This window comes from Scomber japonicus, chromosome 18, assembly GCF_027409825.1.
Source record: "Scomber japonicus isolate fScoJap1 chromosome 18, fScoJap1.pri, whole genome shotgun sequence".
NCBI lineage: Eukaryota > Metazoa > Chordata > Actinopteri > Scombriformes > Scombridae > Scomber > Scomber japonicus.
In genome coordinates this window covers 20213914-20286002 of record NC_070595.1, presented here as the reverse complement: position 1 = coordinate 20286002, position 72089 = coordinate 20213914, and the positions used below count along the sequence as shown (strand labels likewise).

Below are 72089 nucleotides of genomic sequence, written 5' to 3'. Positions count from 1 at the left end.
CAGTGGGTAGGGGTTTCTTATCGGGAAACCAAATGTCCAGAAGATTGTAGAAGTCGCTCTCTCCTGTAATGATCACACAAAAAAATACATATTAGCATTGCATGTTTTCACAGTGTCTTTATCAATGCAAGGATCCTAGTGAACAAAAAGTGAATAGGACTACCTTTAGGAGGCCCAAGAGTCAGCAGGATAACCATGGCATGGACTACAAGGATGTGCATAGTGGCAGTCTCTCCTGTAGTCCAACGCAGAAACACCTGATCCTGTGATTCTGACTGGGAAAAAAAAGACCAACGTAAAGATTTATCAAGTGTTTCCACCCTTTCAGATTTCCCTAATATTGCCTGAATACAGTCATCAAACAGGGATTCATCCTCAGTTGCAGTGTCTGCTAATTGGTTGCTAAAATACATACATTTTCCTGCCAAATAATCACAGGAAACTTGTCAGGTCACTAGGTCCAAAACTGCCTTCATGTTTTTTTTACTGCAAAAATACTTTAGGGTATGTTGTATTATGTTAATTTAGTAATTAGTAGTAACACGACTAATGCCAGTGCTCACCCAGCTGTAGAGATCCTCCCCCTCCTTGGTCTTCCTCATCCTCTTGATGTAGGTGGAGAAGATGGTGAGGAAAGCACTGAGAACAGCATCAGACTCTGGTCTGGTTGAATGTTTGGAGAACAGGCTGTTCATGATGGTGGAACGCTCAACAATCAGCCGCGCAATATCCTGCAGAGAGCGAGAGAAGAGGAGCAGTCGAGTAGAACCGTGTTAGCAGAGCTTCATGAAGAATCTGACTAAAGAAATATATGTAGTTGGAATTTAAACAACTTTTTGTGATTACCAGAGCCAGGTCATTATGGGAAGACTGCTCTTCCACTGGTGCATGCTGGGATAGGTAGATGAGATAAGCACTGATGGTCTGTGGATCTGTCTCCATATGGATGGCCTTGGAGGAGCAGACAGACAAGACATACTTTCAATGTAAAATCATTCCCTTATTGACAGCTCACAGGTGAGGAACAACGTCTACTCCGTTGTGACACTGACCTGCTGCAGAGCTGTGGACGTCATGCCCCTAACGCTGTCAAACAAGGGGAGCTTTGGGAGGTCTTGTAGCAGCCACTGGTACCCAGGCAAGAGCTCAGCATCTGTCGAGTCTTCTTCCATGGGCTGCTCCCGCTCCTCTCCGTCCTTCAAGCCTCCTTCACTCAGAACCAATGACAAACCCTGCGCACAAATATAAGATATCATTATTTTTTAACAGCAACACAATGCAGCTAGAGATCATAAGATGTTTCCTGCTTCCAGTACCGTACCTTCATAGCTAGGACTCTTGATGCCACCTGAGAAGAGCTGAGACGGCGCAGGAAGTAATCCAACACTTCACATGTTGTCTGCTCGTCAGCTTTGGGGCCTAATAAAAGATCCTGGAGCCGTCCAAGTAGCTGCCTTTGCTTTTGTTGTCTCTGACAGGAAAACAGAATTCAGCATTAGTCAAGACTATTTCACACCCAGCTGCAAAGTACAAATAAAAACATATAAATTTGGCAGCAAGCAAATTACTTTGAGAGCAAAGATGAATAAAGTCCTGTCATTAAGTAAAAAATCCAAATGAATGAATCATTGCTACATACTTGTCTCTTCTTGGCCCTCTGCTCTTTGCTCTCTCCCTCTTCGTCATCCTCTATTGGCAGGCTGTCATCTGCAGCGTCATGCAGGAGGAATTCACACAGGCACTGCACTGGGAGCACATCCAAAGATCCCTCACTGGACTGGACCAGATCAGCCAACCACGGCATGGACTGAGAGGAAGCCTGTGGAAGGATTGAACATGAATGAAGTTCCAGGACACACACTGACAGTAGAAAGCAAGACACTGTGATGTTTCCTCTTGTATAAGCTCGGCTACATGCTTTTAGGTTCAATTTATCTGTTCAAAACCAATATGTCAGCTGCCAATCTCTCTGTCAATTAGTTTACTCTATATGAGACAAGGATTCTGTGACCTTGATTTTTCTATCAGTTTGAGATACGCTGTGATGAAATCTATTTTTTATCTATGATGGAGCTTTCTTTATGTGGTCTATTGCAATTCAACCTCTTGTCATTTTATTAAAAAAAAAAACAACCTTTGCTTCCTCAGACCGAGAAGCTTCTAGAAATATGGTTAAGCAAGCAGAGAGTTGTGGCGATAGTGGTAGTAGTGTGTGCTTCTCATCACCTGTCTCTGTATGATGTTGAGGAGGAAGTCTGGATTGCGGCTGCGGCAGAGGAGATGGCCGAGACGCAAAGATTGGTTGAGGGTCTTAACCTGCTCCTGGACCTGAGGTGGAGGTCGTCGAGGGGGACCCCTGAACACAAACACATTAGCTCATCCTCCAGTCACACAACTGTTAGGTACACTTCATCAAGATTTCACGAAACCAGCACAATGTAAGCTATGGACTAAGTGGATTACTTTCCATTGGGAATACTTTGGATTGTCTGCAGCATAAAATTACGAAGACTGCAAAGTTAGCTGCTCATGATCCAATCAAACGAAATGAGGATTTGACTTTTCAGTCCTACTTTTATACATTTAAATGAAGCTGGAACAAACTTGAGACAAATAGGTGCTTATTGGCCTTCTTTGAAATCTTTGTGTATGACATATGGTACATGCTATATAATGGAATACAGGTGACTGTTAAAGCCTTGTAAAACACTGAGACTATCATGACAGAGAGAAACAAAATGATCAGTGTTGAAAAGAGCTTGAGTTAAATCATGTGTATAAATAAGTTCCTCTTCGTCTCTTACTGTGGGTCCAGACTGGTAAGCTGAGACAGCAACAAGCTGTTGCTCTCTGTGATGGTCTGTTTGGTAGATGCTGCTGCCAAGTGGCTTTCAAAGGCCAGGATCTCCTGTTTCTCCCTCTGAGAGATCTGCAGCTCACGATTGATCATCTCCGTCTTTGTGTCCTCATCAGCAACGGTGCAAGGCGGGTAGGTATAGTTACTATGGAATCACAGAGGCATTTGTGTGTTAGTTGTTCAGCATCATCAAAATGAAATACTTTAATCATAAATGTTAACCACTTCACCTACTTTGTCATAACCATCTCCATGAGCATTTTCAGTGTAGGATAACCATCCCAGGCAGCCAAACCTACAGAAACAAAATGTCAGGTAACACACCATATTTATAGAGATGATTAAAATACATATACCATAGCTTATAATCTTGTATATGCAGCATAGAATTTTAATTATACCTATTTTCTGTGGATTAAATGCAGCCACGACAAGCAACAAGAGCCATGCCTTCCAATAAAGCGTGGATATCGCCAAATTTGGAGGTTGGTACCTTAAACATTAAGAGTCATTTGTTATTTTAGACTGTAAACAGTGTAACCGGTAAATGTTTTGCACGCCAGTAAAGATGTTTGAAGTACCCTGCAGGCAGCTGAATGTTCTCTGGGTGGTGGTATGTACACAGATTCAGCACTGCATCGATGAGTTGGATCCTCTCCACTTTCAGGACCTCCAGATCTGTTTAACAAGAAACAGCCAGTCGAGCTTTAAACTGACATATCAAGTAATATTCAAATTATAACAATTAAGACCACATTTCCTTTGTTCATTCTTTTCCTAACAGTAATTCTCCCCCAACTTGTAAGGATAGAATTAGAAATAAATAAAGAGTCAGCCCTTTATAAGTCTTCTATTGTTTGCTCAATAATCTGAAACACATGTTTAGCAAATGTCCAAATATTCTGCCACAGTGTAATATATACAACTTTAACTTTGATAATAAAAAAAAGTTACAGACCATGTCGATCATCACACAAGCCATCAGACTGAACCCCGGCAGCCCTCTTGACCAGGTGATCTGCCAGCTCCATGGCATCGGCCGGGCCCAGGGGCAAATCACGTGACAGCCCGATCACCAAAATGCGCATCAGAGTGTCCTCCAACAGAGGCACCTCAGAGCATAGGCGGAGAAAGAAACTAAGGATGGGAAACAGCTTAGTTAACTCACAGTGGTAGATAACAGTATGAAGAAAATATGTGAATAACTGGAGGAAGCCTCACTTTCTGTCGCTCTCAGGAGGCCAGTTGTCCCACTTGTAATATGTCTCCGGTTGCTCTGTGAAAAGCACTTTGTGAAGGCTACAGATGCGAGAGAGAGATTCAATACATTATTCATAATATAGCTGGAAACATAGCAGTCTGAACAATACAAACTGTTAAAATAAACACAAATCCATACCAGTGGACGTAGTCTTTTGCACCGACTTTGCTGATGGTTGGAACCACAGTGTGAAGCCACCACACAGCGTCTCTCTGTATGGAGGCTATCTGATTCTGAAACGACCTCAGGACGTCCAGATCTGAAGAAAACCAGAAACATGTTGAGCGAAAAGCTAATCATGTGTACTATGACAAATAAATACCCCATTAAAACCAATAATCATCACTCACTCTTCTTCTCTCCTTTGTCCCATGCTATGCCAGCTTCTTTGACCTGAGCAGTGATGCCCAACATCATGGAGACGGTCAGCAAATCTGTCACCTGGATAACAAAACGTTCCTACGGGAGAGACGAGGATAAACAGTTCAGAGTCTAAATATATTGGAGACTGCAGCTGAAAACAAAAGGATGGAGAGCAATTCATATGCATTTACTTTGAACTCCATGTCCACGTAGCTAGCCTCCTTTCTCTCTTGCATTAAACCAAAGCAGAAGGACTGGAAGTTAATCTCATGTTTGGTTTGTTTGATGATCTCTCTCAGCAATGCTCGGGAGGCACGCAGATAATCGTCCTTATTGGTTAGCAGGTCCTGGAACACCATCGCCAGGAACTAAAAACACAAAGCCAACAAATGAGAATAAATACAAATGAGCATCTTTCCAAAATGCTACAGTTTTAAAATGTGACATTACTTACAAATGTATCTGTTTAAACAATTGATAAGGGGGAAAAAAACACACCTTTGGAGCCTGCTCTGGACTGTGCTGTAGCACTGTGTGGAGGACTTGCATGTTGTTTGGATTCCTGGCATTGGACAGCTCATTGAAGATCACCAGCTTCACCATAGTAGCCAGGTTGTCTCTGTGAGCATTGAGCAGCTCCCTAGAGATTTACAGCCAAAGCAAAAGTTAGTGAAACCAGCGAGTGAACAAAAAGGTAAAAAAAATAAATAAAAAAGGCTCCACATACCTGACACAGAGCATGTAGTGGTTGAGGAGTACTTTAGGTTTGAGGCGGATCTTGATCAGGTTGGAGATCACTTCCATGTCATCGGCTCCGTGTGTGTTGCAGTTCATACACAAAGACATGAGAAGGTCTTGAGCTGGTCGAGTCAACTGTACACACACAAACAGAGGAAGTTAATACTTATCATTTAAAGGAAACAAAATATATCTTTTTATGGATGATCATTTTACATTTATCTAAAAAAAAAAAAAAAGTATGTGTAGCAGTGGCACAAGGGTAGAGAAAGGTAGCACAAAATTCCGAAATTCATAATCAACAAAGTGGTACCAGAATGTATACTGGCACCAGTAAATTAAGTATATTGCTTTTTGAAAATGCCACCAATATTATGATTCTACTTTTATGATGGGCAACATATTGTGTTAGTATTGTATCAAAAATCATGTAATTCTCTCCCAAAATGTAGTGTTTTAATACAGAGAGAAAATAAAGCCAGTGAAATAAGTGAAATACAGTACTGCATATGTTGGTGTATTCCAGGATATGTGTTACACCTCTCACCTTCGGATTCTGGAGCCACATCTCCAGCCTCTGCACAGCCATGAGCCGCGCCTCTTTGTAGCCACACGTGGCTGTAAGCAAACGCAGCAGATTTCGGGACACGTTGTCCATCGGCTGCCTGCGGTTCAACTGATCCCTGAGGACGTCAAGTACGTAGTCTTCCACGCTCTCTGCTAGTTCCTCATACCTACAGTATGCCAAAGACAAGAGACATGTCCAGGAACTCAGTATAGTTATTGCTTATTATTATTACTTATCATCAATAAAAAATCTAACGTAATGTGATTGTACACTGTAGCATCCCACAAATCTCTATGGCTGGTTTTCATACCTGGGCATAACCTGCCCATCATCCTCAGGGCTGAGTTTCTCTTCCGCTATCAGCAATTCGGTCTGGCTGTCGTCCTCGTCAGGAGTTGAAGGGTGAGGGCTGCTACCTAAAATACCAAACATGAAAATACAAAAGCAACATTAGCAACCAGCATTTGTTTCCCGCACCAGCAAAACAAGTCGGTGTGTTTCCTCAGTGTACTGTACCTGCACTGAGATCTCCACCAGAACGACCCGTGTCAGCCTGCAGCAGCATACTTTTAGGGGGCATCTTTGTGCCAAAAGCAGTCTGGATGTTGTCAACAAAATTCTTACAGTGAGAGCTGTCTACCCAGATTCTTTCTCCCAGGGAGTCCTCAATGTACACCTGGAAAGAAAATATTAGATTGACAAATTTTAAAAAGAGTTCATACATGTTTAATATAAAACAATGGAGAAGGAATTTCAAATTTTGGAGTCATTAGGAGAATCTCACTTTGACAAAGATCTCTGGCCAGTTCTCATCCTCCTCATATGCCGCCATAAGCAGGTTGCATGCAAGAACAGACACCAAGCTGTTGCCCTTTGCTTTAAAGTTGATAGAAGCATCTCGACGCAGGAGGCTGCACAAGGCCTGGTGATCAGAAATGTTTCAAGTTAGTTAATAACGCAATTACACAGAAGAAAACTTAATGGGATTTTTATTGAGACATATCTGTGAATAAATCACCATTAAAAGATTGAAGTCAAAGGAAGGTTTGATGTACTTTAAACTATGTGCATACATTTTTTTCATGATTATCACCATCAACAAAAACTAACTCCCTTCTTTGCAATTTTGCTATAGGAACACATAAGGAAAGAAAAAGGAAAAATATATACGTTACAACATTGTAATTAGCATCTGGGTCATTTTGCACTGAGCATACACGTAACAGCATATACAGAAGCCTTACCTCAATAATTCCTTCAGTGGCAAAAACATTGGGTTTGATTTTGGCCAGAAACATGAGGCTGAGGTACAGCGTGATGTCAGGTTTGGCTCGGTTCAACTTGAGTTGTTTCACCGCACCACACAGCAGTCCCTCAATACGATCATCATTTCCTTCTGACTCTGCAGCCTCAATCTCATCCAACAGCACTGCTGGTGGCACTGCCATACAAAAAGAGAATGTGTCAAATAAAAAGCACAAGGTTTGTAGCATACTTAAGCTGGTGTTTTAAAGCCTATTACAAAGCTAATGACTTACCTTCAATAGGGACTACTGATGGCTCCTTAATTGAGGGTGATATTGCCCTCTTGTCCACTGCTGCAACATCAGCCAGTCGTCCCAAAGCACTGACTGGAGGGGTGGTGGAGAGTTTGGGGCGCTTGGCGAGGCTGGACAGACCCGATGAGGAGGGCAGAGTGGAGGACGTCTCTCTCTTTCGATCAGCAGGTAAACCAGTGGCTGCTGGCTTCAGGAGGACAGCAGGGGCTTTGGGCTCTCCACCTTGACTCTTTGATCCAAGAGCGATGAAATCTCCTGGTGGAGGGTGCCCTGAGAAAAGCATCATAGTAACTTGTCATTTTCTTCTGCATAACTACAATAATTTAATATTTATATAACACTTGGGGGTTAGCATCATACCCGTTGTTTTTGCAGCACTGGGGCGTCTGAGAGTTGTGGGCTTTGGACGATTCATTTTGACTTAATTTAGGTGGCACAAGTCAAAAACCAAATTCACAGCAGGTTGAGCATGTTTCACTGCCTGGCTTAGAGCAGTCTGTGTATGAGACAAACCGAAGAGAAACACATGATTCATTACCATTAACGTAAAACACTTTAATTAGCAGCTAAGACAATCAAAAGACTACAGAGAAGTTATCATCTAGCGAGCTAAGGTTGGCTAATTAGGGCTAGTAAATCGTAATAACTAAACACCTAGCTTATGAAACAAATATAAATGTTATCGACCGACATTTCAGCAGCAAAAAAGACACCCAGACTTATATTTGTACTAATTTACAGTATATCATAAAACAATGCTAGGCTAACGACAATAAACACGGCTCAAGCTTCATGTTAGATTAATACTGTCAAGCGGTTTCACTGTCGAGAAATTAGCAGATTTAAATACAAAATGGCTCACTTGTTTTAATCGGTTACATAAAAATGGTCCTTGTTGGCTTACAATGTGCAAAATATTACAACATTAGCTGACTTAAAGCTAACCAGTCTTAGCGGTGATACAGACTCTTCTTCTCTGTTTTTAAAAGATGTTCACTTACAATCATTAAAGCTCACACCGCCATCTAGTGTCAGTGGGTGTCATATGGTGACGTCATCGCTTGACTCAACGCTGCTATTTCTTTTTCTTTTTTTATGTGTAGGGTGGTTAGGGTATGTGACACTTTTTGCAAGTCTGTCCACCATATTTACATATGATATGAATCCAATACATTACATCAACACTTAATATCATTATGAAATTACTGAGATGTTTCCTTGTTAAATCAGAAGACAATATTTAGATACTGTACTCAAAAGGAAAATGGCAATTAAATTAATGTTCCTCTATGTTCCTCTATGTCTCTATATTCACATGTGTAATATTAAACAATATAACATACACAGTTTACATATACTAGTTAGCTTTCAAGAGATAAATGCACTGGAGCCTACTTGTCCCACATTAGTCAATGTCCCATATTATCCTAATCCACTCTAACGCCAGAAAGAAAAAGTAATTTATTATCCAGTTTTAGCCTATTATTCATCCTGATAAAATGCTCCACCTAACACACACACACTAAGGGTTGGGAAAAGGTTACTTTGGAAACATAATGGTTACAGATTACTAGTTAGTTACCCTATTTAAAATGTAGTAAGTAAAATAACTATTTCAAATATGTAATCAAAGTAATGTAACTTATTACATTTGATTATTTTTTGATTACTTTTCTAATTATTTAACAAATGTTTTCAACTATTGGGGTAGTGTATCCTTTATGCCCACCAAATCTAAGTTCAGATCATTTCTTTTAAAGCAAGATGTATTGCTCATTTGAAAATGTATTCTTTAGTTCATGTAGATTATGGAATATAAAATAAATATATTTTATGAAAAACGTCAAAATTCTGGCATGGGTTTAATTGCTACTGTGACACCATTTAAGCACATGTGTGCTCCCAATAAATCCACATTTATTTACAAAATTAAAAAAATATTGATTTCAAAGAATTAATAACAGCAATATATGTATTCAGTAACATGTTAAATTTAAAAACTAGGAAAAAACCCTCCTGAGGATAACATTTTTAAAGGTCTGACTTCAGATGTAACCCTCTTTGTTATCATAAATATTTATATCATCAGTAACTGTAATTTAATTACACATTTGTTCTCAGTAACTGTAATGACTGTTACATGTATTTGTATTTAAATTGTGTAACGCTGTTACATGTAACTTGTTACTCCCCAACACTACTGCTAACACACACACAGTCGTGATTAAAAATACATGTAAATGAAGTTATCTCTGTGCATCAAGGGACATACCACACATACCAAGCTATAAAGATAATCTCAAGCTATTAATAAACTGAACTATAGTTGCACTGTTATTACAATTTCAAAGCTTTCAAAGCAGAGTCAGTCCAAGATTGAAATAAATATTTAAAGTATAGCCTACAACCACTTACTGAACCATAACATCAGGGGCTTGCAATACCAAGGTCCTGTCAGCAGACGTCACTGTGACTGTATCAAATAATTTTTGCCATCTCAGTCATTGTTACCACAGTCACCTCTATGTATGTGCATTGTGCTTACATCAGCCTCAGACTGGTCTAGTATTGTGCCTGAAATGAGAAAAATCATCCCTGTTTCCTGCAGCCAAACTTTCTTACTTTCTTATGTGCCTTTTGGCCTATAGCATCTCATACATATACAAGAGCAAAAATATGTTAAAAGAAAAAATGGTACAAGTCTGAATGCTTGACCCCTACACTGAGGGGATTTGGTTGCTCTGGGGACATTTGGCTGGCATGGTTCGGGTCCACTTGTCTCCTTAGAGGGATGAGTCACTGCAAATCAATACAAAGTTGTTCTGCGTGCTCACCTTTATCCTATGATGAAACATTTATATCCTGAGAGTGTTAACTTCAAGGGTGACAATGCACCTATCTGTAGGGCACAATGAGTCACTGAAAGGTTTGATGAGTATGAAAATGATGTGAATCATATGTAATGGCCTTTGCAGTCACCAGATGTCGACGCAGTGGAACACTTATGGGATATTTTGGTCCGATGTGTTAGATCGCCCTCTCCACCATTATATTAAGACACTTTATATTGGTTTTTTCCTTTAATTTGTCACCCATCTGTATAGTACAGCTAATTCAGTTGCCTAGAAAAGCAAACTAGACAAATCCCACTAATCTAACACAGGGTGGCAGCAGTCTACATTTTACCACACAAAAATGTCCCCATTTTCTCAAATGTGCAATGTGCATGTTTATACTCTCCAGAACAGAATTTTATCATTGTATAAATACATAAACATCTTTGAAAACCTAACAAAAAAAGCTTAATTCAAACAGAATTATCAGCCCTGATAGAAGTACAGCTTTTAAATTTGTCATGGACCACACACCTGAAAAGGATCAAGACAAGATAAGAATAACTTTATCATTACTTTACAGTTCAGCACTGATAACACTGAACAACACAGTGACCACAAAGCCCTTCTTCAGTGCAATGCCAAAAGGGAACAAGATCTCAGTTTTATGTCTTTCGGCAAGTTGTAAATCTTAAAACTATATGATTATGAGTTAGAAATGTACACACTAAATAATGTACATTCAATGGTTTTTGAGGGATTGTAGTATGCAGTGTTTCATCTCTACAACTTTAAAAATGAACGAAAGGAAAACACAGTTGGAACTTCAAAGCTTTGCCACCCTTAATAATGTCCATATTTAGTCCCACCCATGGTCAGTGGCAGTGATTTGTTCATTCCTTGAACATTGCTAAGCCCTGAATAGACTATCAAACATGGAAACAGGCCACTCTCTTTAACTGTGTTTCACAGAAATGTGGATGTGAACTTGTTTGTCTCCCCAAAAATAACAACACATTGATTTTGGTGAACACATTGTTTTCAGTATGGTGAATAACAGGCTGCAATGGCCTCCTACAACTGCTACCACCACTACTACTGTAACTTCACCATGTTCGTTTCCATAGCAGCTTTAACCTGCCAGCTGGTTACGTAAAGTGTTTTCATATGAAACACATTTTGGTGAAGTCAGTGGAATGTTCAGTCAATGTTCCAAATTAAATCTTGTGTCATATGGGAAGTCTGCGAAAACAATTCTCTTACTCTTGAAATTACATACGGCCCACGCTGTGCCAGAGGCAGCTGTCTAATGTGTCAGGCATTTTTCAGTCAGCTATTCCTGAACAACGCAAAAAAACATTTCATCAATCAAAGCGTGCGATAACAGTTCATCTTTTTTATCTGGTGTGATTTATTTGGCTTGTTGTTAATGCTATTACTTCAGTTTGTAAAAATATGTGTGGTCAAAATCAGCCTTTCGCTCATAAGGGAGGGAAAAAATGATCTTCTACAACAGGGGGCCTCTTTGTGCCAGATCAGATTTCTGAGTTCAACAGTCTGAGTCAGAAAGAAGCAAGATTAGGGACTGAATGTTACTTCCTGTAATCCAAAACTGCCTGTAAGTACCCGGACCCCACAGCTCGCTGATCTAACGAAAACCCTGACAAGTCTGCCGCACATGGTCCTCTGTTTTTGTTTTGTTGGATGCAGCGGGTGTATTTCAGGTCATCCATGTACATTGTTGCCAGATGGACAGTAATTGGTTGGTATGGCATTGACTGAGCAGCTGGATGCCTGACTGATCTCAAATATCACCGGTGGTCCTGCTGAGACTTTGATCAATTTTCTTTCTTTTTTGTAACTACTGGAAGATTATACAGAGAATAAACAACATACAAAAAACAGTCTTGTTTATGGTGTTTTTTGTCTGTTTGTTTGTTTATAATGTGTTTTTTTCTGTACTGTATTCTCATCTCGTTTAAACTAATATTATCCCATCTGATTTCTTATTTCTTATGTAATCTTCACATTTTATCTCTATTGTATTGTAATGTAACCTTTCTTTATCTCTAATATGATGTAATCTAATTGCAGCTATATCTACCTACTGTACATGTAACGTAATCTAATGGTGCTCTCATTCCACCTCACCAAATCACTAATCTCATTTCATTTCATCCTATTTTATAATCTAATTTTTGATTTAATGTAATATAATCTAATTTTTATTTTAATATATATAATATAATTTTTTTTATCTTTAATATAACCTCATGTCCTTTGAGCTCATTCAATTACATCTCATCTCACCTCCCATCACATTGTATTTATAGTATAATCCAATTTTATATCATTTAATCTCATCTCTTCATAGAATTCTGGCTTGTTATGTTACCTTGAAATTATACCCCTTCCCAATAAAGCCCCTATGAAAAAAAGGCAATTTAGCACCTGGATGGATATGTAACATTAACACATAACCAAAAACATGAACAAAACAACCAAAAAGCCAAATGGGACAATTTGGCAAGTTGCTTCAGCAACCAACCTGGCCACCAAATGAATGGTTCAACATAAAAATATGGTCTAAGTTGGGAACATCTGGAGGCTCTATAATACAGTAGCCTCTCTTTGCATCTGAGCATCAAATGATGCCTGACTTTACACATTACAGGAAGGCTACACAAAGGAAATGGTGTTTTGTTGCATGTGGTCAGCATCATGAGGCCAGTACACGCAGCAGGTTACTCATCTGATGAAGTTTATGTTCTTTGTAATCAAAACATGCTTGGGCGCAGATGAAAGTATCAGGCACACCATCTCTAGTAAATCAATTGATACCACGTGTGGTTCAGAGGAAGAGGTTGATCTGTTGAGTCACTAGCCATAAAGCATGACAGTAACCAAAATCAACACTAACATGCATTTTTGGCACAAAGCCCAACCAGAGGAGATGAAATCTAAGGAGTTAGTCATTTTTGCTGGAAGTCGGCTCTTGTGAATTGTGTGATAGAATAGTCCCCCTTTGACTCAGAATAGTCAATATTCAGCTTCACTTGTCAGATGTCAATGCAAAGTAAGTAAAATCCTCCACACAATAAAAAGACCAAGTGTTCGACCTTTTTTTCCCTTTTGGCCTGAAGAGTCACACTGGAAAAAAACTGACAACATTTAATGTCATCACAAGTTACACTTTATCTAAAGGTCAAAATGACATCATGCATATGATACAGTGTATGTGCCACATTTGTGAGTCTGTTTCCTCTTTTGTCTCTCTAGTGGCTAAACATAGCCCCATTAAACAGACCCATCATGGAAAAAAAAGATTCAATAATGAAGTTGCGTTTGGCCTGAAAAGGACAGATAAAAAGCTTGAACTCTTAAACTGTAAGTCCTACAATGAATAAGTTCACATTGTTGTTTGTCTACATAGCTGGTAAATTCACCATAACAGTTTATTATGATGGAATTTCTGATAATTGCATTTTTATTTTTGTAAATTCAGTGTTTATTGCATCTACCAACTGCTGGGTTTAAAAATGGATATGACTCTTTGTGAAAGTGACCACAGTTCATATCTAATTTCATCAGCCCTGTTGCTCAGGACATCCACATGCAGATGGTTAACTTTTCCATGCATGCTTTATGAAGATGATGACATCTGTGGTCTACATTGGGTGATTAATTTTGAGACACGGTTTTACATCTCGTAAATCCTGTACACACAACATGTCAGGGATGGACTATTTTATATATATATATTTTATAAAGATCTACCTCAGACATTTGTAAGAAATGAGAAAGTATGAAAATTCCACATAAACATTTCAGTCTTTAGAAATCTGATGTGATTCATATCGGTCAAGTCAGCAGAAAAAAAAGTGACTTTTCCTCTTCTTTTTAGTCTTGTTTGAACTGTGCAGCCCGCAGTGTTTATAGTGTAAACACTTTGCATCTGTTTTTAACAGGTACCACAGTCTGAAGCAGCCTCCAGAGCTTCTGATATCTAACAAACGAACAGGGAAACCCATACGAGAGTGCAGTCCTTAAAAGGCTCCTGACTTCACATATTTACATTCAGTACTTAATTACCCAGAATAACCTGTGACGTTACTGGCAGCAGTGCAGTTAAAATAAGAGAAATCCTGTGACTGCTGGGCTACTACACCGCATACTTTCCTCAGGAATGGAATGTTGCTGCTCTCAAGTCAGACGGAGGGAGGAGGTCAGTGCTTTTTTCCCCCCAAGTTAATGCACATTTTTGAATACCTTGTAGTTTAGAAGTGATCACAGAGACTTTGCTTATAAGAGGAGGGGGTGCTCAGCAGCCAGAGAGATGATTCATTTTGGAACTAAAGCTTTTATTTTTATTGAGTATTTCCTTCTTGGCTAATATTGACCACATTCATTCTGACTTTGTACAGATTCGTTTTGTAAAGTAAGCAAAAGCAGTCGCCAGCAGTAGACTATCTATTTTCTATTTCTGGCTCCCCCACCACCACCACCACCACCCTCCCCTCCCTCCGCCCGACCCCCCTTCCCAGACTGACGTCAGCAGAAAGTTATTTTCATGAATGGAGGGGGCGGTCACGAGGAATTGGTGACGTGAGTGCTTGCGGAAGCAGAGCGTGGAATGTTGGTACATTGTTGTTGTTTTGTAGTTAATTTAGTACGAGGATACACCGCTGCCCGTCTGCTGCTGGACGCGAACTACCAACTGTGTCAAGTTACCCCGTCTCTTGTATCGGAAATCTACTCCGCCAGTTTTTACGCATTCCGGGTCCACACAGATATCCACAGAGGTGAGGTTGGTTGTTGTTAGTTTTTTTTTTTTTTTTTTTTTTTTTTTTTTGGGAAGATGTTTTGACATTCCTTTCTAAATTGCTCAAGCTCTCACGGTGACACAGACTATCGGCGCATGCAGACACGCTCATGTTGATGATACTCGACCCCTCACGTAGGATAACTTTTAATTATTTTTGTTTATAAAAGCTGATGTTGACTTTTTTTTTTTTTTTAAAGTTAGGATAGTTTTAGTAGTGCGGACGCGTGTTGTGTTGTGTTGGAGTAACTTAAGGCAATGTTACAGAAAGTGGTTCATAGCTTGTTATATTCACTTATAGCCAAGGAATTGAGGAGAAATACTTTAAATACTTAGAAATACTAGAATTTAAAATGACTTCTTATTTTGTTTACTTTCTCTGTTTACTTATTTGCTGAATTGTAGAATTGTTGAATCAGCCAGGTAATTTCAAAAATGTATTGAAACAGGTTCATTGTGATGAGTTTTCAGCTATGGGATTACTCTTTTTAAAATGAGAATATTTTTTCAGTCTATGTCGAGCACAAAAAAGTGAACATGTAGACATATTTAAAACATTTCATGACAAACCTAAAGTATTTGACATTATTTTGCCGATTGTTGCTGTTACAATACGTCGTTATATATTCCAGCGCGCCACAAAACCGTGATTATTATAAGACAGAAATAGTGACTTGTGTTTGCCCGGGTTTGTTTATAGACGCGCTATTTTCTGTTACAAGAGTAGGTTTTCGCAGAAAATGGAAGTGAAACAAACTGACTAGCCTGTTGAATGTCATATAATACATTTTCATATCCCCTTTCATTCTGGGGGCTCATGTTGTAAAAGTCAACATAGGCTTTAAATATAGTATATAGCAATAATGCAAAATACCAGCCTACATTTGACATTGGGGAAAAAAACACGTGGTCTGCATTTTAGACATGTGGGACAAAGGGCACAATGTGAAGTTAGACCACCAGGGTTGGCCGGCCTACACAGGAGAAACAAGCAGGAGGAGCGCATATTTCCACAAACAATAAATCACTCCAAGAATAAAAGCCTTTATCTTATCTCTCTGTTTAGGTATCTTGATCATTCATCATTTCAGGACTTGGGTAAAGATAACTGTGTCTTAAGAATACAACAAAATAAGTTTTAAAAAAAGAAGCTTTTTAAAAAAATAAATAATTATCTTATAATAACATTTTTTACTTGAGAATCTAAATCCAGAATGATTTGTATGTCCATATTTTTGGTTGTAACTACATCACTGGATACTTGATGTCAGCCCTTTGTCTTTTATTGAAATGGACTTGTGACCTTTTTATGGCCAATGTTTTGATTCTATGGAAAATATGTGTATTTGAGTAACTCCTTCCATTTAGATAATAATAATGATAATACTAATAATAATACTAATACTAATAATAATTACTTTATTTGGTCACAGATTTTTATTTGGGAGCCTTGTTTTGAATCACTGTTGTTTCTGTGGGTGCACAGTGTCTGCTGCTTCCAGAGAGGCAGTGGGAGTGGGTGCTCTCCTCTGTCATGAGGTTAACATGTGGTTCAATCACCAAAGTGATGATGTCCTCTTTGGATGCAGAAGTAAGCGGGTGGCTGACTCATTTCACCACCACTAATAGTCTGGCAGTGACGAAGCAGATTGGGAGAAATTCCCCTGATGACACAGGATATAGTTTAAGTGTAATATACTATTTTTCATTTTGCCGGTGTTGATGGATGAAAGAGGCGTACATGCAAAACACTTTTGTGGTGAAGTATTGTGAAAGTGAAATAGTTGTGGTTAGGGATGCGATGACTCACAGGGAACACGTTAGCTATGATGTGTTTTGATCCTCTTACTGGAAAAAAGATGTCGACTTTTGCTTATTGACTCTGGAAGCAAGGGATTTTATACACAGCTGAACATGCCAAACTGAGTGTATACAGGCAATAGTAGATGAATGTGTGAACAGGCCTGTGGTGGGTCCATCTAAAGTGACTCCTTGACATTTATATAGAGTCCTGACTCCTCACTCTGATTCACAGTGATTTGCATCCCGCTTTTTTGTCAGAATGACTGGATCTCAATCCTGTTGCTCTCGCCCTCAATATGGTCAGAGGTGTGGCAAGTGTCAAGTTTACTTATTTATTTATTTTGTGGGACTGTGTTATTGGGAGTTCCTTGTTGGGGATGACTTGCTGATTCAAAGATCTTTTTCCTTGGCAACTTCCTGATTCCACTGTGACTCAAATTACATGTTGGCAGCAATACAAACAAACACGTTATGGCTCTGCAACATTCAAAATGCATGCTTTGCAGTTACATCCCGTCTGTCCCTGTGCCTCAGCTAGCTGTTTTGAAAGAGAAGCATGGAATTTGGATCAAACATTAGGGAGAAGCATTGGATTATTATGAATATTATTCTCAACAGAGGAGCTTTGCTTTGGTTTGGTATGTCGTATTTGAAAATGAGAGATATGATGTAATGCTATATCATTTTTGTGCAAGCAGAATATCTATATTTCTCCTATTACTGTTATTAAATAAGAGGATAGGCAGGTCCTTTTTTTGCATTCTTGTCATATCTTTGAATCCCAGTGTCCCTAGTCTTAGCTCAGATATTCGGCGAGTTCTCCTCCCTTTCCGTGGAAAAGTTCCGGTGGTCATGCCAACCATTTCCAAGGTTCTCTGTACTTTTCCTTCCTCCCCGCGAAACAACGGGATTTTCCAGGAAACGTCAGATCGGGAGGGTGTGATTCCCTGCCGCTGGTCGTCGCTTTTACCAGTAAACAGCATGACTCACTGCTCAGCTATGCTCTCCATTTCCTTCACATAATATCCCACCAAATGTGCTGCGCTGGAGAAAGAGCAGAGCAGAGTGCAGTGCTCCCCATGCAGTCTGTAGAAAAAGCTCTCCTCCTCCCTGAGAAAAATGCAAGAAAAGCAAGAGCGTGTATCTGTCTGTCAAGAACAGCAACAAGTCTAATTTCTGCTCAATATTTACCAAAAGTGAAAAAATATAAAAGAACAACAAAGAGTCCAGACTAGCCTAGTCTGCATTTATCATGAGAGCATGAGCGCACAAGTCTTTGATATGCTGTTTATTTTAGACTGGGCCCCACAGTTACCTGCTGTAATTGAAGTATGTCCTTGAACTTGACCAGATGCCTGACATTGAAAACATAAACATATGGCATCAGTGAACAAATGGCAGAAAAGTTTTGTACAAATGGCACAAAACTGACTTTGTTGTGTTGAATTCAGACTTCTCCTAATTCTGTGTTTTACAAAACTTCTGAAGAAATACTTTTGAAATAGCCCTGAAAGGGTCAGTTCATCTTCCTAGTGATGTGTACACTCACTGTAGCAGGTTTTACGAGAAAACATTCTGCTTTCCACAAATGGGACACCGGCTAAACAAACAAGCAAAGCCTGACATGTGTGTGCAGTGTTTGTAATAGACAGCCACGCAATTACTCTAATTTCATTCCTTTGTATTTCTTATCTACATCTTTGTGACAGTTTATCAGTCAAGCTCTGCCATAAATGGGTGATTACATTGTTGCTGAGTAAGTAGTACATGTTTGAGCAATGAAATCTGAGAATGGTAAGAAAATGAAATGAAAGATACACCATCATGTCTCTCACTAAGAAAGGTGTTTGGGCTCCTGACTTCCACACATGTGCACACAGGCTGTGTTCGATTTGTTTGGGCAAGTGAAAGATGTGAGACACTTTTGAATTCCAGACATTTTGTGAATTTTGTAGCCTCTGTTTTACAAGTGGGATCATATGAACTCCACCCCCACAGCCGAGTGCATCGCAGGACATATTCAGACTGCATGTTCCCTCTCCAGTGAAGATTTGCATGTGAGAGTTTGCACATGTGTGTTCACTCAGGAATGTGGTTTTGTTCTCTACCCGCCATCTGTGGCTTTTCTTCGAGGTATTTTCCCAGACTCCCTTTCTTAGTATTGTGAAAACCTTGTTTTTTAACTGTACTGAGAATCCCTGATCTGTTGTGAAATATGCCTGTCACGTTTGTATGACCAAATAACAAAGAGTGGATTTGTTGTAATGTAATATAATTGCAGTTTTTTCTTCTGAAGAAACTTGGGCATCTTGATGAGGACAACCTTGTCTCTCTGCCGGGTTGCAAAAACATAAGCACATGCCTAAAGAATTTCAGGGAAACAATCTGGCCTCTAGGTTCAAGCTGGAGGCCTCTTGTATAAAGAGAGGGAGGCCCCACACCACTTTTCCATGATCTTTGCAAGGAATATACCCAGGGACCCCCGCTGACGCAATACCACTTAAATCAGACACTTAAGGCCAACTCGCTGTCAGGGAATGTTACATGTTAGCTCTTCTCATCTTTATTTGATGTCTCCGAAATAAACAATTACGCAATCCATTGCTCCACAATGTGTAATATGAATGAGGGACATCAGAGACAGTAAAGTTTATGTAGCTCTGGGTTAAGCTGTTTGGTGTATTTGTCGCCTGTTTCTTCATTTGTTGTTCTTTTTTCTTCCAAGTTAGGATTCTTTGTGGTTCGTCTGTTTGTGACAAAAACACTGAAATACATTCTGCAGACTGTGATGTTGAATTTAAGCTATTATAAGAACAATGGCTATGTTTGGGTTCCTATAAAGACAAAAAGCAGTTGTTGGTTTTTTTTCATTTTCTGTGCACTATTATTTTCATCAGTCAGCATCAGAAAATGAACAATTGCCTGTATCAGTCTCATTGGAGATAATTATAATGTGAAAAAAAGATTAACATCTCAGAAAAAACAGCCACACCCAGATTACTTTCTTCCATGAAAAGCTGCTGCTAACAGGACTGCAGAGAATATTTGCCCTCTTACTGAGGTATCACTTATCGCAAGCTCACTTAAATTGTTTAGTTGGCAGAAATTTGTGTCAGCACTGTGGGCTAAATATATCCACCAGAGTTAAATAAGGGCATAGAGCAGCTCAGGAAAGCCCAGCGTAAGAGGATCCAACCAGCGAGACGCAGCCCTAAATCGATAGAGTACATTGTCTCATAGCAAAAATACACCAGTGACTATAAAGGAAACTATTTCTCTGTGACACTCTATCTCCAGGAATGTTCCACATGCGTATCTGCTGCCCTGTAAAGTTCAGCATAACTGTAAATGTTATGCTGATGTGATGGTCTGTTTTAATGTCTGTGATGAGGAGGCAGAGTGGTGTGGACTGACTGAAAAAATAAAATCAGCATGAGACTGGATGAAGGGGAAGCAACAGGATAAAGAGGAAGATTATTGCCAAATTGGGGAATTTTGTACATGGGTTGCATTTAAGTTATCAGCACAAGTTAGCAAGGGTATGTGCTTCTTATTTGTACTATGTATAGGATCTGTTGCGGTTATGAATGAGCCTTGTTTACCCTTTTGGTGACCATGTGACTCACACTCCCACACCCATTGGCAGGGCGTTTCCATGGTAGCAGTCGAGCATGGAACAGTGCACTCGTGTAGTCAGCCTGGTCTGCAGGTCCTGAAATGGAGCCTTGGGGGATGTGTGCCTCTCACAGGATCACAGCTCAGCGCTCTTCGCTTTTTTTGGCCATGGCAGCAGTCTGGAAAGCATGTGCCTCACTGTAATGAGCGCAGGGAGGCTTTTTCTAAAAACTGCCCTGGCAAAAATCGCTTAGGCAAGAGAGCTCAAATGCAAAGTTCTACGAAGAGAGGGAGAGAGGTTGCCTGTTTCTAATCTGGCCTGGTCTAGTGAACTACATTGCCAGGGCCCTCCTCCTGCAACAAGTAAATATATAGGTGCTCCCCAAGGCTGGTGTTTGATGGGGTCATGCTGCCCTCTGCTGGCATCTATGGCACTAACATGTAAACACAAATATTGACACATGACGTCACTGAGGAATGTTGTTGTGATGTCTGTACAGTGAATTTATGGGGTGGAGTGCAAATGCAAGGTGTTTAGCTCCCACATCACACTCAGTGCCTGCAGTATACAATAATGTGCTTAGGTGGAAGAAGTATTCACACCTGTTACTCAAGTAAAAACATAAATTTAAAAATACTGCATTATAAATAAAAGTCCTGTTTTCTTAAGTATTCTTCGCAAAAGCAAAAATGCTCATTATGCAGCAGAAAGGCCCTTTCTATCTTTGAGAGAGAACAAATTTCAGTTGAAAACCAGCGTTGTGAGGACATTTTGGCCAGTTCTCTCAACTTCTAACAGCAATTTGAGTGTTAAGACTTGGTTTGAAGGTTAATGGTAGAACTGGGTTTCGGTTCAGTGTAGGGTAAGAGTTGGGTTTAGGCTTTTAGCTGTGATGGTTAAGGTTAGGGTAAGGGGCTTGTGAAAACATTATGTCAGCATTATGTGAGTGTCCTTACAAGGATATAAAGATCATTTGAAACAATGCAGAGTATTCTATAAATGTGATCACATGTTGTGTAAAGTTAAAGTGGAGTAGAAGTATAAAGTAGTATTGAATGGAAATACTCAAGTAAAGACTAATACTTGAGAAAATGTATACTTTTTAATATGTAGTGTTTGACTTTTTTTCACTTCTTAAAGTGTCTTCTGCAAGATTCTGGCCAGTTGCCTGCATGCAGGGAATGACGACTAATTTCAAGACGAGCAAAGCTTTAAAGGTAAATATGAGATGCAGCTCAGATTTATGGACTCAGCATCCAGACATTGGTGCTGCTGGTGCTGTTCTTCATCCACTGATCATGTCTCATGTCCCGCAGGTCAAGAAGGAGACGGGCGAGAATGCCCCGGCGCTCAGCGACGATGAACTGGTGGCCATGTCTGTGCGGGAGCTCAACCAGCACCTGCGTGGGCTGACCAAGGAGGATGTCGTGCGGTTGAAGCAGCGGCGACGGACCCTGAAGAACCGGGGCTACGCCGCCAGCTGCCGCATTAAACGCGTCACCCAAAAGGAGGAGCTGGAGAGACAAAAGACAGAGCTACAGCATGAGGTGGACAAGCTGGCCCGCGAGAATGCTAGCATGAGATTGGAATTGGATGCCCTCCGAGCCAAGTATGAGGCCCTGCAGTGTTTTGCCCGGACTGTGACCCGCGGGCCCCTCTCGCCAGGAAAGGTGGCCACAACGAGTGTCATCACCATCGTCAAGTCTGCCAACCACAACAACTCCAGCCCAACCCCGTTTTCAGCTCAATCCTAGTGTTGATAGGACTGGGCTCTCCTTCTCTTGCCTGGTCCTACCTGGTTCTGACCCAGCCTGAACCCACTCATCCTGTACTGAGAGGAAGCTCAGTAGTTAGACTGGTGGGATGGAATGGGGTGGCAAGCTCTATGTGATGTTATGCTGCATTCACAACTCTGTCTCCCTCCTTCTGTCTCTCTTACACAACCTACATTGTCTGTGCACTGTGCAAAGCTGGCTCCCCGACCCCCGGCACCGGCAGGGTACTGGGCCTCTGTGACCTCCATGACTGATAGCAGAGATTTGCTTTTACTCCAGTGTGGAAAAAAAGTATTTGACATGCCTTACTGTGGCAGCACTGGCCTAGGACAGCTCTTATGCTTATTGCTATTAAGCATAAAACAATTTGAATAGTACGTATGTGACAGTGGAAGCACATATTAACAAGTGTGTCTCAATGTAATTTGAGCCTTTGAAACCGTTGCCTTAAAAGGATCTATGAAATTATTTTTTAATTCTCAGATGCAGTTCAACAGATTGAGGTGTTCTCTTTCCAGCTTTAAGGTCAGGTGGACACCTTTTTTACAGCCACAGTCACCAGTAGTCTCTAACCAGATGCCTTTAATAGCCAGCCAAACACAACAGCAGATGTTTTCACTGATTAGTTCCTCTTCAGGTTTGGAAAGGTCTGAACAGTAAAAATCACCCAGTGTTGTGTTTGGTTGGAGTGAAAACCTGTATAAATGTGGCTCTCTTTGTTTGCTGTTTGTGGAGCAGTGCACTATGCAGTTCATAACAGACCTATTTTACGTTAAAAGGCTCCACTAGCGATACACTATTGTTTTTATTTCAGTCTACTTGGAGGTAGGTCACGTCAAATACAGTATTTGCCAGAGAACAGTAGTCAACACACTTCAGTAATGGCTTCTATACATTCAGTGAGTGTGGCCTTAATTTGTAGTTTTGAAGTAACTTAAAAACTTTAAAAGCTCCTTCATTAAGCCCGAAGTCTTTGCTGGGATATATTGACTCCACTTCTAAAATACAATTAGGGAGGATAGTTTGTGCTTTTTTCTCTTATATTGGCAAACATGTAAAGATGAATATACCCAGTCTTTAGTGGTAGATCAGTTTTTAAAAAAGGCATTTCCATTGCATCTTATGTTTGGTGTCATGATAGCTTAGCCATTGAATGCTTTCCTTGTAAGTATTGGCCAGAAAAGCTGTTCAGTTTGTCAGGTGGTGCTGAAAAGTGTTTGTCCAAAAAACTTTTTTCAGTCCTTTAAAAAAAAAAAAGTTATCTATGTTGTCTATGACATTGGAAGCAGTTGGGAATATGATACATCTTTTTAGCTTTTGACTCAACAAATTAACCACAATTTCTGTTTCAAAAATCCTAAAAGCTCAATTGTTTTCAATTGATCTGAAAGACTCTAATTAAATTGGTACATTATCATTTGACTTTGGAAGGTTTTGAGCCAGATTTGTTTGGTTTCAGGTGTAATATTGCTTATTATATAGCACTTAGGAGGAAACTGTACATTTACAGTATAAAAGAAGATGTGGCAAAGATTCAGAGGGCTAACAGAAGTTATTATTGAATTTCTGAAGTTACTGAGGCTTAATTGCATGATGATTGAGTGTGGTATGACCACTTACTGCAAGGTCAAGCTTAATGTAACTAAGTATAGCACACTTTCTGATATGTATATCACAGCACTTATTGGGTTATGTTTTGCCTCTTTCCTTTATATATGCCACTCTTTGGTAGGTAATCCATATTGGATATAGTGAAAATGGGAGAGGTCCTTACAAGTGAAATGCAGTTCAGCTTACTACCTGTATATTACAGATTCAGTTTTTACTTTTTATCATGAGAGAAGAAACTATAAAGCTCCCACTGCCTCCTCCATTGTCACTTTACATTGGGAACTCCGTCCAAATAGAAATCATTCCTACTGCTGGGTCACGAGAAGTGCTGCTGCCGGTGTTGGTAACTCTGAAACAGTAGCTATTTACTTTGCTTTTGACACACTCTTCTGCAAGAGAACTCCTGACACCCATCTCTAGAAACAGTGGTGTCATGACAACTAAATGCAGTTAAAGCCTTGCTCCTGTTGTGCGTTTTGAGATATTTAAATATGTTTATTCACTTGAAATCAAGACGTTCTTACCGAGGATCCATTCCTAATTTGGAGTGAAGTCTATAGAGATTGTTCATGTCAGGATTTTCTCTTGGCTAAGAGGACATGACTGTTCTTCCCCTGTTCCATAGCTGCAAAGAACAGTATGGGGAACTTTGCTGCTGTACAACCTGCTGTGATTTTTAAGCAGGGGCATTGCTGTGTTCTTACTCTAATTTTGTATTTTCACTTGTTGATACAACCTATGTTCTCTTTCTGATACTTAGTTTTATATGCATATACAGTATATAAATATATATATATATATCTATAAATATACAGATATATATATCTATATATATATATATATATATATATATGTATGTAGATATATATATTACATATTTTTCTATATTTATGTTACTATCCTGGGAGTGGTGTGATTATGTAATCATTCTTTGAAGTCCAATTATGTTGATGCTGACCTTTTTCTGAAATAGATGTATCCACATATACAATGAAAAACTATTCTCATAACTTAAGGCTTTTATTGCGAGTATTTATGCCCCATAAATAGTTCTTCTCAGCACATGTACTATTTGTCTAATCCACAAATTGGGCAGACAGTGACTAAGGTTACATACAGGCTGCAGCTAATTATCTCTAATGGTCAAGAATTAACTGTTAAGAAGCATGGAAAATAACATTCAGAATGTCGGTTCACTTTGTTAGTGAAGGGCACATCTATCCTGTTTTACTTTATTTTACAGATTTAAATGCAATGAAATGAGACGTTGCAAGTAAAACTGTGCAAGGGAATTTAAAGTTCACAAATTGGAAACAATTTCTGGATCATTTAACTGAAATTTTAGCACAGAAATCAAAGTACACAATTCAACAGAGGAGAACAATGGTCTGATGTGATCAGATTTAGAATATTTACCAAGTGTTGAGTTCTCTGTATGGCTCCATTAGAGCTGAGAAAGAGTTAATTAAAGTAAGAGATAATGAGCTCTTAAAATGGAGTATTAACTTGCTTCCAGACCTAGTCTGTTATCACAGACTCAAAGATGGATTTGACATACTTTTCTGATATGCCAATTTATTTAGTTGACAGTTTCAAGTAATGATGATGATGATGACGATGATGATGATGATGATGGTAATGCTTTTGTAACTGCTAAGAAACCTTACCTGAAAATAATTCCAAAGCTGCTAAAGACTGTCCATCCAGACTTTTTTTTTAAGGTCTGCTCAAAGCCTGTGTGAAGATTATGGAAGAAAATATACAAATCCATATTACATGTTTACATCATTAATTTTACATACAATATTATGGTTGCAAGACAAAACTGCTTCAAGTGAGCTCTCACAAACCTTTTAAAATATTACAGTGACCTCTTGTGGTAAAACCTTCAAAGCCAAATACTGTCTAATGAGGCATTGTTTAATTTAAGCACTTATTACTGTATTTGGATCTAGGGTGAATGCTCTTTTTAGCAGCACACCTTAAAAATATTACAAAAATGTATACATTTCTGTGCTATGCCGTAATAACAGACAAACCTTTCTCCAGGTGAATTAAGTACTTTATTGGTGATACAAATGTGACCCAGCAGAGGTCCGTTCAAGCTCTTACACATGTTGCAAACTTACTACAGCCAAGACTTGCTAGATGTGATCATTTCTGTTTTCTGCAAGCCACATTTTTGATAGAATAAGGAAGAGCAGACCTACATTTTGATATGAACCTTAGCAATGCAAATGTATAAAAATGAGGTTGCTATAGTCGCTAGTATGTCTTGAGTAGGTATTTTTATTTAATTTAAAAGTTGTTCCTGAAAACATGTCTTTGAGTTCATAAGCTTCCACACTCAAGCTTAGCCAGTTCTAAAAGCTATAGTATATAATGTTAGGCATGTAGAAGGTCTGTTTTAGTATAGTAGATTGAAGAGTTCAGAAAAAGCTCCATTATAGGAGTTGAGCATGTGTATGGGGTGAATATATGGGTGAAATAATGGACGAAATACATTGAATGTTAGTTTAACAGCAGCCGTTTCTATGTTAAGTTTGTACTTTAGAGATAAATGGAATTTCCTTGTTTTAGTCTCATGGCAACTTGTTGAGACTTAATGAATGACTGTCAGTAAGGACAGTAATAAGGCAGCATAAACTGAGTATATACCTGTCACAACTTTTCATTACTCTGCTCATATATTTTGTATTTATTTTCATTTGTGTAATTTTATTAAAAAAAACACCTAAATTATTTTTTATTTTACATTCATTTATTTACATGTTTTATCAATGAACTACCCTCATGTACAAATAAAATCTGTATTTGTCTCTGCTCTGATTTTAAGTATGGTAAATTATTCCTATACATAGGTCTGCTGTGTCTTTTTTTGTACTTTCAAATAAAGCTTTTCCCTTCACTGAAAGGTTCACAATTACTCAGTCCCAACATATATGACATTGTTACACAAGCAAAATTGTTTTATTTTTGCATGAGTGCCAAACAAGAGTAAGAAACATGAGTCAAAACATGTTTAAATATTACTGTGTACCCAACTGTAAGTTCATTTCTGCTTTCCCAGAAAGGCAGCAATAATTGGCACAAGTGGGTATCTTAAACTACGAGTTGACACTACTGGTTTCATGTGATATAAACAAAGTTGATAACATTTCAATTAATAAACATTAGCAGATTTTGGTTTCTTCTGACCATTCTTCAGCTATGCAAATCATATATATTAAGCATGTTTTCAAATAATCCAAACACTTTTTTTCAAGAACACAAATAGAACATATTCAACACCACAATTAAGCATTACACCAATTAAATTCTGTAATAAATAATTTCATAATCCCTGGAATGTGAAATTATAACAAATAGTGATATTAACACAAGAAAATTTACAACAGTGCAGAAGCTGCTAAAAATGCTGTCTAGTTACAATCTTTAGCATGCTGGGAGAAATAATGAGAATAATACAACTCCCTCTTTGTAGGAGACAGGTTAATCCAATTTGTCCATGGTACGGTAGATACAAAGGATTCAGAAGTGCGATAGTCTGCAGTTTGAAGTGCCTGCTCCAAAACTAATGTGTCTCTGAATGAATTCTTCCATTTGTCGGGAAACCGTGCAGAGGAATGCTCAGCAAATACTTCAAACAAGCAGATGCGAGAGACCGTCCATGAAGTGTCATTCCCAGCCATCGCTGGTTTCCCTGCTTTCCACCTAGAGTCACATATTAATCATCTCCTCTTTGAAACTGGCATGAATCGGAAAACACATCAGACGGCCAGAGAGCGAGCGCTGACATAATGACAGAAACAGAATCAAGATCAGGGGACAGCTCTGAACATCCGGCGGCGTCATTCACAGAAAACTTGCAGCTCTAGACTTCTGAGATACAGTGAAGGTGACATGTCATTTTCCTGTGATTATTAGTGCCGAGATGGAGATAGATCAGTTCTCTGGTCACTGAGCTATCAATTTTAAAACTATTATTCATTTCATCCTCTTCTTGATGCTTAAATTATTCATTGAAACCTGGAAATAAATAAGCAGTCCATCTTAAACACTTATATCATGAGAATTAAACACCTGGATTCAATCCAGCTTCTTGTGATATGTGATACAGCTGTTTCCCCAGGGGGTCAGAGCTACGGGTGGCAAGGACACAAACACCTGGATCTCGCTGGAAACATGCCTAGAACTCATCATCAGATGTGATCAGCATGATTTTGTCAGATTTGCGGGAGCCTTTGTTGCCTGTGGCTGTTTTTCCGTTCTGGTGTGGCTGCACCACCTCTTGTGTGGACTGCTGAGTGTACTGTTGGTACGCTGGGGAGAAGTTATGGATGGCATCCTGCACCATATCTCCCGGATTCATGGTCTCCTTTAGACCACTGGAGATGCTCTGCATAGGGGGCATGCTCTCTAAGGGAACAACACAGCAGGATAATTCATGGTTAGACAATCATGCATTTTGACAGCTTTAAACCCCTGAAATGCAGCAATCAATCTGGGCACCTGAATACAACATGTAACAGTAAATCAATGCACTGAACAGAATTCAACATCTCCACTGATGGTCCCTTAGCACCCAGCTGTGACCTAGGTTGAATGAATCCCTGTTCTAAAAGGGTATCCAAAGCAAAAAAAAGAGAGCCGACAGACATCCACAGCCTTCTGTTTCAGGGTCACTGGCAGTGCGGTCTGAATTGGCTTATGGAGGTGGCAAAAGGTGGGTTGGTTGGGAGTGGAGTGGGTTAAGGCGGGGGCGGGGTGGTTAGGCACGGTCTGCTGAGTTTCTGGACCTCTGCGTTCACACACATCAACACCTGCAGGTGGGGGTGCAGCATCAGAGCTAGAGCATTAAGACTAGTGCCAAAAAGTTTCAGTTACAGGAAGGGACAGGATGTTTGAAGCAATAAAACAAATCACAAACAGGAAATGTAATAATCAGCTCTCAAACATTTTAGGGTATTATCATAATTCAAACTGGATGATAAATGTGACAAGATGAGTAGTGGAAATCTTTTATATGGGCAAGAGGATGAAAAAACGATAATTCTATGTCATTACCTTCTTTGATTTAAAAAAAAAAACTGCATATATCAAGTTTATATGGAAATGTTTCAAATTTCATCATCACTTCCAGCACTTCTGCATGTTAAGTAGCTCAAGGGGACAGAGGGTTTCCTACAGCAGGGGGGGGGAAACAAGGCAGAATGATTGATATCGCTGCAGAAGGCTTTTCCCTTGCCTTCCATTTGTCTTTTACTTGCAAGCAGCACTGACGTCAAAGGGGACCGCTCGCTCCTCGCTTGTTACTGTACTCAGGCTTTGAATGTCTCATCTTTCTCTGCTTTGCTTTACTGGCAACTGTCCTCTGAGCCAAGATTAACAATGTATGCCCTTAGGCCGATGGCAAACCCTTCTGACTTCCAACCTGACAAGCACAGCTCACAACAGCACTATATTAAAAAGTAGGAATATGTAAATATGCACACATGCTTGTGTATAACGCATAAAAAAAAGGGGGGGAAGGAATGTGAAATTTAACTTTAAAAGTCAGTCTGACTGGGCGACAAAACTGCGAAACAATAAGCCAGTGTCAGTCATTATTCTGTGAGGGAAAAGGACAATTAGGCTTGGAACACATTTTCATAGTTTCACACACTACAGCGCTCACCTGGCACTTCATTTTTCTTCTCCTGGTAGACGGTGCAGGGGAAGGCGTATCGGAGCGCGATAGCAGCAAAGAACATTTCGATGCAGATGATAAAGTTCTGCCAGCCTGCTGCCACGGTGCCGGCGCCCACCTCTTGCCCGTCGATGAAGAGCGCGTTGGGAATGACGTCGCAGCGTTCCAGGATGGCGAGGACCATTCCTAGAGAGCATCGACATTTTCATCACATTATACGTTTATATTCAGAGGTAGCAGAATACGCAATGAAATAAACAGAACGGAGGTCTTACCTTGCCAGAAGGATAGGAAGATGACAGATTTGATTGTGAGGAATTTGAGCACTGGCTCGAACGGCCTGAGCAGGTCACTTGTGGCGAAGAAAAAGAGGAAGAGAGCGTAGAGGGCCAGACTGACTGAGAAGTTGTAGATGATTGTGATGTACAGGTATCCTCCATTCACGCTGCACAGAAACAGAGTTGGGAAAGACACATTTGTTCATATTTAGCTAATTTAATCATGACAGATTCACAATGTGTGATCAGTGTGACAAGCTTTTACATTAGGGATGCCAATTATTGATTAGTTGCTGTCAATAGTTTAAAATATGTAAACCGATATTGCAGAAGATGAGGGACGAGTGGTGTAACTGTCCAAAAATGTACAATGGCATTACAAGTATGCTTGCTGACTGCCTGTAACTGTAAAACTAAATCGTGGGGGAGCTGAGTGGCAGACACTATAATAACTATGTCTATTAATTGTTAGGTATGTCCGACACATCTAGTCTTACATTATGTATTTGTTTCTAATGAGCTGGGAGATGCACATTGGTGTCTGCTAAGTGTAATACTTTTGTCAAGCTTATCACTGAATAGCAACAGGCAGGAGTGGGAGAAGTCATTATTTTCTGTTATTTAATATGTAATCCATGTAACTTGGTGTTTACGCAAACTGTCCTTTAAATGATGTACTCTGACTATGACTCATACACAGCTCGCGTCAGTGGTTAAACAATTATTTGACTATTGATGGTTAATGTGTCTGACTAGCAATTAAGGAAATTGCATAAAATTTGCATCCCTAGTTTGCATATGATGACGTCTCTTAAATTTTTAACAAGAAGAATTTATTCATGCTTTGACTCCATTTATTACTTTGGGCTGACGGAGTGAAAAAGACTGGCAGCCTTTATTTCATATTTCATCCTTATTGCACGAGCAGCAGTAAACGCAGCCTTTTTGACCTCGTATTTCAAAGAGCAGTTAATAAAGCCTGTTTATACATGGCCTTCTTATTTCAGGATGCTTCTGATAAACAGGCAGATCTGTCTATATTTTTCATTGTCAGTCTGCCTTTCTACTCTCTTTGCATGCTAGAGAGCTTCTGAGGACTCAGCTGTGACTACACTAATTACTCACATGCAGTATAGAGTGCACGGTTGGCTGAAAGCGTATAAGTAAACAATCTGTGAATCATCATGGTTAAAGAAAGACATTAAAAAAAAGACTGTTATTTCTCCCAGCTAATTTTGCTGCTGAACTCTACAGAGTACTAAGCAGGAAGAAATTATGGTTGTCTGTCTTTCAAGCTAGACAGCAAGAGGGTGATGACACAAAGCTGATTGAGAACGACTGTCTCAAGCCCTCATTGAACTCTGTGTGTCTGCCGAACTTCAGAAAGAGAGGCGGACGTGAGAGGAGGAGAAGAGCACCTGAAAGTTAGGCAGAGTTTATGAGCTGCAGATTTTACAGCGTCTGATTACACGCTAAAGACAATTTAATTGAATATATTACCCTCTCCATATTCTCCATATTATATTCTGAGACCCTTATTGGCTCATATGGCGCGATTGAAAATACACTAAAATTACATTTGTCATCTGCAGTTTTTCCCCAGCCTTTGTATCACTTGACATCTAAAGTAATAGTATAAAATGAAACAAATCATCTCCTCTTATTATAATGTGCTTCACTGGGTTAAGAATACCTTAAGAATTCAGGAGCTTCATTTCAGAATACTTACCACTATTGGGGAAAATCTGTTATATTATATTCTTTAATCCATATTTCAAAAACTCCCATGTTTTTCTTAGCAATAATGATACCGATGAGGCGTGCTGTGATTATTGCTGCGACAGTGATACAACCTGAGATAACATGCAGTAAAGTACCTTCACACAAGTTTGACCTCAGAAATTCTCCTTGAAATGAAACTTGTAAATCTCAACATGCCTGCTGTGAAGAGGTTATATAATTATCTCTATTTGCAAACCGTTTCCATGTGCACACAAACAGCAAAAAAAAAAAGCCCGCTGGCAATGACACGGATTCATAAGATACATGACAAATGAAACGAGGACAAAAAACAAACAGGTACAACTCACTTAAAATCACCATCGTGATATTTGCCGTAGGCCTGCAGGATGATGGTGATGACGGCCATGATGGGTTTGACAACGCAGAATTGGAGAGTCGCCTGGAGAATACATTACAATGCAGAATGAGACACCCAAACATGCAATGATATTATGAAAGAGGAGGAGGGTGAAGGATGAAGGACGTACATCTAATCAGATAGAACTGTAACTGCTCACCAGCAACCAGCAGTTCTCCCAGTCTTTCTAATATAACCAGAGGCCATATCTCTCCTTCACCTTTATGTTAATGCATTTATTTTTTTGTTTGTTACCAATAAATATATGGAACTATTCAGCAGTTTCATTAATTTTGTCACCTAATACAATGTTTTGACATCTCTATCCTATCTTATTATGGGAGCTAAATTATGAGAACTTCATTTAATTAAAGTACCAGAAAATAAACCATCCGATACTGACATCTTACTGCTGCTGTCATAATGGTGATGTCAATGGGACCAGAGAAGGCGGGGAGGGGGATGTAGACCTGCATGCAATATCAGACTGAAGGACAAGTGTCCTCTGCGTTGTGAATTGAAGCCTGAACCAACCAATTTGACAGAGGCTGCTCTAAACTCCCATCACTGCTGCGACACTTGAAAGCAACAGACCAGGAAAGTTCAACTTGATTAGCCAGAGGGAGGCTTTCTTAGAGTGTCCAGAGTCGGTGGTGGGTTTGACAAAATGACATCAATAATCATTTCCATTACTGATTTACTTTGAAGCTTTTAGTACAGACAGTCTTTGCTCACCCTGTGCCTGTTCTAGTGCCAGCTTGTCACTGTGAATATGCTCAAGGAAAATTATTTTGCATGATACTTCCTGACAAGCTTGATATTCAAAAACATAATATGTATTCATAATGCCAGTGGATTTAAAGTCAACCATGGTTTCTGCTTCAAATTAATTTAAAGTCAGTACCTGCATCCATGCATGCAGACTCTATATAGACTTTAATACTAAGCTACATGTTAAGTCAGTGTCAGCATACATTCCTTACAAATTAAGATAAGAAGATATGTTCATGTATTTTTATAACACGCATGAGATATTAGCCTACCTTGTCACCAGCTTGACTAACCGCACAAAGCAGTGCATCAAATGTGACATCAGGGTAATTTGCACGTTTATTACATTCATCACATTTGACTTTCCTGTTTTCTGTTGGCAACCTGCTGGTATTTTCCATTAAAGAAATGACCCGGAGCATTTTCTCCTTTATAATTTGTAACTTTCACTGCAGTGTTCATTGCAATAGTTCACTGATGGAAGCTATCGACAAAACTGATTTTTAATTCTCTTGAGTTTTAATTAACAGCAACACCTCTCTACATTGTGTGTTATAACACCATTCTCTAAAGCTGATCCTTTTAAATTAAACTGCATTATACATAAAACCACAAGAGCATTGTTTTTATTGTCCTGTTGCCTTATACACTTCTCCCAGCCTTTGTGCTGTTGTCTACACTTGCATCTTTCATTTCCGCAACAAAACTCTGAGACACTTTTGATAAAACCTCTGCTCAACATCTAGAAATCTATGAATATATTTTTTAATTAATTGCTTGTGTATTCTATCCTTTCAACTAAAAACTAGAAATACCGCTGGTTGTATGCCTCCACCAACCAGTCAAGTTGTCTGTCCAGACTCATACTATCTGTAGTGAAGAACCAATTAGATAAAAAAGGTATTGAGTGTATTTTCTGGCAAAATGGAAGTTATGTCTATGTTGACATGTACGGTTTTAGTGAATCATTTCCTGTGAGAAACATGGTGTCACTTACAGACTATATTTGATTAAAAAATATCACTTCATCATTTTATCCTATTAGACATTTGTGTAAATTTTGTTATTATTAGCACATAAATTCTCTAGTTATGGCCAAAAATATGTTTTGTGAGGTCACAGTGACCTTTGACCACCAAAATCTAATCAAGTGCACATTTGTGCCAAATTTGAAGAAATTCTCTCAGGGCATTACTGAGATAGCACGTTCATGAGAATGGGACAGACGTATGTACGGATGGATGGACAACACAAAAACGAAAACATAATGCCTCTGGGCACGATTGTTGCCATCACAGAGGCATAAAAAAGAAAACAATTACAAAAACTCTCCTGCCACTGCTTGATAATAGCATTTTGGGCAATAAGAGAAAGTAAAAAAGCCAAATATATTAAGGAGCCTTTTTTTTTTAATGCTGATGCGAAGTCTGGTGTAGTGCAAACACAGCTGCTGTAAGCGTTTGTTAATTAGCAGTCTATTTTTTTTGCACTTGTGTATGTTTGGTATTTTCGTGGCTCTTTTCTTGCTGTTTTCAGGATGAGTTCTCTAAATATCAACACAATATGGTAACAGAGTAACATAGTCTTATTGTAATACATGTTAATGAAGTTACAGCCCTCTTTCAGAGCCATAAACACAACTAATAAAGTAGTTAAAGTAGTTTCTGCCATTGACAGAATTTCTTTTTTTTTTTAAATGTACATTTGTGTTGTAGGACTTTATGGTGCTTAAGGGAGATGAACTTCCTTCTCTTGGTCCATTTAATCTGTCAATCAACCTGACTTCAGCTGCTGTCTGTGCCGAATACAGAACCACCTACAGTAGTGCCTGGTTTGTGCCACCCAAACTGCAAAAAATGAGTTGGTCACACTCATATGCACTTGTAAGAGATTATTTATTGTTTATCTAATTGTATCCCCATTAGCACAACAGCTACCCCAAGGCTCCACAGGATTGTGTTTGTGCCCAGTCTGAAGAAAAAAAAAAGCTCCAAAGCATCTTATAATATGATAAAAGACTTATAACTGAAATGTCAAAAACCAGTTTAGGATGCAAGAGCAGCTTATCCTCTAGTCTAGCCTTATCTCCAAGACCCACCATAACTCTAGGCTGCTTTTCCATATCAGTGATTCATTTGTTAACGTCTCTTCTAATCAAAAACTCAAGCTTGTGCAAAGAATTTTTAATATTCTTTACTAAAAACTGGATCAAGGCCTTTGAGATCTTGTGTTCTGCCAGAATCCTATCTGTCACTTTTACTACACGTCCGTAAATATTTTATCCAAGCTCAGGATGATCATTTTTTGTCACCTGAAGTTTTGTCTCATGGAGAACTCACTTCTGTTTTCTAACTTCAAGCCACAACATTATGTGATCAATATCAGGGTGCACTTCATTAATCTATTCAGAATAAATATGTACGACAGAAGTTAAATCGTTATTTTAAATCATTTCATTTTAATGAACCATGAAGCGTAGAAATTGACTTATTGATTTCTGAAATTTTCTGTGTAATGAATGATAATGAGGATGACCATTTTAAAAGCAGAAGAGCCCACTACAAAAAAAGGTTTTACTTGTAGTTAACAAGAAACTGCTGGGAGGGTGGGGGGGTGGTGGGAGGGGGGGGGGGGGGGTCTATAATGCCACAATGTGATACATTTTTTGAAAATCTGCTGCCTTGCTCTTCAATTGTGCTCTGGCAGTTAATTATCCTTTAACTATGATCCAATTCAGAAATGCCACCAGAGAGTACATGCAAGGCTTTCCTTTTAAAACACTTCACGTAGGATTCCTGTCAAGGTACATTGAGTGTTTATCACTTGCAGCACTAAAAAAAAAAAAAAAATCTCTTCAGCATATATTTTGTTTGAAGACATAACTCTCAGTTCCAGTTTGCGTCAGTGTTAGACTGGGAGCTCGTGTAGCATCCCAAGACACTGGGAGGGGGCTCTGGCACTGACAGCTTATATCATCTCTCTGTGTTTATTATCAAGCTGCTTTCACCTGGCCTCAATGGCTTTTGTTTTTCCTTTTTTCTCCCTTAAGCAGTGGATGTTATTCTCTGAAAAGCACCCAGCCAATTATAACTGCTGTCATTTTTAAGGAGTCTGGAGATCTGGACAAAATGGTAATTTACTGCGCAGTATTGCTGTTTGTCAAGACGATTTGGTGTGTTTGTATTCTCAATGTGTGTAAATTTATTTCAGTGGCCTAAAGGAGCATCTCTAGAGTCAAGATAAGAGGATGATTGAAGCTCACCTGTTTGCAGAATCTTAAAAAGCCGATGGAGTAGCTCATCCCAACGAGACAGCAGGTACCGTACAGGCAACTTGACCTGCAAAAACAACAGGGGTTAATTCACTATTCAACAGAACTCATGTCAACACTGAAACATTATACATATACCATTATATAACTGAGACAAGATAAGTATATGTATGGAAACACACATATGATGTTGAAATTAGTTGGCTGTGTGTTGACTCATTTATAATGGTACATTACCGGATGGTGCTGTATTTGACTACAATATACAGAAATGTGTTTTTAATATTCTGTTAACATCACTTACATACATACAAATATTAGAGAAAAAACTCTAAGATCAGCTGCCTACAAAAATTGTGTTACAAATGTCTGATACATATACAATAAACTTTTGATTTGCTATTAAAAAAACTGAGGGACCGCCTTTGTAGCTGAGTGGTTAAGGCACGTGCCACATAAAAGGCAGCGTCCTCTAAGGCACCCACTGTTAAATAAAAGGCAAAAAAAGCCCACAAAAAAATCCACAAAAAAAAGAAAAAGAAGAAAACTGAGATTTGCAGTATTAAAGCATTTCAATTATCCTTCAGTCACTTAACAGATCCATAGAGGAATACTGTATGTTCATAAAAGTAAAGTGCATAAAGTAACATTGCCCATTCAATATTTATTCCAGCATGCCTTGCACTATGCTTGTTTACAATGTTTTATTTTTTTATTTTTTTTTTAAATCTTTGTTCAGCTTTGTTGTCCTTGTTCTGGCTGCATGTCTACTTGTTTTCCTGAACAATGTTCTTGTGTGTTAGTACATCGACATCCACTCCACACAAGAGTCAAATTCCTTGTACGCATAAATATGCTTTGCCAATAAAGCTGGTTATGATTCTCATGTACAGGAGGTCAAGGTGAATTTCATGGCAAAATCCAAATATTATCATATTATTATCAACAACAAAACTTGACTTGTCTGCAAATACACTGCATTATAAAATCTTCTCTCCTATTATTTGTCAGTATTATTTTCACCAAACCTGAAGATCTCGGGTCAGCTGTGTTGTGTCTAGGAGGCGGTTTTGAGATGGTGTAGCAGCAGAGAGAAAGATTAACTTGACTAATTAAATTGATTCATTTAGCCCTGTCTTATATAGCAGCTCCCTATCAGTCTGGGGCAGCTACAACTGGTGCTTAATGTGCTCTTCATGCTACTAACCATCAAGACTGTGTAAAGTATCATCCTGTTTTTACATCAACATTTCTTTACTTGTCTTATGCCTCTAATTGTTTGTTTTTTAAAAACACTGCAAACAGGTTACAGATGTGCTCAAACAGGTTACAGATGTGCTCAAACACAGCCTGATCATTTGCAAACACTGCATAGACATTCAGTCACATTGAATTTGTGAAATATAATGAGATTTGCCTGCAGAGTGAAAGTAGTCAGTAGTATTTTAATGATTTCTGCCTTGATTTCCATAGAACTTACATCTGAGGTGTAATTCCAGCAGTTTCGATGTAATTTAGCTTATAAATGGGAACATGACATATTAAACGTAATGAAATGTAGATGTATAATATGAATTACAGAATGAATAGGATTCATTTGCTATTAAAATGGTCTTATATGCTAACAAGACTGTGAGAGTTGGCATAAACATAAACATGCAATAAACTAATCTCATTCATCTCACGTGCTACTGATTAAAATATACTGAACTTGGACTTTGAACAGCATGAGTTATCCTTTTCCGTCAATAAAAATAATGCTATGTATGAATTGCTTTCGAGAGAATACAAATTTTTATTTGTTGAGTTTTTAGTGATTTAAGACAAAAGAAATATTGTATTTCTATGGAAATCCTGAAGACTACCTAACAGCAAAGCAGAACAGTGAACTATTCAAAAGCAAGATGTAGAATTTATGGCTTTGTCTCCTCTGGCTGGAGTTAAACAATGCCATCATTTATCAGGGGACAACATTAGTGTCTCCACTGTCTTAAGAACCTGGCAAAGAGCTGCTGCCCTGTGGCTGAATTAGCCATAAAACACAACCTATCAGGGCCGGTCAAAAGCTCAGAGATAAAGGATAACTGTCGCAGATTAACAGCGCAATTATTTATTGCCAGCACTTTCACTCTCTTCATGTTAAGCCAAATGCTAATTCAGGGACAGGAAATGCAACTTTTACTGCTTGTGGTTATAAACATGAAACCGAACCCAGAGCTCAAGTTAGCTCAAGTAGATCTAAAGAGAATGTGATGAAGATGAAAAATGTGTGATTTGTTTACTGCTTCTGATTAAACTCATTATTGGAAAAAATCCTCCAAACATGTATGTGCATATATGAGAGCACTCACTGGATGGGCTTCCCTCGAATCTCAGACATAATTGCACTCTCTCCTCCCAGGTACTCAAAGGACAGGCTCAGGAAATTGTAAATGACAAACGCTGTAAAAAAAAAAAAAAAAAACAGAAGACAGAGAGAGAGAGAGAGAGAGAGAGAGAGAGAGAGAGAGAGAGAGAGAGAGAGAGAGAGAGAGAGAGAGAGAGAGAGAGAGGGTTACTTCTTTTATACAATGCACTGTGCATGTGTGTGATTTAAGCTGTAAAATAATTTCTCATCACCTTCAAATATTACTTCATTTAAAAAAAAAGGTCAATCATTTCAGGAGGAGGAGAAAACTTCCGCATGATAAAAAAAATAATTAGTCCTACAGTTTGGAACAATAAATGTTTCAGTCCTTACATTAAGAAGCTTCCAAGGGTTCTGTGTCTTGGAAATCCCTTCCTAATCCTTTGTTGCTATTTAAGGAGGGATTAAATGAAGCTAATGCAGATGGTGTCCAGTCAAGAGAAGGTTCATTATGTTTTAGCCGTGGCCGCTGGTGGTATTCTAGCCTGCCTGTTTTCTAATGCGCTTCACTATCAATCAGCCACAAAATTGGCCCACAAACTGGAAACTAATCTCCTGAATAATGTATTTCCTCCTTTTCCCTTTCTCAAATTACTTATAATCAATTTTGCATATGATTCATCTTTGCCTTTGGTGAAGTGCCTTGGTCTTATAACTTGAAGGCATAATTACACACTACAAAGGTAATTAAAGTATAATCTGCAGAACAAGTTTACACAATATTTGAATGTATATTACACTCAACAAATGAAAAAAAGTTCAATCTGAAAGGAGACTGTGGGTGTTTTACCTTTGGGAAATACTAGAAACTAGCTTGCAGGAAAGGATGTGCCTTAAATTGCTCCTCCTAGAAATGTAACACCTTAAACAATAGGGTCAACTAGCATGAGAACAACAGCTGGTGTGAGAAAACTAGTTTGGTCAGTTTCTTGTCTTTCCTGAAACCTGCAGGCGGGGCCACCTGCTTCATAACTGACAATGTGACACCGAAACAGCTGTGACAGTCTTGAGAAGACACCCTCAGAAAGTAAAAAAGGGAGGGCTCGACTTACCTTCGTAGCAGTCTCGAATAGAATCAAAGTAGACGTAGTACTGGTCGTTGCTGATGAAGAGCAGGCTGAGCCAAGAATCGAAGGCATAAACTGGCACGATGAATAGGATGCGGATGATGTAGCGCTGCTCATTGGGGATGCTGTAGGATTTGAGATGTGCGTAGATCTAACAAACAAACAAAGCACATGAAAACATCAGTAAACAACATCAGTAAACAAGCTCATTCTCAAATGTGCTCTTCTTGGTTATGTCCAGCATTGTTACAAATGTGGTGGAAATAGGGGTCAGGATGTTTAAGATTCTTAATTCAAGATTAAAATACAATATGATAGTCAGTCTATATATGGAAAAGTAAAGACTTGCATAGGGCTGGGCAATATGGATCAAATCAAATATCAGGATATTTTTACCTTTAGACCTCTATATCAATAATGCAATAATATTGTAACGATTGGTAATTTAACAAAATACTTACACATAAGGATTTTTGACAAATAACCATCAGTAATGTGGATATAATGACTAAGTGGGTAAAGGTAAATAATAGATCAGCTAGAACTGTAATGCAGCCTTTTAAACCAGGAAAAGACAACACGTGCCATATCACCACATTATATCTAAGACGATATATAGTCTCATATCATCATATTGATATATATTGTCCAGCCCTAGACTGCCATGAAAAATATACCTTTAAAAAAAACCCAACAAAAGTATACAGGCTTTCTGGTTTTAGCTCATATTTAGGTATTAACTATAACAATGTTGGTTCATTAAACATCCTTCAGTTTCTTTATCTGGATCTAGGGCTGCAATTAACAATTATTTTCATCATTATTTAATCTCAATTAGTATCTTGATTAGTTGTTTGGTCTATGAAATGTCAGAAAATGATGAAAAATGGCTATTACTGATAATATAATAGATGATAGGGCTGGGCAATTAATCGAAAAATAATCGAAACCTACATTTAGAAACTCTAATCGACTTAATCTTGCCCATGTCAATTAACCGTGGTGTTCACTGTTGCCATGACAGTAAAGGTTGCATATCTTTAAGGAATTTGAGTGATCATTTTAACCAAAACCATGATCTTTTCATAGTTCTAATCAAGTAAACTAGACATTAACCACAGCATCACACCTTAAAACAACATTACTTTCACTCCCTAAAGATGCTCATGTGCAAAAATATCACAAAATATCGTGTAAGGGCAGCAGTGTAAAATACAAAACAAAAGAAACTGTGACAACACATTGTTCATCAAGGGTGGAGATAATCATTAATCATACTCGAGGTTAAAAGTTCAATTAATCATGATTTTGGTTTTTGCCATAATCGCCCAGCCCTAATAGATGAGTAAAGAAAACAAAAAATATTCACTTTTGAGACTCTGGAATCAGATGGAAATGTTTTTCTTAAATTATGACTAAGTGATGACTAATTTTCTGTCAAGTGACCAACCAATCAATCAACTAACCATTGCAACTCTATTTGGATTCCCTTTAGCTTAGGAACATATACATTGGTTGCATTAACACTGAAGTGATTCATATGGGTGTGTGATCAGCGTGATATGTCACCCTCCTGAGAGCTAAGAACAAATAATCAAATATGTTTGTTATCTGGTTGATATTATTCACAGCTATGTTTTATCTTGCACTGACAGCTCTTTCTGTGTAAGGATCTGCCATGAAATGCAGCAGCAGGTTTAGCTGCTGTATAAAGAGCATAAAGATAGAGATTGCTCAACTCCCATTTTAATGAACTCTCAAAACATCCCAGCATTAAAATTACTGGCTACACCTGATATCACAGAGCTTCAACTTCATACAGAAGCAGAAAATTGGATCAGTGAATAAACTTTTTCTGACCTGATAAAAATAAAGTGCATTTTTTTTCTTTCTTTTTTCCACACAACTCTCGCACATGGCCCTTTATTGCTTCTACGAAGATAATATTGTGGAGATTACATAATTTAGGGGAATATTCACAGCATATGGCAGATGATGTGATTATCATTCTATTCAGTGATCCTTTGTGTTTAGAGAATGCCAAACTAACACCTCATCCCACAATTTTTACACCCATGAGCGACATTTAAATGATGAATACGTTTTCTGAATCACTACTGAAATGTGCTGTTTGCCTCTGCAGTGAGGCTGAAGAATCCATTCTGATCTCAACAAAATACAGCACAGTATGATCTGTATGTCAGCGGGGGTAGATCCGTTTAACAGTGTGAGCAAAGTACAGTTAAACAGACCCTCTAAGTGCTCTCAGTAGACATCTCTGCTGGCAGATGACTGCAGGTTATCAAACCGATGTTTGTGAACAAACTGATCAACATAAGCTGTTGGGGAACTGCTGCAACCACACAGCATCTCTGATCCAAACGGGTATAGCATAGTCTGTCAATAGTTTACTTTAATGCTAATGTATTATGCTGTCTTATTTCTCCAGTATTATTGTCCCTCTACACATGAATTCAGTCATGCAGAGAATACTAATTGTAAAATGTAGTGCCGCTGATTAAAGACTAAAGCATATTAGGGATGTCAGAGAGACGTGGCAATTCTCTGACTCATTCTTCTTAAAAGGGCATTTTAAAAGATGACTAACCAACTCAAAATTTCTGTCGACCTAGATGCCTAGGTCCATTAGTCAACTAATTGAGTTTTGAGGGGGCAATCCAAGTAATCATACAAAAACACTTTTGACTAATAACTCTCTAAAAAGTAGGAAACACACACATATGTACACATAACAACCATATTCATGCGTTACCTCATCAAACAATCCTGGGCAGTTTCTTTTCAGAGCATTAACATTTATGACCCTACAAACATCATCTTTGTTTTATAAATCATAAACATCTGTGAATGTGTTAGAGTGTTGCGCTGTTACAACTAATACTAAGAAACAATTATTAATTTAAAACTTTTGGAACTGTAAAATTCCCCCAATTGAGTTGTTTTTATAAGTGCATAAGGTCACTTCACTCATTCTTGGGTTGGTAACATTGTTTTGTTTAAATATTGCTACGACTCAACACCCACAGACTCAGTCCCCTCTACACGTGCAGCTTGATTAAATGCCCATTAGAGGCTGCACGGTAAAGCCTGATTACTGTGAGGGGGTTGGTTGTGGCACATTTGGCCATCTCTAGATGTGAAGTGAAGCAGAATGGTATCCTCCATTTGCATGAAAAGCCAGGAAAACCTACGTCCTAGCTGACTCTACCTGCAAAGGGACCAATAACACTTTAACCTTCATCCTACCAACATGCTGGTACACATGAACATATATGATCTACAGACTGGGATCCCTGGGAACCCAAAGAATAAAAAAATCTAACAAACAACCAACAAAGCAAAGAACAACTTAATTGACAAAGTCTAAAACATTAAAGTCAATGCCAGTTAAAATATGATTAGGGTTAAAGGTACAGTGCGTAGTATTTAGTGGCATCTCAGTCTTCCAAGCGTTAGAAGAACCTACGGTAGCCCTCTCTAGAGCCAGTGTTTGGTTGTCCATTCTGGGCTACTGTAGAAACATGGTGGTAAAACATGGCAGGCTCCATAGAAGAGGACTAATTCTAAAAGGTACGAAACATAACAATTTAACAAATCTTATTTTGAGGGGATTATAAACTAAATAAAACTCATGAATATTATATTTCATTTCTTCTAGTTTTGTATCTCTAGATGCCACAGCACAAAATTCTACACACTGCACCTTTAAGGGGAAGAGGATCTGAGGTCATTGTCTATCTGTGTTTGGTATTCAGAATGTGAGCTTATAGCAGTCCTCCGGAGCCAAGTGAGATGAAACACCAGCAGCATTGCAAAGAAAGTCCTGCAGACCATTTCATTCTCCCTGTGTGACAAAAAGGATTCCTGTTGCAAACCTGCTCCACTCTCCCTGTGGTACATCAGCGATTTATTTGTTCAATTAAAAAGTCTTGCTGCCAAACGATTGACCAAACAAGTACTATATTAAAAAGATAGAAATCAATTTACTGCATGCCGAGTCACAAATCCCTGATTGTTTCTGGATGAAAGGATGCAACATGTTGATGCTTTTGTGAGGGAGTTAAAAAGCTTAGGAAGCTACCCAAATAATAATAATTTATTAATTAATTAAAAAGCCCAGATGACACAGTTATGATCAGGCATTTGACTTCAAGCCTGAGGGTGTTGGATGAGTGAAAAATCATCAATCAAATCAGGGAACGATTACAGCTGCACTGCATTAAACCCGCAGTGCATAGGAAAACAACACCCTCATCCTTTAGAAGGCTGTAAATGTTATCTCAATATCAATTGATTTCCCTGCTGATAATACACTGCACCCTACTGCATTCTCCGTAAAATGATAAAACCATAATGATAAGCTATCATCTGCGCGCAGTGGGTAACTCACACACACAAGAGGGAAACATTCATTTACAACAGCGCTCAAATGCGTTCAGGGTAAAGGTGGCCTGCGTTGAGCCATTTACTCTTCCTGACCATCTTTTCCCACACACAGGGAGCACTTGCTGTGTTTTCTTTGTCCTTTAATCAGCTAAAGGATTTTCTCTCATTCTAATCTGATAGTCTCTGTAAATGGTAAGAAGTAACAAAAACAGTCCCACCGTGCCGTGTGGCAGTGCAATCACAAGGTATAAAGACTGCCTGGAGGGAAAGAAATACTTCATGAATAGATAGGATCAAAAAGTGTCGGTGTGACTATGAAAATAAGTGGTGGGGCCTGAGACACCGAATTCACCAGAGTAAACTGTGGGGTAATAATAAGCCTTCATTGACCAATTTGTTTTTGTCCTCTGGCAGGGGAGGTGCATTCTGTCAACCGTCTCTAATTACAAATTTAAATGACTGTGTGAGCTTTGAGGCTGCATGCTGCATATTCACTAGAGCTTTGTTACTGCAGTGATTTAAGATACATTAAGCAGGGGTCTTTTAAAATATCTTGCGAAATGACCCAGGCTTACCTGGAGGCATGTTATGAGCAAGGCAGACCAGACAAATATCCCAGAGAGAGCTTGAGCAGGCACTGTGTTTAAGAACATCTGGTCCTCTATGATTGACCCGTTGCTTGTTCGTATAATGGTCATATTGGAGAAGTCTGACTTGTCTGGGAGAATTGGTGCATCCAGGTGAACGATAGAATTATTTTCGGCTGATGGATCCATGTCCTCGAAAGAAATGTTCATCTGAAACACAAAGCAGAAAAAAGTCAATACAGGGTTTATAAGCATCAGGTTTGGGAAGGTTACTATGGAAATGAAATAGGTTGCAGATTACTAGTTACACCATATACCATGTACATTAATAAGTAATATAACTTAATTAGGGCTGGGCGATTATGGAAAAAAATCAAGTTTTCAAATTCCTTAAAGATATGCTACCTTCACTGTCATGGCAACAGTGAACGCCACAATGAATTGACATGAGCAAGATTAAGTCGATTAGAGTTTCTAAATGTAGGTTTCGATTATTTTTCGATTAATTGCCTAGCCCTAATGTAACTATTTCAATTACTTTATCAAAGTATGGCAACTTCCTACATTTGATTTGTTTTCAGCTGTTAGGGTTAGTGTACCCATTAAGCCCACCAAAAATCTACATTCAGGTGTTTTTCATGGATACTGACATGATTTATAAGGGAGATCATTAGTTATTAAGTAAGTTTGATTAGCCCACACCATGATTTATTTACTAAATATAAAAATATATTGATTTCAAAGAATTAAAAGTAGCAATAAATGTATTCAGTAACATGTTCAATATTAAAAAATGAGGGGGAAAAAACCCCTCCTGAGGTCTGACTTCAGATGTAACCCCCTTTGTAATATCAACATTTTTATAAGTAACCAGAATTTAATTACACATTAGTACATACAGAAGTACATTTGATTTTATGCTGCCACAAAATGAACTAGTTTCAATAGTTAAAATCACTTAAATAGCAGTATATTGTATTAAAACGTGAAAGAGAGTGCTATAGGCTACTGTTGAAATGATCTTAATCTAGATATGCACCTGCTTTACCGTCAACAGACACTCAGCTCACCTTGGACCGGGGGAGGGTGGAAGCTTATCCCGTCTACTTGGGACTGTCTACAAACAGTCCAGGATTGCCACAAGCCAAGGTTATAGGATCAACATGGATGATAAAACTCGCCTTTCAGAATCGTCCACAGCGAGCATTTACCGTCATTTACAGAGGGGCCTGTCAGTTTCCTCAACGCAGCTTTCAATAGGCTGGACTTCCTTGTTTGAGACAGATACCCCACCGAGGTCTAAGTCCACACAGTCGACCGAAAACTACTCAAACAAATCCTCTCGCAGAAAAAAAAGTAAAAAAATAAAATCATGAACGATGGTAGCCTGAAGAGTTTCCTGTGCGAAACCAGCGAGAAGTCAAACGTTTAGAGTAAACGACGCAGAGCTGGATTTATCCTCAACCTGCAAGTGAGAAGAGCGGTAGAGATAAACAGGTTGGGCACAGGTGAACAGGTCACGTGTGCAAGACTAACGTGTGGCGTCATCACGTTGTCTTTGTGTGTTTACCATGGTGTTTACCTAAGGTTCAGCATTACAACATTACTAATGTTCAAATATTGCATTTTTAAATTGACTTATATTTGCTGCACTCCTATAAACCACAAACTAATAAATCATAAAAGGTTCAACACCTCTCACGCACTGAATAAGCTTCACAAGAGTAAATATATGAAAATAATGCTGTGATGCTATGATTTAGTAATTGGATGTTAACAACAATAAGATCCAAAATAGACTTTTTAACCCTTTCATACATGAATTATTATAACCTCAGTCAAGATTGTGCTTTCATTTCTTTTAAGGCATGAATTTTTCTTTTCATCAAATTACATTACATTACATTACTATAAATCAACTGATTTACAACCAAAAAAGTTACTGCAGATGAATTGGTAGTGTATGGGATGACGCACTAGTGCCCATTGTGGTGGTTTAAGTGCAACTATGCCATCAAAACCCATGCATAAGAAAAAAGCTTTTGAATAGCTGTCCACTGTCGTGATCACTATGCGTAAAAGGGTTTAAAGATGAGGCCCTTTTCATAACTAAATTCACATAAATCTGTATACATAGAGTTGTTTTTACATTCATTAGTGCATATGTATTCCATATAAATCCAAAATATTATAAAGGCATTTTATTTTAGCAAAGCCTGGCTCAAAAAGTGAGTCACTTTCATTTATTTCATTTTCAAAACTGACAAAGTTCTGAGGATACTTCAAAGAAAATATGCATAATTCCACAGAGTTGATCTTCAAAGTCAGATTTGTGGACCTTTTGCAATGCAGCTTTTCCTCCGGAGTTAAAAATGGCTATCACGCTATGCACGGCATGACATTTGCTGAACAGGACACTAAATGAGTGCTTAACTGCATTGCAGCCAGTGTAATACAGCTATAATTGATAAATAAAGCAAAGACCTTAACTAGATTAGAAAAGGTCTCGCCCAATTTCCCAGTTTAATGGGACTATTTGACGATGCTTAAAATGTTTATCCATTGCAAAGCTCAAACTCTCCTTCACTGGGGCTGGAACGATTAAGTTTCAAAGACAGAAAAAAAAGTTTTTAGAAGCAAACTTTTATTTCTCCATGTTTTAGAACATTTGTATTTTATAGTACAAAATAAACAACAGTATAAAGCATTACAAACTACAAAAGAAACAGAGTAATGTAAAGATGCATTTTGTACAGTGATGGGACTGGAACTACATCATTTTGCAAACTATTTTATTCCAGTTTTTGAGAGCTCAGTTGTTTGCAGGAAATCCAAATATGAAACCAGGTAAAGTATTTTCCAGAAAACATTCCTCATGGTCTCACCAAATCAAAACAATCAGAGTAAATTAAATTAGATGCATACACTGATATCTTAGAGCACACCTCTCAAGTTTTTCTTATTAAAGTTTGGCATTTAGGAAAGAGCAAAATCCTTTCAGTCTAAAAAGATGCAAAATAAACTGTGACATTATGGGGCATCCATCCAGGAGGCTCTTTTTTTCACTGAGCCATTCAGCTTCACGTCCACTTTGTTGACTTCCTACCAGACTTTACAACTTTTGACGATCTCTTTCATTTGTTTTATTGCGTCTATGGAGGAATCCTTGAGTGCCAGTCCCAGCAGGACAGGCCTGTTGCTGGCTTCTTGCGACACAAATGTTGCCAGGTTTTTGGCACAGACGTGTGTCAGAGCCTGGAAACAGACACAGACGTTAGATTATTAAATACATAAAAGCTGCAGAGTAGCATGTTTATGACAGATGAAAATGAATGGTGAACCTTTTAAAATGTGCAGGGGCCTCTCATGTGTCACGTCACTGATAAAATAAAGAAATTCAGTACATTTCTCACCACATCCCTATCTCTTTACTCTTTGTTTGACAGGAAAATATAGTATAGCAAACTATTTTTCCATATCTTCAAACACTGAAGGTTTATCCAAGTATCGGTTCATTTTCCAGCTTCACACTATGAACAGGTAGTCCAGAAGAAAACAAAGAGACTTCTCTATTCACAATATGTACTGTTGCCATGGCATATGTGGTAAATAGTTTTAGAGTGCAGCTTTATTAGACTGTATTTCACACACGTCTGAAAAGTATTTCATTTATGTAAAGTACTCCCAAAATGAGAAGCCTTTTGCATATTAGATAAAATGTCTTGATACTGTTATATTAAAGCCCTGATGTGGTTGAAGCCGGTTATCCGTCTGCTGCGTAATCAAGTGCAGTAGACAATAACGGAGATGAAGACTCGACTGTTTACATAAAGCCAAATTACATTGCATAACAGTGTTTAATCATGGTCATTCATTCAGTCTGTGTCACGATGCCTCTTCACAGCCTTTCCCCTCTCACTCTGAAACAAATGCACACTTAACAACAGAGAGAGCAAATATTGTATTTTTTAAATTACCAGGGAAAAAAAAGAAAAAGGTGTGCATGTGTTATAATCTCCTCGAGCAAACATTATAATGTATTTCTCTAATGAGGAATCATGTTAGCACTGTATGTCAGTTAGAAAATTACATGGTCGGCCAGAGATGAAATAGGCTTCCTTGTGCAAATTTTAACAGCCCAGTGAAATTCAATGCCTGCATAGATCTAATTTCTTCCCCGTCTACCGGAGCAGTTCAGAACCAATCTCATCTGCCCCTCAACAGCATGAAATGATGTGTTGCAACAAGTCTCTCTCTCTGACATCCTGTGAATGAGTCTACATCACACTTATACAACATTTATGTGAACAAAGCGTACCTCTTCTTTTCCCAGCAGCACTTTTGTGGAGAACGTCGGGGTGCTGATGTCATTAGATCTGGAGTCAGGTGTGATAGATATCAGAGTCCCGATTTTGCCGTACTGAGTGATAACTATGAATATATAATTGCTGAACTCTGTACAGACGACCTGTGTTGAAATGCCATTGACTTCTTTTGTTGTCTGTCTCGATCGGATGACGGGCTCAGCGGAAGACATTTTGTTAATCCTGGGGAAGAGCAAAACAGATGCATTAAGATTATCTATGTGCAATATATTTGTTTTCTCAGATTGTCCCAGCTGATATCACATTTCAGCAGCCAGAAACATGTCTGTAGCCAGATTAGAGGCAAGTCTATCATCAAATGCTTCAAAAATACTATAGCTGGGGTGAAAGAGGTTACAGCTTTTGGGGGAAAAAAATCTGTTTTTTAATCTGTTGGTTCTGCATTTAATGGCTCTTAATGTATCTTTTCCCTGTGGGGGAGGGGGGAGAACAGGCAGTGTCCAGGGTGGGATGGGTACTTTATAACGCAGCTGGCTTTCTTTTGCAGTCAGCCAGCGTAAATGTCCTCTAAGGATGGTAGTGTGGTCCCAATCACAAGCTGAGCTGCCCTCAACACCCGCCTCTGATACTTCCTGTTGTGTTCAGTGCAGCAGTAGGTCAGCAGGTCACCAGTATGGTTAGACGATAAAAGTTTACCAGCAGGTATAACTGCTTTAACTTCATGAGGAGGTAAAGACTCCCAGAAACTTGAAGCTCTGCATCCTCTCTACCTACTCACCACTGATGCAGAGGTCTGGGGGCTCAGGGCACCTTGAATTTCTGAAATCCATCAGCATTTTATATTTGGATATAATTGGATTTCAGACATTTATCTCACCTTTTTCTGATGTTATGGAGACAACATGATTAATTAATTATGTTCTTCAATAACAAAATTAAGCATTATTTTCAGCCCTGTCTAAAGACTTTTGTTTTATTTCTCTCTTCAACACACACACTAGAAGATAAAGTTAAGCCATAAAAACCGAACTTTATTAGACAGACTGTAAAGATAATGACACTGGGGGGCTTTCATACCATCACCCATCAGACTGTACAACACCAAAGCTAGTATCTCCCACTCCCACTAAAGGACACAGATGCTGTCCCTACTATGTAAATCCCAGAAACATTGCACAGATGTATATAATCTCAGGAACTTCTGCATATTGCGCATTTAAATATAGCAGATTTATTTACACAGATGTTGTTTATTTTAATTTTATTCTATTAATTGAATCACTGTACCCCTTAGGCTTTTTTTTTACACCACACTGCTGTGTCAATTTGGATTTCTCCCAATGGAGATCAATAAAGATATATCTTATCTTATCTACATTAAATAATCACTGTTTCCAGCTTCTCAAGTGTTAAGATTTATTGCTCATGTGTATTTGAATTTTTTCATTGTAGCATGGGGTTTTTTGGGCTGTTGGTCGCACTAAATAAGACAGCTGAAGATGCAGCTGTGTATATTAAAACACTACGTTACAGTTTTAAGCGAAATATGTCTTAGAAATGGCATAAGACTAATATACAAACGCCAGACGTGTTTAAGAATCGCGTCCTTATAGAAACACCACACTACCTGCAGTGCTTCTCTTTCCCTCTTCTGCTCAGGCGATGCTCATCAGGAAGAAGCTGCTGTCATGCGGAGTCTAGTGTTAGCTACACAGCTAATGTTAGCTCCCGCTGTAAACTTTACACATTAAAATAAGAACAACCAGCTTTTTACAATGTCTGCGTAAAAGAAACTGCTACTCACCGTTTGACTTCGTCTGCTCTCACTGTACACTCGGCTTTTTCACTGAGACGCTTTACTTTCTGCAAACTTCAACCCGGCTCCACTCCAACATGACAACAAACGCATTTGGTTAATGAGCATGCGCAAACGGACCTCTACGTGATGACGTAAGTCAAGTCGCTTACGGGGCCGCAGAGTTTCAAATTGTCCCCTTATCATTACATCGTCTGCACTTTAGGCAAATTAACTTTCCAGTGGTTCAGACTCAGGTCAGTGTTGTTATGGAAGCCCAAATCTGCCATTTGATGAGATGATTATAATGAGAAACTGTGTCAAAATAATGAGAAACTGTGTCAAAATAATGATTTAGTACTTCAAAATAATGACTTAGTATCTCAAAATAATAAGTAACCCTATCAAAATAAAAACGTAGTATCTCAGAATAATGAGAAACTATCTCAAAATAATGACAGTATCTCAAAGTAATGGCTTAGTAACTCAAAATAATGACTTAGTATCTCAATATAATGACTTAGTAACTCAAAAATAATAACTTATCTAATGACTTATTATTATTTCATTATTTTTGAGATGATAGCTCATTATTTTGATAGTATCTCAATATTTTGAGTTACTAAGTCATTATTGTTTAGATAGTTTCTCATTATTTTGAGATAGTCTCATTGTTGACTTACAGGATCTTTTTTTTCATCACTTTAGTAAAAATTGCTTTTGATATGTTGTTGACTATAATTGAAATATAATATAAAGCACTAGACTATAATATAAATTATGACTACTTGTATCTGATAGAAATTATTTAAATTTCTATATTTTATACATACACACACACACACACACACACACACACACAGAGGAGTTGGGCCGCCACATGCTGCGAGAACAGCTTCAATGTACCTTTACATTGATTCAAGTCTCTGAACACTACTGGGGGAATGAACACCATTCTTGCAAAAACAAAAACAAAAATCCCTCATTTGGTGTTTTGCTGATGGTGTTGTAGAGCTCGGTCTAACACGATGTTCCAAAATCTCCCATAGGTGTTCAACTGGGTTGAGAGTTAGTGACTGCGAAGGTCATAACATATGATTCACATCAGTTTCATACTCATCAAAATTTTCAGTGACCCCTTGTGTCCTATGGATGGGAGATTGTCATCCTAGAAGAGACGACCCCCAATACAATAGAAATATTTCATCACAGGATAGCCTAGATGATCACTCAGGGCAACTTTGTATTGATCTGCAGTGATGCTTCCCTAGGGGGGCAAGTGGACCCAAACCAAAATGCCCTCTACAGCATAACAAAGCCACCAGATCCTCTCACTGTAGTGGTCAAGCATTCAGACCTGTACTGGTTTTTCCTTTCATTTGTCACCTATCTGTATATTGCTAAATGCTTTTGTGGGACATTTTCTCGTTATTTATACATTAGCTACAAGACATCAGGATGTATATGATCCTAATACTATTGGCAAATTAACAAGCATGATTGAATGTGCTTTGTTGACTTGATAAGCTACTTATTTCTCTCTTGATATTTACTTAATCTATTTTGAAAGTGCTGCAAAAACAATGTGTCAAGACTGTTTAAATCCACTGAAGATGAGTGGGTATTTATTATTTAGTAAGCTACCATAAGAGTCTGTGATTTGTAGATCTAGATCTTGCAATTTGAATTGTATTCATAACTGAGTCTTTCTGACCTTGTCTCACCACAAATATGCTGCAGAAAAAGATAAATATAGTTGACTTTTCTGTTTTTGCCGAAAGTTTCCAGAGACCTGAAGATTAACTAAAGACTTTGTGTTTCACAGTGCATGATCATACTAATTCTGTACAGTCATATCCCAGAAGTGATGAAGTGAGGATGATTTACCAGGGCTTTAATAACGTATTATCATGAGTGAATTTTTTTAAGTACATAAATAAGTTGATCCTCTTCCCTGGTACACTTCAATCAATATTAGTGAACATAAAACAACCCCCCATAGCAAGAAATCACAGAAGCAAGATGTTTTTAATTAACTGTCAATAAAGCTCCAATTGTAGGAGCAGATAAAGTCATGCTTATTTATTTATTCATCAGTTTCATTAAATAGTGACACTTCACACATCAGGCTGCAAAACATTTGTTTATTGGATGAGATGTGAACATGTGACTTGATGAGAACACAATAGATTGGTGGTGGTGGTGGGGGGGGGGGGGTTGGAGCCTTGACAGCTAGCTATCAAAGAAGACCATATTTCATTGAAAAGTTCAACTCCAATTGATAGAAATGGATGTATAAATAGTGCATGAACAGTTTTTACGTTGGACTCGAAGGTTTAGAGATTCATTTCATCTCATTCCATTGAGTTAGAAAGTGTTTCCAAACTTTTGACAGGTGCTGTGTGTGTCTGTGTATGAAAAGCAACTGAAAAATTGTGTTCAGGGCCCACAGCGTGACATTGGCCTGACATTTAAACTGCATACAAATGCAATATGCAGGCAAAGACAATTTAGTAAAGACCTTTGAATTCTGGCCACATATTGGCCAACTATAGCAGTCACATCTGCGTTCACAGCTACAGGAGAGATGAGCAAGTTGAAGAATTTCTCACTGTTTGCAAAAATGCTTGCGTGACATTTTTTTTTCAGGTGGATGTGAGGCTCCACTGAAGTCTGCCAATGCTGCATCAGGCTCATCGAAAAGAAGCCATTCCTATGAACATGACAACATTCACAATGTCAAATAGAACACACTCAGCTGAATTGTTATGCACTCTGAGTAGGCAGCCGAAGGTATGAAATTGGTTGGACAGCTCTCTAAACTCCCTGGCTGACCATCTGTGTCCTTGACTGATCATTTTGATCTACCTAAATTGTAATGCAAATATCAATAAAGAATATTTCTGCATTAATGTATGGACTTATTTTGGTCTTGTGTCTGTTGTATTTATGCTAGTGAGAAATCACCCGTTGTATCCACAGTATGGACAGAAAGATCAGAGTTTCAGGCTCTGTGATGATATCACAGTGAGGCTAGAGTCAAAAAGAGAAATAGGGAAGTTTAAAAAGCACAGATCTATAACATTATGGGTGGATATGGGCACATTTTATTGTTGAGAAGTGATTCCTTAAAATTAAAATAAACTGTTCAGAATAAGACAGCTTCATAATTATGGTTAAAAAAGCAACTTCATCCATGTCTGTTGTCTGCCTGATGTCTTGGAAAAACTTTTGTTCAAGTTCATGGCCACCAGGGATATTATTTTCTTGTTCACAAACAAGCTTTTTTGTTTAGATCTGACATTCTTCATATGCTAAGACAAGAACCTCTGTCGGAAAGTTCTGTGGGAACTACTGTCATGTTCTTCTCTTTAATTAAAGGTCACGCCTTATGCGGTTCTGTTTAAAATCAGATTTTTTAAACATGTAAGGCAGGCAGACATGCTCCTGTGAACTAGCAGCCAACACATTTTTTTCTGAAATAAGGCAAGGCACTAGTGAGGTAATGAGCATGTAAAATTAATTATTACATTATACTATGCCTCGCAAAGAATATGCCTTACAATTACATGAGAGTTCCCACATTCAACCTGACAAACAGCATGCCCCCCTTGGGACTTTTTATACATTATAGTTTAAGACAAACTAGAATGAATCAACAACAGCTTTAACACACAAACATGTGTTTTAAGCTGTTTCCAACACGTTGTATATGTTGCACACTGTTTTCTTTTCCACATTCCCTTTATCATTGCAGTTTGTTGAAAATGTCCACATTCACATATGCTGTTCACAGAACAAAGAAAACGATCTTATTCTGGGTTTATCCAGTGAGTAATGAGTAGGTTTTTATTATAGAAAATACCATTGAGGCATTATAATGAGTTCCACTTTCACATTAGTTATTCAATATGAAATATTTCTTTGTGAGTAACACAGGCCTTACTGTGCATCATGAATAACTGTAGACTCACACTAATGATTAGAGTGGCTGTTCCACAAGTTCAAGGGTCTTTGAGCTATTTCCAGGGGAAATTAAAATACTTTAATTCATCGTAATATGAGGTTTCATACTCTTCCTTTCATCTATTTGCTACCTTGATATCCCTAAAACCACTTGACATGAAGGATGTTTAGTCCTGCAGCTAAATGTGCATGTATGGCAGGATGACACTGACATGAGAAAGTTTCGGGTTGTATTTGTAAGAATCACAGGCATTTAATTTTGGTGACATGCACTTTGGATGACATGTTGATGTTGATTTTAGGAACCAGATGTACTTTTAGACTGTCTTAGAAGACATCCTTGAGAGGTGTTGTTTCGTGATCTTACTTTGGGCAGTAAAAATACTACAAAGATGCCAGCTGCATCTCCAAAGTCGAGCGTTGGCGTCACACTGAAAAAAAAAAAGTTTGACTGTGACAGATCTCCAAAAGAGTTGATGGTGCTTAAGGGTTCGTAGTTTTACAAACAAATCCAATTTCTCTGTCTGCATGACTAGTCAACCATTTTCTCTGTCTGTCTCACAAACAGACACTGTGTCAAAATGTCATCCCAGATGAAAATATCTTATTTGCTGGATGAGGCAGTTCCTGCCAGCTGCCCCATTGTCGCTTTGCATTTCACCTTCACATTCAAATGTGCTGCATGTGTCTGTCTCATCAAAACTCTTTGATGCAAGCGGGATATATATCATTCAGGCTCTTTTTGTCTCAATTTTTTTTTTCTTTTTTAAATACCTCAATGTTATGTTAATATCACTGATGTCAGATAAATTGAAACATCTCCCTTACATTTGCTCTTTAAAATCAGTGCATGGAGGTGGATGGTGGCAAGGACGGACACTTTCATGTCACTGTATATACACACACTCTCTCACTCTCTCTCTCTCTCTCTCTCTCTCTCTCTCTCTCTCTCTCTCTCACACACACACACACACACACACACACACACACACACACGGACAATTATTACCCTCGTGGCCACTAGAGTGCTGTGCTGTATTACAGATAGAGCTCAAAAGCAACTTTACCATGACATTTGAAAGTTGCACTCATGCCACATGATATTACCCACTGAGGCTCAACTCCATTAAATGTGTGCTTTTCTTTTGAAATACAAAGACAAACCAAAAGGGGAAAAAAACAACATGTTCAGAGTACTTGTTAGAAAGCTTCAGTGACTGTGATTCACCTTTCCTGGCAGCATGTAATGGTTTCATGATTTCATTATGAGTTTGAGTTATCTAATCTGACCAATGGGAAATAAAATAAAAAAAACTAAATCAATGTGCATCAGACTAATTAAGAGACAGTTTGTAAGTGTTTTACCATCCAATGGCAGAACATGAATACAACAAGCAAGTGTTCAGCACTGCAAAACATTTCATCCAATAGCTGAAAAAGCAGATGGTGACTTATTTCAGTAAGCTGCACCATGGTCAAGGTTACCAGCTTCTTATGTTTTGCAGACTAAAGCATAGCCAAAAGAGGTCTGTTGCTCTAGTACAGTTTGTCTCATGGCTTGGTGACTGACAGGCAGACAGATCCAAATATTTTGGAGAGGAGAATTAGAGAAGCAGCAAACGATACCTCCCACTCTGTCTCATCTCAGCTCTTCACAGCGCTCCAGAAATGCACATATAAAATCGTGACTGGAACATTTTTCAGTGGGTAAGGTTTTTTAGCATGATGTTTGAATGCTTTGTTAAAATTACTCCTTAAAGATGAAAGAAGAGAGGTGACATCAAACTACTGCAGAGAGAGAAAAAAAAACGATTTCTAACAACTGCATAACAACATTAACCATGGTTCAAGTATGTTTGCAGTGTTGATGTTCATCTGCAGCACACAAGCTTGAAGCTGAGGATATTAAAGACAGAAAGCAAATTCTAGTTCTTTCATTTTCTCTTTATGTCTTTACTACAGAGGAATATCCTTTGCTCCTCTCTTCTTGTGAGTAGCAGTAGGCATCGGTCCTGCACTTATGAAAGTATAAAAACCAGTAGCCAATTTGTAGAAGCTATACCCCAAGGCCGATGCAACTGCAACCATTAATACTTCAAGGTGTAATGAAGTTAATACTTCAGAGGAAACAAACGCTGCATGCTGAAGTAATCTTTTAATCCAACTATGATCCGATTAGGTTATCTTTCAAATAACATAACTTTCAGTTAAAAGTTTGTCTAGTGTACTCACAAATATGTGCATGTCTGAGACTTTGTGGTGTATAAATAAAATATGCATCAGGATCATGTTTGTTTTATTTCATTTCATGTATGTAATTAAATCTGAACAGACAACTTGTCTTAGAAAATAATGACTGTGTTTCATGCAGATTTTATAGGTCATTACATGGTTTGTGTAGTATACAGCAGTTTTATAATGATATATATGCATATCACTCAAATGTAATAATTACATTGTTACCTTAGGATAAGGAGCTAAAAAACACTTTTCTGTCTCTGTAATTTGTGGTGCATGTGGAAATTGATTTTAGTACAGTACACAAAAACAGAAAGAGTCCTGTTGCAAAAATAAATAAATAAATAAATAAATAAGTATATCCCCAAAACTATTACTAAAAACACATGAATGTAAACTTTATTTCAATTAAATCTCCATTTCACCGCAGATGACATATGAGTAAGAATTGTTGCTGAAGTATTGAATCAATTTATGAAGTATCCACACTGAGATCCATGGACCAGAGTGGAGGTGGGAACAGCACTATTAATATTTCCATCATGTTGAAAGTGAAACCTCATCCTTTGGTTGCAAGTGCAAGGTGTTATATAACTGGTAACCCTTCAGCACCTTCAGATTCCTCAGTATTCGGGTCAACAGTGGATGTAATACTTTACTAAGCAATCACTGTTAGCCTCCTCTGCATTATTTTGCAAAGTTAACGCTTAACATTTTTCACCTCTGATAAAGATTATTTTCAGAAGTAAGGAATATTTTGCTTTAAACAAATTGCCCTTATCACAGGGGTGCTTAATATATTAAGTGCTTCAAATTTCCATTGTTCTCACACATTAAGCAGCAGTATTTAGTCCTCAGTCTTGTATTTGTGGTCATTAATCTTCACTAACGACCTTCATTAGGTTTGAAGTTATTTTATCTATGTCCAGGCATGCTTGCTGTGCAGGCTGAGAGCCACACTTGGTCAATTATGAAAATACAATAGTTAACACAAGATGGAATTAATGTCACCAAAGTCAGGAGATATAGATGGGGTTTCTCTGACGCCGTCTAAATAGTTGAGCAAATTTGGTTGATGAGTTCATTAACGGTAATCAGATTCAACGGCTGCTTGACACATGCATGTAAATGAAACATAAGCAGCATGCCCTTTAGTGTTGTCACACAAATGTGTCACCTGATTAATTCCAATAACTTTGTTAATTTGTGCCACTGATTATCTGCCTGGTCTGTGATTCAGCACCTCATTAGATAAGACCGGCCAGAAGGCATTCATCGCAGTCTAACTGAGAAATTAAATATTCTAAACAATTAATATTGATATTCAGCAGGCGTGATGTGAAGCAACACAGCTCCTAATTGAATTATTAAATGTGCACTGAAACATATTTGAAACTTCCATTCAATTCTTGCAAAGAAACAGCGAACCTAAAAAGAAGTTATAATTTTACACCAGCAATGCACTCCAGTTGTCACAGCTGACATAATAAAGTGCACTTACTTATTCTTGAGGACAACATAAAAATTGCAGGGGAGGAAGTATAAAAAAGTACATGTAGAAAAAGTACATAAAAGTACAACCCATGCATTTTCGCAGATGGTAATGGGAAAGAGTTATTTTTTCCTTGATGCCTCAGGAACTTGACTCAAATGGCATCCATTAGTTTTCCACAATGTCGCTGAGTAGTCCCATGGAGAATTCACCACACACCTTCAGACTGTATTGATACCAGGACACTCAAGGGCTCCTGGAAAAACTGTAGGCGTGCACAAACACAAACACACACACACACACAAACACACACACACACACACACACACACACACACACACACACACACACACACACACACACACACACACACACACATAGACACACCTCCCATATCACACCTGCGGTTTAGAAAACAATCTTGTATTGTGAAAATGTGTGTGCTGCATCAAATTCTCCACAACATGCATCAAGGAGCTCAGAAAATACACATATCCTCTTGAAATTTTGTTTTTAGGACATGTCAAATATGTAATATTAACTATTTATATTATTGTTGGAAGACAATGGCTCTAACTGACAGTTATGAATGTGTGGAACAATGTAAAGTTATTATGTTTTAATTTGCACACTCATTAATATTTTAATCAGAATGAATAATGACTTGCATATGTTATATGAAAGCATGTTATTTTTAAACCGTTAGATACTATCAGTCTGTCATGTTAGTGGATGTCAGTGTAACTCCCTCCTTTAACCAAAGCGACTGATGTTCTTCGGTTCCCAGGATGACTGCAACAGCTCCCAGGAGAACGGGCATGAAGTTATTGCTTTCAATCAGAGGTGGGTGTATGATCATGTAATTACTGTACAGCTGGTCAGTCCAGATTAAGTCTGAAATATGACTGTTGGTTAAAACACAGCATTTTTCTGTGACTGCATTCTGAAGCTACACCTCTGGCTCTTCTACAATGAACGATTTTTCCCTGTATGATTGAAAACAGGCAAAATATGTCCTCCTTTTTCTTTGAAAGCTGATCAAAATGTGATCTTGCCAGTAAATTAAACATTTCAATGAGACTTTACATATGTCTGTGTTCTGAATAAGAAAGAATCCCAAACCCAGATTCCAGACCCAAATATGCAATATTCATTGCTGAAAGCTACTTATATCTAACTAGCACAGTGTTTGTTAAAAATGTGCCTGTTGTGAAAATTAATACAATTGAGGTGTAAATGAGTATATACACCAACAAGAAAGAATTCTATTATACACAAATGTTAGAAATAATAAATACCCTAACAGTGAATAAATGTTATTTTCTCATTTCAAGAAGCCCAAAATAATGGAAACATCTTAAAATAAAGTGGATTGATCTTGGGGCTCTTAGATCATTCTGTGCCTTTTCAGTTCAGATTTGAGTGGGTATGTCTGTGCCAAAGATTTGTGCTTGGTCTGTACTGGTTCTCATCATATGAGATAAACTGGTTTTAAACTGCCCGTGGAAATGATTTACTTTGTTTAACACGCATAGCTACAGTCATTGTGTACTGGACTCAATGCTTCCAAGACATGGGTGACCTACGCTCAACCATGTACGTGAACGCCTCCTGTGTAGACACTCGCTGCTGCTAATGATCTGCTAAACATGCTGCCAACACTACACTCTGTCTAGACACAGGCTAAGCATTCTTGATTTGTTTTTGCTGTCTACTTTTCTCTTTTTAGAGCACTTTTCTATGACTCGTGTCACGCCTCGTCTCTGGTCTCTCCCTCACATGCTGCCAGAGTCAGTCAGCAGAGCCCTGAAACTCCACCCTGCCCCTCCACAGAGCGGAGTGGCAGATCTACAGGTCTACATTTATATTCTGGGGCCCTGCTGGAATATCTTTGCATGATTTACAGTAAAAAAAAAATCTTATACTTGTCCTTTAAACATCATCAGAGTTGAACCACAGTCTGCAGGTTGTTTTAGCTTCTGTCTCTTTAAGGCCCCGCTCTCGATGAGTCCACTCTGTTCTGATTGGCCAACTTCTGGAAGCTGCCCTTCGTTAGACCTCTGCCAACTTCGAAGTCTACATAAACAAACAATACGGGTGGAATTTTATTTCTTGTTCAAAACTTCTTAAACACATCTATGTATGTTCAAGTCCAAATTCAATGTTAATATGCAAGTGGACAACGCTTAAAAACCCATGCAAGCAAACCATTTGTGGTCTTGCACAAATGATCTGACGTAAGGAGAAGTTAACGGGACTTTGAAAACAACAGAGCAGGCCCGTGTTAAAATTATGATGAATCATTTGCAGTTTGCAGTTGGATTCGCTGTCATTACAGAGTTCAATGTCAACAGCTGCGTGTTGGAGAGAAAACACTTCGTAAGTCGCAGGATTTTCTTACCTTCTTTGCACCTTTCAGAACTTGCTGTGCCTCATCACCGGGTTGGTACCATGTTTGTGTTCCTGCAAGAATGGAGATTGAAATATAACCAGAGATTTGAGAAAACATTGTCTTTTCAATGCATTTTTTTTAGAGAAAAGGATGATACATTACAAAACTTTGATTTGTTTGTTTTACATTACACTTCCAGTCAGATAGTAACAGTATTTTTAGGGAAAGTTCTCAATAATTTTAAATTAAAAGTTGTCTAAGATGGTAAAGTATCTAAATACCAACATTTTCTTTAGTTTAAATAAGTTCACTTCAGCATTTTATTCAGCATTGTATTTTCTTATATTCATACTGCTTTCTTAAAATGATTCTTCAGGCATAAAAAAGAAGAAAAAAATAACATTTTATTATTTTCTTTTTGTCATTGTTGTTGATTTGATTGCAATTGTTATTATTGGTCTATATTTTCTAGGCACGGGCTCATATTTCCATAGTCTACATTTGTTTTAATTGTTACAGCAAATATCCCTGTAGAATCTGGACAATTAAAGCAGTGTATGCTTTGATTTGTGTACACTGAAACACGAGGTGAATCCAAAGCAGCTCACTAAGGACCCGGTATAAAGGTGGCTACATATTTTAATGACTTGGCCTTTAATTGAACATGCTGAGACATTTTCAAATCCCTAAAGAGGTAGGAAATGAGGACCTTTAAAATGTGGAGCACTCTGAAACTCTCTACTTTATACTCTGACACTAGAAAAGGACAATTCAATGTGATTGATTCACTTATAAACACACACAAAAAAGCAGAGCTGTGCAGGTTAATGAAGAAGATAAAACAAGATACTGTAGCTCGTAAGACCTTTCCCATCCAGGCAGGGGATGGAGTGGTATTTCATGTTGGATCAAAACATACATCATATGCATATTTCAGAGAGATGAGAGTTCTCACCCATGCATTACTCTTAGGAGGCAATTCACATCTGAATGCTTCATGTGAAGAAGTGATTCCATTTGCTATACGCTCAATGCAGCCGGAAGGTTCAGCCAACATGAGTTGAACCTCAAAACAATCAATGAATAAAACAACACTTGCGGCTTCTGTGAGAATGGGTGCTTTTAATTTCCCTGCCCAGATCAGCTGCTGCACTGCACTCAATTTTTCAGTAGTCAGTATTGCTGCCTGGGAAGACGCTTGTCTCAGGGAGCTTGGTTATCTGTCGCCTGTCCTTGTGTACAATGGGGAGAGAAACGGTTTTGTTGGAGACAAAGAAGCCTTTTAATCACAGATGTGGTCTTGAAGACCGCCGTGGCAGCAGGTTCATAATGTTTGGATCATTGCATGTCCTCACTGAATATTCTCAAAAGATTAAAACATTGTGAAAAGACTTTTGGGCTGAGACAGGGAGATTTATCTGTAATGCGGTCTTAACAAGCATTCTTCATTTTAGTGAAAATTGCGTGTCATTTTTGTAGTTGTGCTGGGTGTTTCAGTGCAGCTGTTGTGTGTCATTTTTGCATGATTTATCACCACTGTGATGGCTCTTCACACACATCGAGAATAGCGTCAGTACTCAACTGAAAAAATTAACTCAAGAAGAATGAACTGAAATGAACTGAAATAGGACCGCTTCTGTAATATTAAATACTTGCCTTTATTAAGCTTTTTACATTTTGCCTGCCACCACTGTATCAGTTGCGGCATTAACCTGTCTTGCATTTGGCTGGTATTCAGTTTGTAGTTTGATGGACACATGAGATCATTTGGGCATTGTTTTTCACGAGACATAATGGGCAGAATATTTTACAGTGACATGGCAATGTCTTTATAGGCGGACCACCCGAAATTCATTCATCAATCTGTGAGCCTCTGTTTGATGACTGGGTGGCATTTTGTGAAGACTGAGTGCAGGTACACTGGCAGGTCTGTGATTCTGCCTTGGCATTATTTAGAACACCAGGAGGCACACAGATACACACCTGAGAAAAGGTCACAGAGAAAAATGGAGAACAGTGGCAAATTGCCTCCCCATCCCATTACTGGTCTCTGTTACCTCTATATGTTACCTGATCTGCTACACTGTAGGGCTGAACTACGGGCTCTGATTTAAAGTAATAATCTTGAAGATTAGATTTGAACAAACGTCTGTTAAGTCACTATCTAAAGTCGAATGAGGTAACACATTGGTGATGAGCCTATGGGCCCACTGTGCACTGTGCAGTATTGTGATTATTACAAACTGGGTGTTATCCAGGGTAAAATTGAAAGGCGGTGAACAGTTAGTGAAATGTTTTCCATCACCTAGCGATGGTTGTACAGAGTGGGTAGGAGGAGCTAACGCAACAGACTCACTCTTTAACTCTCTTGTGGTGTGAAGCTGTGATCTGGTCTCTGCTAGCATGACGTCCCACAGATGGCACTGTTTGGATCTCTAGGAGGTAGGTCAAGTCAGGGTTAAGTGGTTTCCAAAAACAGAACTGCAATTACCACTTATCGCCCTAGGTGCCACTAAAGAGAACGAATCATAGATTTTTGAGATTGTTACCTTAAGACCAGGACTTTCACTGTGTTACATAAAACTGGTCAATAAATTATTTATTTTAACTCCTCTGGGAATTAAGAATAACAGGAGGGTGATGGAAATATCTCTACCACCTGTTTAACTTTTGATTATGTGGTTATCTAGCATCAAAGATTGATTTTATTAATAAATGTGGGGTTTATAATGCTTGATGTGACATTTATGAATTGAGGTATTGAAGTTTTTACATTTTTTCCCAGTTAAAGGTCTTTTTGGGGGACTTTTTCTTATCTGAATCAAGGGTCTTAGGTTAGAGGATGCTGAGGATGGAGGAAGATGCACAGATTGTTAAGTTATCAGAGGCAAATTGAGATATAAAAGTCCAGTGGGTTGAAATTATTCCAATAAACTTGAAGCTGTTTTTTTTTAACTTTCTAACAATTCATTTTGTCAAGGTTATATGTTTTTTTTGTTCTTTACAATAAAGCTAAATTGATTGATGGAAAAAGTGTTTCACAATACTGATTGAATTATTTGCAGTTGTAAAGATGAGATCTCTTCTCATTCACTCCTGAAGGTTGTCTCTCATGGTCGTGCAGCTGGCCTGTGAATGAGGTCATCTCTTCATGAAGTATGTGCAATAACATACACAGAATTCATTCAAGGCTACATCTTGGTAAATCAACTCAAACTCATCAAATAAGTAAACATGTAGGTATATTGATGAAAAATACTGATCAAAGAAACAGTATATTATGTAACAAAAAAAAGTAATTATAAATGAAGGTTCGTTAAGAGAATTCAATTCTTCCTTTACTGCTTCATAAATTGGGGGCATAGAGGTTTAGAGAAGCAGGCTACTGACCAGATTTACTCTACCTGACTGGCTGCCCCTTATTACCACCATGGAGGTGCCCTTGAGCAAGGCACTTAACCCCAAACATTGTATCTTTCTCCCTCTTTACAATTGCTAATATCTGACTTAGTACATTAGTTGGAACTGGAGTTCGAAAAGCCAAATATCATAAATATTAATGCATCTTACTAACTTAACCCCTAAGTTAACTTCCCCAGAAGTCGCTGATGGCTGAAGAAGTCAGGGGTCAGGGATGTCGACCCTGTCCTGCGTTTATTATCATCATTAGTCATACTCCTATTCTTCTTATTGTTGTTGTTACTGTGCCTCTCTGTCTCTCTCTCTCCTGTCTCCTTCTTTCTCTCTCATTCCAACCGGTCAAGGCAGACAGCCACTCACCTACAGCCCCGTTCAGCTGTTCTTGCCAAGTGCTTGCTAATGTTGGGTCTCTTTAAATTCAATTAAAGAGTTCAGTCTAGACCTGCTCTATGTGGAAAGTGCCTTGAGATAACTTTTGTTGTGATTTGGCTTTATATAAATAGAACTGAAATAAATAAATAAATACGAAAGCCTTCACTGTTGTTACTCACTGCATTGCTGTGCATGTGATTGTTGAATCTTTAATTGAATTACAACGTTTTTTTTATTGTTTCATACTGCAGAGTTTTCGAAGTTGTGTTTGATGTGTTGGGCACCTGATAGCACAATAATTATCCCACCAGACTTAACAGTTTGTGGCTTTTAAAAAACTCCTTTTTAAGCAATTACAGTGACATACCCTGTGGATTTTCAAGACAGTCAGTGATTACTCAGTGTCTCCTTTTCAGTTATGCACAAATCTGTTTTACATGCAACAGTTAGTAAAATGATGTTACCGGTTACTCCAGGAAGTCCATGGCACATTTCCAGTGCTGTAAGCTTTGTAAGCACTAACCTACATTCAAGTTCTGCTTTAGGATACTAGGATTTTGTGTTACTCAGCAAATCAAGCTTCCCACCAGCCTTATTTTTAATTCTCCTTTAGCGCTCCACTAAATTAACAACATGGCAGGAGCAATTCAGAGTGGGAGCACATTGCCTGTCATCATTCACAAAGGCATCAGAGCATCAATGGAGCACTGTGTATGTGTGTGTGTGTGTGTGTGTGTGAATAGAGGTGTAAAGAGAGAGAGGGTAGTGGCTGATGAGGTTAGGGAGGTGTGTATCTATGTAGGTCTCTGCAGTGTTTGCTTTGGTTTACAATCTGTTTTGAAAAGACTCCCAGAAAAACCTTGAATGTTTGAAGCTGTGTTTCTTTGAGTGTACCCAGTGTCCAGAGCTCGTCAGGCACACAGAGCAAAAAAAAAACTGCCAGTTTAATGTGCTCACTGAACAGGAACATTATGTTTAACTTCGCCTGTTCTTATCTGCCCCTTGGTAGTATCCTACTCACATTTTAATTTACTTTTCACTGAAAGGCATTTTTTGTTATTAAATTATTCAAATGAAGACTGCCAGAGTATATGAAATAAACTTAAAGAGAATGGGTTAAGAATCCACTTTAGGCAGTAATGGGTACTCTCTATATTCCAAAAAGAAAACACTTTTAATCAATAGCCCTCAAGCCATGAGGGTAGGGAGAAAAGGAGTCATGTGAATACCACACTTCGGGAACTGATGAATTCAAACTGGAAACCCAACACTCACCTCAATGTATCACTGTCAAATTAATAATATACTGTAACTGTATAGGAAATTGAGCTCCTGTTAATGTTATATAATTTATTGTATTGGTGGCATGTACAAACACAAACATAAAGCAGCCACCAAACCAAAAAGAGGCCTCTATTATTCAGCTGGATTTCATATAAAAACAGCTCAATAATTTGCGGTCTGTACAGCCTCAAGTTCAGACAACTTAGTATCTAAGGCACAAAGCATGTCAGCCCCGATGCAGCAAATGGATGCAGCATGTTTTTATCCATATTTATGCAAACTGCATAAATAACACATGGATGGAGGAGATTACATGGAGGTTTTAGTGTACAGGATTTAGTGGCATCTAGAGTTGAGGTTACACATTGCAACTGAATAACTCTTCCCTCACTCTCCCCTTCCAAGAATGTAGGAGAACCTACAGTGGCCACGAAGCTTTAAAAAAAACTTAAAAGGCCCTATCTAGAGTCAGCGTTTGGTTTGTCCATTCTGGGCTACTGTAGAAACATGCCGGTGCAACATGGCAGACTCTGTGGAAGAGGACCCGCTCCCTATGCAGATACAAAGGACTCATTCTAAGGTAATGAAAACACAACAATTCTTAGTTTTAGGTGATTATACACTAATAATAATACATTTTATTTAAAGGCGCCTTTCTTGGCACTCAAGGACACCGAAATTAAACATATGTTGTATTAAACATACTTATGAATATTTTATTCAGTTTCTGCAAAGTCTGTTTGACTAAGTGCCACTAAATCACTGCTGCTTTAAAGTAACTTGTAAGTGCTGACGTACATTGTAACTGACATGAATTCAAATTGAACTTTTACGGCAATCTTTTAAGCCAACATGAAGATAGTATTTGATACTAAGATAATACATTTTGGGTGTAGTTTCTTTTTTTAGGTATAAAGGATGTTATCCATTCAATCATTTGGAGAAAAGACAGCTTAATCTTGATTCATTCAGAGGTACTGACTCATTGTATTTGCTTCAACTGAAACTTTTGAGTTGCCTGACATCAGCTGCTGGGTTTCAGTCCCTTTTTTGGAAAAGAAAAAAAAAATTACATGACAGAACATCACAGTTTACCGCTGTCATATTGTATGATATGTTCAGTTTATCTGTTGCTGTCATTTGGATCTGTGAAGTTACAGTAGCTAGTGCAGCGAGCCAAAAAACATAAAAGCGCAACAACAAAGTTGACATTTTGACAGGTTATTGCAACATCTGTGCTGAGCAAAAAGTTAAAAAAGGGCTTATTTTAGGTGGCTGGACTCATTAAACAAAACTGATAAAATCATCTGCTCTACATTGTGAGAAAAATCATACAACTTTTTATGCTTTTTCCTGTGAGGGAAACTAAGGGTGTGGAGTAAGACTTTGGTGGCGGATTTATGTATATCACCTCCAAGTTTAAGACAAGAGCCTGGGGTTTGCAAGTAATTCTTAATTCATGTAATTTTCTAAAAACTTTTGATGACAATCTTTCCCCGAGTTTAACAGACTTTAATTGCCTACTTTAAGCACACTTTACAATGCAGCTGTTGCCATGTGCTGATATTGTAGGACTAATTAATAAAGTCACCATCAGTTGTCTTTTTGTGAAGAGGGCTGACTACTCCCACCAAAAAAACCCAGTGTTCAACATTACTGTAACACTGCTTTTTTTTTGCTAGGAGTATAACCTAAAAGTCTCCTCTGAATACCCCCTTCAAAAAAGCTTTAGAACCACCGAAGGCAAATGCCAACAACTTCTGCAGCTCATTTTTACAACACTTCGTCCCCAGGAAAGCTGTAGAAAAATGTTAACTTTGCTCCAGCTGAAAGTGAGTTCAGGCCCCAGAGCTCTTCAACAATTAATTAGAGATTTCTAATGATGGAACTGCAGTTATGAATAATCCATGTCTGAAACCACAGGAGTTAGCACAGCCACAAGGGAGATCAACAGGCGGCCTCATTGTAATTATTATCATTCCGATTCATTTATTTACTTTGCAAGCGATATTAATCTTTGCTATCTTCAATCTGATAGCATCTGTAGGCAATGAGCTGATTTCAAGGCTCAAGTCATGCATGAATAAAATGCTTAGCCAATATGATGAAATTTCCTTTTGCACCTTTTACACCTCTTATCACTTCTCTAGGTAAACTTTTCTGTTGTTTTTCTATTTAAAAAAGTGTTTACATCACCCAAATAGGGTGTGATTTCGCTTATTTTTGGGTGTGTAGGTTCATTAATTATCACAAGAGGATGTCAAAGCATGTCAAATCAATAGATGTCAATGTCAGTTCAGTAAAACATTCAAATAAATCAACCATTATTCCAAATTCTTCCTTTTTTCTCACAATATTATCAGCTCTTTGACGGAATGTTTATTAGCATCACAGGAAGGATTACTGTTGTGGATTATAGGGACTGAGTCATGTGTGGGTAGAGCAGGTAAGCAGAAGCAGAAGTGTTGCTATGGTGTTGGACTTGAAAGTACTCTTTATGTTTCAAGATATCAGACTTGCGTGGGCAAAGTCTGTGCAGTTGTCATCCATCCGACCTCCAAGCTCAAGTCACATTTCTCCATGCAGTATTTGATCTCAAATATAATGTCTCAAGAGAAATCAGAACAGTGCTCACAGCAATAAAACTGTGAAAATGAGTCGAAATCAATGTTGCTCTGCTACAGAGAGTAAGACACAGTCACACACAGAGAAATATCGTTTGAATTATTATTTCAACATTTTAATAAAATAAAACATTACAGGAACATTCATGCAAATGTAGCTGCAAAAGAACATTCATAATATCATAGCATAACTGTCATCCAAACTCCCACACACATAAATTGAACACATGAACACATAAAATGGCCTCAAGTTGCAGTGAGTATTTGCTAGAGAATACATTATATAATATCCTCCATAAAGACATTAACCAGCTTGTTGTCTGTAGAATAGAAAAAAGGAAAAATATTGCCACTAATTTCAATTTTGTTCACTGAACATTTAATAAATAATGAATGAATATAATAATTTTAGTAGCAATTACAGAAAGCAATCTTGTGTTGTGTTGAGCACCATGTGGAAACACCTGCAAAATTTAACTTTGCTACATAATTTATCCATTGCAGAAATCTTTGTTTCTCTCTGAGTGAAAGCTGACATTTGAATTCAAAGCTCTTGTCAAAGGCTGCAACCTGGGAAGCACTTCTACTAAAATATACCCGTGACGGCTTTCAAGACTGAGAGCTGCCAAATCAGAGAAGAGGAACACAAAAATGACAACAAAAAAGATGAACAATCTACCAAAAATAAGATGATTCGAATGTGTAGTTTATAAACTCAAGAAGCATATTATGGCTGAAGTTAATATGTAATTGTTGCTCCTGTAGACACTTTGAGTGAGCAGCAAAAACCCACCAACACAGAAAGGACTAAAATACACACAGATACACACACACAAACACACGTATACACACACACACACACAGAGCATGAATTCACCGCACAAACAGTTCAGCTTCCCTTGTTTTCCTCAGACCGGTAAACCAGTGGGTTTAGCATACTGGCTGATATACAGCACATGCAGGATGTGTACAAAAAAGTCCCATTCAAACAACTTTCAAAGCAAGATATGATCCAACTCAGTTCACAAATTGTTTGCCCTCTCTGCCTCAAAACTCTGTGTGCTTGCAAATATTATCTGTAAAAGCCAAAACCTGAGAATGCACCCACTAGATTTCTGGGCTCAGTCGCCTCTTCTGACCAGATTCAATGGTTTCTATCAGGCTATGTGAAATACAAATTCTCAAAAGTATGGGATAAAGAAAATGTAAGTGAGTTTATAAATCAGTGGTAATATGTTATCTTATTGCTTACCTCTACTCTTATGATTATGTTACATGGGTGCTGAGGTCAGTGGTTGAGAAAAAGACTGTGGTGTGTGTTTTTTAACCCCTGCTGTGCCATTAGGAGTGTGGCTTTCTATTTTCACGGCAGCTTCAAGTTGACCCCGACACAGATAAGACCAACAGTGAAGTTAAACCCGTGGGAAGACGTTCTGGGGTAAGCTGAGAGAAGCTTATTTCAGTTAATGAAGACCAATGGTGAGTCTGAGTCCGTTGGGAAAAGGGGAGGGTCTGTTATGCTTATAATGCCATAAATGCTGTTATGCCGATTTACCGATTGTGTAGACACGGTAAAATACCTGCTGAGCTTTTACTTATAAAGTCTCAAATTGCCACCACTGAAGTGCAGACACTGTGTACTTTATTTTATCTCATATTTCATAATATTATCAAGTGGGTTTTCATTTTCCATTTTATACAGTCACATGATTTTATGTTCATTTTATGTCTTTTTTGATATGAAGCACTTGGTGCATGCAATTTCTTTTGTTGTGAAGCACTTTGAGCAGCATGAGCATACACATAAAGATATTAAATGTCAGTCTGTGTTCTATTCCTATTATATTATTTTGAAAGTGAGGTGATTATCATAAATACAGTATTATTTTATTATACAGATTACTATGATACAGATTATATTTTGTGGAATGGATGCAGGTGTTAAATGGGGTGAGTCAGGAGCGGAAATTTGGTGTTTCACTGTGTGAAATCTAAACTGTGAGCATATGTGAACACTTTCATACAGTTAAAAAAGTGAAATTCCCTCAAAGGTAGTTATTGCAGCCCAATACTGGAGTTTCTCCCTCAGTTTAATTGACTTTCTGCTACCAACAGGAATGATAGGTCTTATACTATGTGTCTCCCTGCATGCTGCTACTGGCCCTCACAGCATGACAGTATCTTGGCATGGTCTAAATGAAAGTAATTTTCACCTGTCTTTAAACTTTTGCCATCAAATCCAGAGTCATTTAACTCACACGTTTTCAGTATGAAATGTCAATTGACCAAAGTGCTGTCATTTTTAAGTTTTCTCTAAACATTGTCTGACTTATCTATGATTATGCAGCACCAGTCAAAATTTTGGGCACTCCTTCACTCTTGAATGAAAAAGTGTTTTCAATTTTTGACTGGTAGCTACTGTCAATGTCAATAAATGTGATAATTACGTCACTGTATGGCTCCTATAATAGAGATTCAATTCACAGAAGTACTATTTAGCTGTTATGCTCTAACAAGATTTCATATTCAGGGTTCACATGCACAGAGACACTAACCGTTTAAAAGGCACTATATCCTGGAACACCAGCTGTGCACTTCAGTGTGGTCCTGTCATGTTACTTTAAGTATGGAAGCATCCTAATAAACTCTTAAGCACTCAGAATGATTAGCTATTGCATAACCTGAAACAGTGCCAAAGGGTTAAAGCCCAGTTTTAATGTAGTTCAGGCATTACTGGGCTTCCGTCTTGGGCTTTATTCCAAAAGGACAATTTAAGAGAATTACTGGAGGCACATCAAGCTGTCAAAGATACACATTCCATCAATGAGAGCCCAAAGAAACATCGTATTGCTCTGGAGAAATGCATCCCACATATGTAGGCTTTGCTAATTTGCTGCATGCATCCAAAATCAGCTATAACAAAGCATTTTAAATGTATGTCTGTGTATAGGACATTGGATGAGGCTACATACTGTGCGTGTCTATTGTGTTCATACTCTGTGTGGGCTGATACATAGAAATTGACAATCACATTCTAACAGTGGTCTCTTGAATTGAGTACATGCAATTATTTTGGCTTGAAAGTGGTGAGAAGACTGTGTGTATTTATTTGGATTACTGCAGTTAGATTTATATTATTGTGGATGTATCCCTCAGTATCATGACAGGTCAATGCCATTTCTATTATTTATCTGTAGTTTCACATGGAAACCTTGAAAACATGGCAAAGAGAGCACTTTTTGGCATATGGGTGCATTTTTTAGTTGTTTATTAATGATTTAAAGTGATGTTCTCTTTGGCAGAAATGTTTAAATAAACCATCTTCTTAGGCAATTAAATGTCTTACAGTCATCTGGATTTTTTTTATATCAAACCTAGACATCTTAAGAACTTGAAGGGTTTGAGTCTTCAGGGTTACTGTGTGTCTTTTAGGTACAAAATAATTTATATTCAGAATATTTTTGCCATTTATGCCAAATAAACAGTGAAACAATATATATTATTTACAGTATATTTCATGTTTAAATGGTGTATGGTTTGCTGTCTAATTCCATACTGATTAACCTACCTGTTTTCAGTTATTAATACCAACTTCATAACACTGCTTCAAGTGTCACCTTTATCACCTTTTAAGGAGAATGGGTGTGTCAGAAATGAAAGCTGAAATAAGATACACAGCTTCTTTATGAGTTGGCTATGACTGTATTCCTATATCCCCCATGTCCTGATGAATGGATTCAAATAATCATCATACTGT

At 38.2% G+C, this 72089-nt stretch overlaps 4 protein-coding genes across 7 annotated transcripts in view; 1 reads left to right on the top strand and 3 right to left on the bottom strand.

Annotated features, from left to right (window-relative positions):
• Positions 1-8313, bottom strand: part of ints1 (integrator complex subunit 1) — an 18334-nt gene extending 10021 nt beyond the window's left edge. For all 3 annotated transcript variants that reach the window (XM_053338624.1, XM_053338625.1, XM_053338626.1), the window contains exons 1-27: positions 8209-8313; positions 7707-7842; positions 7326-7616; positions 7032-7228; positions 6572-6709; positions 6304-6463; positions 6098-6203; positions 5767-5953; positions 5209-5354; positions 4980-5121; positions 4673-4849; positions 4469-4577; positions 4257-4377; positions 4079-4156; positions 3816-3994; positions 3439-3535; positions 3259-3350; positions 3092-3152; positions 2805-3002; positions 2227-2356; positions 1640-1819; positions 1322-1471; positions 1053-1232; positions 847-951; positions 564-731; positions 164-275; positions 1-63 (exon numbers count right to left, since the gene is read on the bottom strand). The exon at positions 1-63 is cut by the window's left edge and continues 96 nt beyond it. In XM_053338624.1, the coding sequence (XP_053194599.1) occupies positions 1-63; positions 164-275; positions 564-731; positions 847-951; positions 1053-1232; positions 1322-1471; positions 1640-1819; positions 2227-2356; positions 2805-3002; positions 3092-3152; positions 3259-3350; positions 3439-3535; positions 3816-3994; positions 4079-4156; positions 4257-4377; positions 4469-4577; positions 4673-4849; positions 4980-5121; positions 5209-5354; positions 5767-5953; positions 6098-6203; positions 6304-6463; positions 6572-6709; positions 7032-7228; positions 7326-7616; positions 7707-7761 (3622 nt within the window). In that variant the 5' untranslated portion in view covers positions 7762-7842; positions 8209-8313. The remainder of the gene's footprint in view (positions 64-163; positions 276-563; positions 732-846; positions 952-1052; positions 1233-1321; positions 1472-1639; positions 1820-2226; positions 2357-2804; positions 3003-3091; positions 3153-3258; positions 3351-3438; positions 3536-3815; positions 3995-4078; positions 4157-4256; positions 4378-4468; positions 4578-4672; positions 4850-4979; positions 5122-5208; positions 5355-5766; positions 5954-6097; positions 6204-6303; positions 6464-6571; positions 6710-7031; positions 7229-7325; positions 7617-7706; positions 7843-8208) is intronic.
• A 6500-nt stretch (positions 8314-14813) lies between these two features.
• mafk (v-maf avian musculoaponeurotic fibrosarcoma oncogene homolog K) lies at positions 14814-22175 on the top strand. The gene is made up of 4 exons (XM_053338900.1): positions 14814-14982; positions 15590-15607; positions 21562-21638; positions 21738-22175. Exons 1-4 carry the CDS (start codon positions 14814-14816, stop codon positions 22173-22175), a joined length of 702 nt encoding a protein of 233 aa, XP_053194875.1.
• Positions 22176-26762: 4587 nt separating this feature from the next.
• On the bottom strand, positions 26763-45933 carry tmem184a (transmembrane protein 184a). The gene is made up of 9 exons (XM_053339327.1): positions 45495-45933; positions 44413-44634; positions 39416-39581; positions 38308-38398; positions 35948-36023; positions 31865-31956; positions 29772-29941; positions 29485-29682; positions 26763-28226 (listed from the first exon to the last, which is right to left on the bottom strand). The coding sequence occupies exons 2-9, from the start codon at positions 44632-44634 to the stop codon at positions 27997-27999; spliced, it is 1245 nt and encodes a 414-aa protein (XP_053195302.1). The 5' UTR covers positions 45495-45933; the 3' UTR covers positions 26763-27996.
• Positions 45934-47026: 1093 nt separating this feature from the next.
• psmg3 (proteasome (prosome, macropain) assembly chaperone 3) lies at positions 47027-50676 on the bottom strand. 2 transcript variants are annotated; one of them, XM_053339333.1, is made up of 4 exons: positions 50554-50650; positions 50377-50429; positions 48743-48971; positions 47027-47679 (listed from the first exon to the last, which is right to left on the bottom strand). In XM_053339333.1, the coding sequence occupies exons 3-4, from the start codon at positions 48959-48961 to the stop codon at positions 47527-47529; spliced, it is 372 nt and encodes a 123-aa protein (XP_053195308.1). In that variant the 5' UTR covers positions 48962-48971; positions 50377-50429; positions 50554-50650; the 3' UTR covers positions 47027-47526. The 2 variants fall into 2 exon arrangements, with proteins under 2 accessions (XP_053195308.1, XP_053195309.1); XM_053339334.1 differs by lacking the exon at positions 50377-50429 and having other exon boundaries at positions 50554-50676.
• Positions 50677-72089: the final 21413 nt, after the last annotated feature.

Bases quoted from the DNA above. Each gene is read 5' to 3' on its own strand.
- mafk (XM_053338900.1), top strand. From the start codon at position 14,814: ATGTTGGTACATTGTTGTTGTTTTGTAGTTAATTTAGTACGAGGATAC. The intron at 21,639-21,737 runs GTAAATATGAGA...CATGTCCCGCAG, and splicing joins AGACGAGCAAAGCTTTAAAG to GTCAAGAAGGAGACGGGCGA.
- psmg3 (XM_053339334.1), bottom strand. From the start codon at position 48,961: ATGTCTTCCGCTGAGCCCGTCATCCGATCGAGACAGACAACAAAAGAA. The intron at 47,680-48,742 runs GTACGCTTTGTT...GTCTGTTTCCAG, and splicing joins TGCTGCTGGGAAAAGAAGAG to GCTCTGACACACGTCTGTGC.
- tmem184a (XM_053339327.1), bottom strand. From the start codon at position 44,634: ATGAACATTTCTTTCGAGGACATGGATCCATCAGCCGAAAATAATTCT. The intron at 38,399-39,415 runs GTAAGTCGAGCC...TTTTTTTTACAG, and splicing joins TATTCGAGACTGCTACGAAG to CGTTTGTCATTTACAATTTC. The intron at 29,683-29,771 runs GTAAGACCTCCG...GATGCTCTCTAG, and splicing joins CTTCCTATCCTTCTGGCAAG to GAATGGTCCTCGCCATCCTG.